Here is a 72,089-nt window from a genome sequence, read left to right as displayed (position 1 = left end):
TTTTAAGAGAACATTTTTAATAAATAAAGATTGCTTTTAAAAATATTCAAATAGTATCTTTCATTGTAAAGCTCATAAAATTTTAGAAGTTATAAAGAAATATATATACACATTTGCATTTTAATTTATAATGTAGCCTGTTGTGTTAATTCAGATGAAAGTAAAAATACAAACAAAAATATCCAACCCTTGATTTTTAAAATTTTTAAATAATTAAAAGTTATAATTAATGTAATCTGTCTTTAAGTTATTTTTGCAATACAAGTTTATATCTTCAGGATGATATACCAGAAAAAAAAGTCTATCTTCCAATTTGGTGTGTGGATCTGACCTAAGGCAACTGCCTATCAAACATTGAAACTCCATTTACTCCATCTTTTATTTGAAACAACTGACAGAATTTAGCATGTAGAGATCTCTAAGTATGTGAGAGATTAAACAATAGCTGTGTTAGCAGTGGTCTGCTTCTCTTTTCTGGTTAAAGATTATGTTAAGTGTCCTCCCTCAGCCTATAGCTCATGGTGCACGGAAATGGGGAAAGAAGTATACGTAGGATCATTGAACGTCCCCTTGTGATCCCCACATGGATGCAGCACTGGACCGAATACCCCTGTCTTCGATAGCATCCATAAGCACCATTATCAGTTAATTCTGCACAGCTATGAGAGCTACTCAGAAGTAATATGTCAGATTTATCTTTCTCCTTCAGAAGGATTAACCTCCTTGAAGGAAAATCTGCACTAACCTTTGGCAAAAGATACTTTCTGTAGTGAAATAACCCGAAGCTATGGCTCTTTTATGCAGTTGCCATCATTTGGAGAGAGGTCAGTGCCCTCGACTCACCCATCAGAAGAAAAATAAAGATGTTAAATTTACTTGTATCACAATGAGTACTTTTGATTTACCACCTGTGATATGTGTAGCTGAGAAGCTGGGCTCTGTCTCACTGGTGCTGTTATTGAGATGTTTCCCAATTGTGAGATTTTTAATAGATAGTCAGGCAGGAGGGCTGCTGGAGAGGAGGAAAGAATAGTCATCACTGTCTTTTTTTAAAAAATATTTTTTTTATTGATTTCAGAGAGAGGAAGGGAGAGAAAGTGATAGAAACATCAATGATGGGAGTCACCGATCGGCTGCCTCCTGCACACCCCCTGTTGGGGATCGAGCCTGCAACCCGGGCATGTGCCCTGACCTGGAATAGAACCTCAATCTCCTGGATGATAGGTCGATGCTCAACCACTGAGCCACGCTGGCCAGGCCGTCACTGTCTTTATGTAGATTAATTGTGCCAGTCAAAGAGAGCTATCAGAGAACAAATGGGTTTGTAAGTCTTATAAGTTTTCCTGCCATTTGTCCATTTGTTCTCTCTCTCTTTCTCTCTCTCCCCTATCATCTATCTATATCTATCTATCATCTATCTATCATCATCTATCATCTATTTATCATTTATCATCTATCTATCTATATCTATCTATCTATCTATCTATCTATCTATCTATCTATCTATCTATCTATCTATCTCCTATCTATCATCTATCTATCTATCTATCTATCTATCTATCTATCTATCTATCTATCATCTATCTATCTATCTATCTATCTATCTATCTATCTATCTATCATCTATCTCTATCTATCATCTATCTATCTATCATCTATCTATCTATCTATCTATCTATCATCTATCTATCACCTATCTATCATCTATCTATCTATCTATCTATCTATCTATCTATCTATCTATCATCTATCTATCTATCTATCATCTACCTATCTATCTATCATCTATCTATATCTATCTATCATCTATCTATCTATCTATCTATCTATCATCTATCTATCTATCTATCTATCTATCTATCTATCATCTATCTATCTATCATCTATCTATCTATCTATCTATCTATCTATCTATCTATCACCTATCTATCACCTATCTATCTATCTATCTATCTATCTATCTATCTATCTATCTATCTATCTATCTATCATCTATCTATCTATCTATCTATCTATCTATCTATCTATCATCTATCTATCATCTATCTATCTATCTATCACCTATCTATCATCTATCTTTCTATCATCTATCATCTATCTATCTATCATCTATCTATCTATTATCATCTATCTATCATCTATCATCAATGTCTATCTCCCTTTCTGTATTTTCCCATCCCAATTCCCTCACTCTTCACCTTTTCCTCAATTTTCTTTGATGTGGCATTATTGTTAGAAGCACAGACTTTGACTCGGTGGTCTAGGGTTGACTCTAAGCTCCTACCTTTGTAGGTGTATTTCCTCATGTAAGTTACATAACTTCATTGCCCTTAGTGTTTCTTCTTTAAATTGTCGTTAGTTAATATATTTAAGTAAACATATTAGGTGGTTAGAGTTTTGCAAGTGTTATACAAGTGTTTTATATTCTTACTAAACTCCATTACTCATTGATACATAACAAATTATCCTTTTGTTCTTTTGCAGTAGCATTAGTACAATAAAATTCAACCTTTATATATGGAGTAAATAATATTAGGGTTGTCATTAATATTTAAGGACTACAATTAGCAAATAAAATGACATCACTAATAACATTTATTTACATCTAGACATGGATGGTTTTATTTCTATAAATGACTTAAAGATCCTTTGCAGAGTTTTTTAAAGTACTGCTTAGGTACCATAAAAATGCTTTGAGAGCTGTGCAGGATCCAGTGTCCTTTTCTTCGTATCCAATTCAATCTGTGGATTTCCAAACTTTGATTTTGTTCCTGAGTAGGTAGTCATCTTTATTCATCTAGTACAAAATTAGGATAGCTATGACAAAGGCAAAGGAAAGATACAGAAGCAGATAGAACACCCAGTTATATTCTAAATTGCAATTATCAGTGATTGCATATAATTAACTTGATCTTTTCAGTCTTTGGTTCACCACCTTATATAACATACTTGGGTACTTTTCTCTACCTACAGTTGTTTTTCTCTTAAGCAGTTTTATTTTTCTAATATATGAGTCTTCCTTTAAACCTTATGGTATCCCAGATGTGTTACAAAAATATAAATAGATAATAATGATTATAATAAAATTAGCTTTCTGATGAATAAATACATAAAAGGGAATATCTTATGATATTATCTCGATATTTACCTTTATAAATTCTATTGGCTAAGTCTGAGACAGGAACTGTTAGAGAAATTTTGGTCATCTTCATCTAAGGTTTGGTTGTTGTTATTGCTCTTATTAAAAACAAAGAGGGGAGGGGGTTGGTGGGCTTGATGAAGGTGAAGGGATTAAGCAAACACACACACACACACATACACACACACACACACACACATAGACACAGACAACACTGTGCTGATAGTCAGAGGGAAAGGAGGTAGGTGGAGGTTGGCAAAGAGGGGATAAATGGGGGTGGAAAGAGACTTTGCTTTGGGTGATGAGCGCACCAAGCAGTGTGTAGATGATGTTGCGTTGGGTTGTATAATTAAAACCTGTATGGTTTTGTGGACCAATGTCACCCAATAAATTCAATTAAAAATTAATAAATGGTTTTAGAGGTTTTTACCGAGTGAAATAAATAATTGCTTTAAATGTTCTGAAATCTATGACTTCATGTAAGCATCAACCTTATATCATTCACACTTCTATATTTACCACTGTTACAAACACTTTATTTATTCTATATGCACGCTAAAGACTAATATATGAATTCCAGTCTTTACTTCAAGATAATATATAGGTTGGGATAGGTCAAAGAAAGTTCTGGGGGTCGACATGCAAGCAAGTGATGACCTAACACTTTCATGTTTTTGTGTCTTGTTATGTATTTTCTCTTCTTCCTTCTGTGTTTCCACAGAGATGCAACAACTTCTTCAGCTACAAACATTGAAGGAACTTGGAAATAAAAAATGTCAACAATATGAAGAAAAGCATGATCAAATAATGCAGTGTTATCCAACATCCATTGCACAATCTAAAACTATGCATGTACTCTATTTTGTGTTTATTTCAGAGTCATAATATATTTAACAGAGCTAAAAAAGTGGGGATGGTAATTGAAACATTAATGAAAGCTGTTTTTCTTTTTAATGATTTGCACTTTGTGGCATTTTTATCAGAGTGAATAAAAATTTTAGATAACCGAATCTTATTCATTGCACTAAAAATACATATATATTTTTGCTAAGATGTAACAGTTTTATTATATATAACTTCAGGATATTTATATTTTCCCAGGGGAAAAATGGACTGTCATCATCTCAAAGTGACATCACTGTTTTCATATAAAAATTATGAGGATGACATTTTAGTATGCCCTTTATAAGATATTCTTTCTTTACTACACAATGGGAATTTGAAGCTGCAAATTGTTGAAAATCAAAATAGTAACAACAATTACCATCACTGATATTTTTTTTCAATTAAAAAACCTCATAGTGACTTTAATAGAATTAAGTTTTGACCCTATGTGGTTCAAATCTTCTTTTATTTTTATTTTTTAATATTTCAGAGAGAGGAAGGCAGAAGGAGAGATAGAAACATCAGTGATGAGAGAGAATCATCAATAGGCCGCCTCCTGCACGCCCCCTACTGGGGCTCGAGCCTGCAATGTGGGCCTGTGCCCTGACTGGGAATGGAACTGTGGCAATTGAACTGTGGCCTCCTGGTTCATGAGTCGTTGCTCGACCACTGAGCCACACCACAGAGCAAGACTTTGCTCTTTAAAATCACATTTTGGCACAGAATTATGTAATATTAAGATACGCTATAGCTTGTCAACATTTAAAAAAATTACTGTTAGCCTCTTAGAACTATAACTCTATTGCAAGAACATTTTAATATATCCTTTTAAATGGCACTGAATGAAAACTGATAGCATATTAGTTTAGCATATCTGGTTTATTAGTATATCTGCATATTAGCATTTACTTTGCACATCTGATTACATTAAATTTAATCTGCTAATTAAATCATCACACTAAAGTTTTTGAATAAAATTTATTTTAAAATTTCCAACACAATACCTGATACATTATAGGCCCACAAATATGTGTTTCTTGAATGATAATTTGATAAGCTATGTGATCCTCACATATATTTTATTTTATTTTATCATTTTATTTATAATGTGTTTTTATTGATTTCAGAGAAAGGAAGAAAGAGACAGAAACATCAGTGATCAGGAAGAATCATCAATCGGCTGCCTCCCGCCCATACCCTATTGGGGTCTGAGCCTGCAAACTGGGCATGTACCCTGACCAGAAATGAAACCATGACCTCCTGAGGTTCATGGGTCAACACTTTACCACTGGGAAACACCAGCCAGGAGCCACATATATTTTAAATTATCAGTAACATTAATCTGTAACCTCATTAAATAGAAAACTAAAAAAAAATAAGTAAAAGGAAAAAATAAAAGTATGTTGTAAGAAATTACTCTTTGTGTGTTTTTATACACATGGAAGGAAACACACTCACTCACATACACACACATAGATCAAAATCTTTAGATAAATATTCTCAAATTATTGCAACCTAAGAATAACTCTAAAATAATTGTTTTGCTGTGAACAAAGTATTTAAGGATTTTGTAGCACAGGTTTTTTGCTGTTGAATTTTTCAGGAGATATAGAAAAAATGAAGTTACATCAGATATGGGACAGGATATTAGAGGCAGCAATACTAGGTAGGGTCTTTAGTATGCATTGCTCAGGCAATATGAGGTTAATAAAGTGTTATGGATGAATATTTGGGGTTTGCTATAAACTGAATATTTGTGTCTCCCAAAAATTCATATGTTGAAACCTTAATCCTCAATATGATTGTATTTTGAGGTGGGTCTTTTGGGAGGTAATCAGATCATTAGCTGGAGACCTCATGATGGAATTAGAGGAAAAGATACCAGAGAGCCTGCTGCTTCTCTCTCCGCTCTCCTCCATGTGAGGAAACATCAAAAGGAAGGCCACCTGCAAACTAGGAAGTTTGCTCTCATCAGACACCAGATTTGCCAACACCTTGTTCTTAGGCTTCCCAAGCTCCAGAACTGTGAGATATAAAATCCTGTTATTTAAGCCACAGTGTCATTTATATTTTGGATAGCCGACCAAACTGACCAAGAGGGGGCTAAGGTCTTCCAAGGCACAATGGGAAATTTTTATTCCTTCAAGGTCTTTCTTACTTCTTTTCATCCAGCATTGGCATCGGGGCTGACAAGCTTAAGCAAAAGTCAGAGTCCTAAGTCTCACTTCAATATGATATTTCTAAGTCTGAAAAACTAATGAGATACATAAACTTGGGAGGTAGCTGAGTCTTGAGGAAGATCATTATTTTCTCGTGTGATTTTGTAGTTTTCTTCTTTCATTGGCTTCAGTCATACATTGAGCTAGTTGGTAGACAGAAGCAGAACAGAGTGCAAGATAAGACTGAAATACCAAGGACAGCAAGATTTGGTTTGTGAAAACCGTCCTTCATCTGAACTTTCTAAACTAAATGACCCAGAAATTGACACAGTGGTCAGACTTCCAAGCTTAATTATATTATCCATCCCAGTCTTTATCCTGTGTGTCAGATGTTGACAAAACACCAAGGATTAGACCTTGAAAACCAAATCACTAGAATTAAAGGTTGGAAAAACTGAACATTTCTATCCTTGATAATTAATAATATAGAAATATAAACTATAGAAAATGTTAAAGATACTTATGAAAAGGAGAAGATAAAGAAAAAATAAGTTATGTGACAGATAGTGGTCCCAGGCATTGAAGGTGGAAGCTGTCTACCTAGAGAAGTATGCTGCTTAATATGAATTTCTTGGAGAAGTTATCTCTTCCTCTACTCATCTGTTCCCAAAGAAGCTCAAGAGATCTTCAGTATTAAACTCGTGAAAAGTGAAAACATCATATCACTGAATCATGTTTTTATAATTGTGAAATGTGGGTCCATGGATCTCTGACTTGCAACTGAACGACTGGTCAGTAGGTGAGAGTTCCCAATGTGCTTCATTCCAATAAGTTTCAACAGCAGATTTACATTAGTGTCATCATCTTAAGTCAGTTCTAACGGCTGATGGCATACAGGAGCTACTGCACTCAATCATGGAACAAGCTGGCTACACTGTCAGTGAAAATTTTGTGTATATTACTTTAATATTTTAGAATAACTTGAAAAACAACTTGCAAGTTTGATTTTATGGAAAAATCTGTTCTTTGGATTTTTACTGATGACCCCCAGTGATAAGGGTAATTCACTTCTGCATGGGGAACAATGTCTTACAAAGCTTATTGATCAAGTTTTGATCAATAGGGAACTCTTGGTAAGTTATTAAAGTTAGTTGACATCATAGAAGTTGGAAACACATATTCTAGAATATTTTTAAAAAATTTGTTGCCATGTTTTTTGTTTTTTCTTTTTCTACTATTTATGCAATTCCATTTGTATAGGAAAAACATTCTAGCCATCTAGAATATAGACAGAAAATAGCAAGAACTTATTCATATTCATTCTAAAGAAGCAATTGTAAAAATACATCTGCAGATGTTTAAATCAATTTTAAGACTTTAGTTCTTACCCATGTCCCACTTTCACAGATTGGCCAGGGTTATAATTTTGGCATATGAGATCTGGACAGAACATCACCAGCAATTTTGAGTAGCATAGCTCTAGCAGTGCGTGTTTAAATCGATGCCAATTAACCTGTGCTATGAAGATTAAACTGAACAGGCTTGGACAATATATTGTGTTAGTCAAAATTATTAAAATGCAAGTGAGTAGAGTACCCTCTTGAGGCCTAATACAATCAAGGTGTAAGAACTGAGTTAATGATTACCGAGTGAGGATTTTAGCAGTTCTTCAGTGACTTTTGATTTGTATCATAAAACATACTGCAACTGTCCCTCATAAATTGACAAGTATATTAAGATCCATAAACAGAAACAATTTGTAAACAGCTATTGTACCTGCAGATAATTATTTGTCACTTTAAGTGCATATCTTTAAGTTAGAAATAAGCGATTATTTATATGTATTATACATATACGGTATATATCTCATATATCGAGAAACAAGTAAGACTAATATTTAGGTGCCATTTTTATCATTTTTATCTTATATGGATAAATAAAGAACATTTACAATAGTTTTGAGTTAGTTGTAACTTGTTGAATGAACCCAAGCTTAATCATTATCCTTCCTTCTATAAAATGAACCAGCAAATTATTGTGTTAGCTGGTATTCATTCTAAGAAACACCAAGATAGTTTTAGCAAATAAAATACCTTAGTCTTATTATTCAGAACTAAGAAATTTAATATTGTTTGCTTTTTTGGAGATAACTTTAGACTTTTCCAGTAAAGTAACAAAAATAGAACACAGACAGTTTCTATAAAATAAACTGCGAGAGGAGTGTGGTATGGTGCTTGGCTGGCGAGAGTAGATTCTGTTTCTCTCATACTTATGATTTAAAATTTGTGTGTCATCTGCAACCTGATTTCCTTTTTCACTGTCACACTGCTGTGTGTTTTACACAAGGCTGTTTACTTAATTGCATGCACCTCTCTAGAAGCCAGTAAACTGAGAAAAGTAAAGTTTAACCCACATTGGAGAAGAAAATACCATGTGAGATAAGGAGATGATTTTTCTCTTTCTTATATGCTGCAACTGCCAGGCTTTGTAAAATATACTTCAATGGATTTTGATACATTTTTGGAACCTCAGACATAGTGCAGGCACACCATTACCATTTAGTGATGATTCCTTTTATTTGCCTACTTTAGTTCAAGGCTGACTGCCCCGTCCTCTCCCAACCATGTCGTCTGACAAAATCCGGACGTGGAGAGGAAGCTTCAAGGAAGGCGTCTTCTGGGGAGAGGACGTGGCATGTGGGTGGGAGGAATTGGCTTAATGGGAATAGCTCTTCTCCTCCTTGGAGGGGGATTTTGGGCCATAAATCAGTAACTAACCGGGGAATGGTAAACAATGTTCTCACTTCTGAAGAAATACCGATTTCCCCAAGTCCAGTCACTATCACATGTGCCGGATGCTTTAACAAATAGTTATTAGAAGAAACTAGGAAAATTCCCCCTGGCGCCCCCAAAAAGGAATTTACGGAGGAACTAGGGAAAGCGGAGCTCACGCAGCCAGCTTATCCTCAAGTGCCCCCGCCTATGATTGCAGGATTAGTTGAGGACAGGAAAAGGCCATCGCCCCTTGCCTGCTGCACAAGGACCACCCTGGGTAGCACATAGAATAAATGGCAGATTGTGGCATCCCCCTAAAAGGGGCTAACAGTATGGAAAGGCCACCAGGCCCTCCTCAGCCTTATACAGGTGCTTCCAATGAGAATGGTATCAGAATAGTTAATGCAAATGGAAGGCGTGTTCAGTATGAGAACCTGCCCTTCATGAAACGCTTGGCGAGGCAGCGGCCACGCTGGTGCTTGCTCCCAAAGAAACAAAAGCAAAGCATTCTCAAGCAGTTAATCAACAGCTATGGCAAAAGGCACTCTTTTCTTAGAAGAGAATGGCAAGAAGAATATAATAGCTTATGAATAGGTCCATAGTTAAAATATAACCATAAGAAGTAGTAACCACAGGCAAACATTATATAAAATTTCTGTCTCACAAACTAATATATTACTGCTGCAAACAAAGCCGCATCTATCACTCTATAGGTCACTGATTTTTCCTTTCTCCTCTATTCTAAAAAATAAGTCAAAATTGTTCCATTCTGATGAAATCGAAACTTGTATTGTTTAACCTGTGAATAATATTTCTTGCTTGCTAACCGAAAAAAGGTAATCGTAGCCAAAAAAGAAAGTATAAAAGATTATGTTGATTCTCAATAAAGTGGAACCGTGTCACACCACCTGCGAGTCGTGTAGTCCGCTGTCTCCCAGCGCCGACGCCTTGCCCACCTTCGGCCCCCTGACTCCCCCTGCGGCTGGACCGCAGCAGCTGACCATGCAAAAAAAGCAGAGGAAGAGACTTAGATATGGTCCCAAATCCTTCCAGTTACATTTTAATTAAACATGCAAGTTTAATTACACAAAAGATTTTTAAGATGAAATAATTATAAAGTTTGATCATATCTATTCAATAATTAACCCTTCATTATTATGTCTCTAATGATATAGTTATTTACTCACATTATTTTTTTTCTTCTTTTGCTAGGCCACCTGATGTAGGCAAGACAATCACAACACAGGCCTGGTTCTTGCCTACACCAAATGTACACCTATGTGGGAAAAAATTAAGTAAGTAAACAAGCTGCTGGTTTTGATGTAGTTTTAAGAAATACAGAATGACAACATGACCAGGAAAGACACATGGAGATGCTTAAGTTGATATCTGAAGGATGTGAAACAAACAGCAAGCGGAAGATCCAGGAAAAGGACACCTCCGAGAAGGCAATTCTAATGACCCTAAGTGAGGATGAGAAAGGCATGTTGGTGGTGGCACTGAAAAACTCAGTGTGGTCCAAGTGTGGTAGGAAAGAACAGTGGCAGGACATGGGAGGGGATCGTCCAGGGTATTGCAGCACCGAGTGTGGGCTTCCTTCTAAGGGCGCCTGAAAGCGTTGAAGTGTTTTCAAAGGGGGATAGAATGACCCAGCAACTCGGGAAAGGCCATTTCTGCTGCCATGCGATGGATAGTTTTGGTGACGGGATGTGTTTAGTGGCTTTTAGAGTCTTCCAAGCAGAAGATAATAACAGGGAGGGGCGGGGATGTGCAGTGGAGATGGGCAGTGTTCGCTGTCAGCCTGTCCTTGAACACCCCTAGAAAGATGGCCCCCAGGCTTTTCCTCTTCATTTGCGAGGCTGTTTGGCTAAAAAGGCTTTCTTGGAGAAGGAGTCAGTTCTTCCGCTTCATAAGTGCTCTCAAAAGCTCAGTGACAAACAGCAGCAACCCTTTATGGTCTTTCCAGCTTGCAGGTCAGCAGTGACTTTGCTAGATTTTGACAAACTTGGCCCGAGACTTTGGACTGGGGCCTGGTTTGCTCAGTGTGCATTCCCAGTCTTTTTGGAACAGCGGCTACTCAACAAGTAGCCATGGCAATTGAGAAAAGTGACAGAGGCCAAGGCATACCATCCTGGTGTGTTTGAATCTCTCCTTCGACCTGGTACCCTGTCCCTTCAAATAACTTATTTTCCAAAGCAAGTTAAATAGACACCCATAACATCAATGTGGCAGGAAAATATATCATTTATTTTAAGTGGAAGGGAAGAATGGACACATGGCTAAGGGTAAGGGTTTATAAAATTCTAATACAAAAAGGGGATAAAGAACTGTGAACGATAGCTCAGCCAAAAGTTATAGTAGCTATAACTTTTACCTACTAGTTCCTAAATTTCTAATTGTAGCCATACAGAAATAGACCTATTTCTTAACATAATAGATGTTTTCACAGTAAAAGTCAGTTACCCACACACAAATCCCTACATGTTTTCAAAGAAAAAGTATTTAGTTCATTTAAACCATTTATCTGGTATTAGAGTAACATTAAAATACTCAATGTTCTGGTCCTTTTGATCCTTATGTCTTGCAAAGCCAGAGATTTTGTCCAGTTCTTCGATCATACAAGCAGATTCATGATTTCTTAAATGCATCATGAACTTTCAACTTGCCATGCATTTTTCTCTAGCTATTTCTTTTAGCTAAAATATTCCACCTCCACCATGTCATCCTGATAAAATTATTTTTATTTTTTCAATACCACATTCAAATGTCAAGTCTACTGCAAAGCTGCCACTGATCCTCCAGGAAGGAATAATAGCTCCTTCATCTGGGTATCATTGTATTATTTTTGATGCCTTTGGTAATGTAGTCATTGGAGATACAGTGCTTTTTCCCCAAAAAATATACAGAAATTTCTTCCCATTTATGGCATTAGGGAGGATATATCCCTTAGTACAACTATCATTTAGCATTCACTGAAGGAAACAGACACTCTAGTATTTCAGACCAAAAAAAGGGCTAAATAGAGAGAATTAAATGCTTAAAAACTGTTGGAAGTGTTTGAGGAGCCCGATTGATTAAGGCTCCAGGCACAATTCCCAGAACTAACCCACCAGGGGCTCTACTCTGTCCTTTGAAGAAAGAGAGGAATCAGGAACATGCTGCCGAATCCATTTACTTAAATGTGTTTTGTTTTATTAAAAATATGTTTTTATTGCTTTCAGAGAGAGGAAGGGAGAGGGAGAGAGATATAGAAAACATCAATGATGAGAGAGTCATTGATCGGCTGCCTCCTGCATGCCCTCTACTTGGAATCGAGCCTGAAACCTGGGCAGAAATCAAACCATAGCTTTCTGGTTCATAGGTCAATGCTCAACCACTGAGCCATGCCTGCCTGCCAGGCGGGTCCCATTTACTAAAGAGTGCACTGCAGTAGCTGGTATTCAGGGATATGGAACAGGGAGCAGAGGGTGGCCCAAGGTTATCCGCTGCTCCCTTAACATCCATTCACTGGAGCTTGGATACAGCCATGCTGCTGCAGAAACTTCCACATCTCCACATCCTGGCTTGCCAGCAGAAAACTACAAAAAGCAACAAGAATATCACTCTCATCAAGTTCCACTTTTCAAACCTTGTGTCAGTGCATTTATTTGTGAAAGCCAATTTACATTCATGCACCTAATCACAAAGGACTCAGAAAAATATAGTATTTAGCTGTGGAAATTCATGCTGAGTGCCAAATAGACTGTATATCTGATGGTTTATTCTACCTTTTAGACTCCCCTCACTTTAAGAGGAACAGGCAGTGATCTGATGGATGAGCTAGGTCAAATCTGACAAAAAACGGCCCACATTTATCTGTCTGTGTAGACAAGTTATTAAAACAGTGAGAAAATGAAACATCCCTCTTTTGTGCTCTTGAGTCTTCTTTACTTAACAAGGTGTAAGGCAGCAGCTGCCTAGATGAACATTTTCTCTTTATAGATGCCTTTTCCCCTGATCCAACTTCACCTCCAGTTCAGAGGAGAGTGTTCCAGCAGCCTAATCCTATCTGCCTCAAATCTAAGTAGTTTTTTCAATCCTATCTTTCTGGGAAGAAACAGAGGAAGCAAAACAGACAAACAAAATAACCTGCTCAAAGGGTAAACAGAGTAGGATTATATTATCTTCCTTAATGCTAAGATTTATGTTTGTAAGTCAGTCCCCAGGGCAAGATCCTGAGCTCTTCACAGTCAAGAGTATTCTTAGTGCTTATAACTCGATATGCTTTCAGATATTTAGGTTATATTTAAACAAATATGATGTTCATTTAACATCCTTCAATTTCATGTGGTAAAGAAACAACATGCTAATGTCAATCCAAAGTTGATGACAATCGGACAGATACAGGTTCAAAGTTGGCTTTGACTCTTACCAAATCTGTGACCATGATCCTTTTCGTCAACTTCCTATATCTCTGCTTTTTTCACCTGTAAATGAGGTATCATATTACCTATCTTGTAGGGTATGTGCAAAATGTAAATGAATAAATGTTTATGAGAAAATGTGGTAATGAGTAAATGACCAATGAAAGGTGTTTTGTTTTGTGTTCCTTCCCTTCCTTGTTTCCTCTCTCCTTAAAATTCTTGTTACTAACCTCAGCATAAGATCAGTGCATTCTATTTTCTCTCAAAGTGTAATGCCCAGAATTGAACACAATGTTCCAGGTGTAGTTTTCTAACACATCTAGAGAGGAGGGAACACCCAAATAATTCTAATAGATGTACCTGACATGTCATTAGGTTAAAATAAATTTATACTATTGATTAATATTGCATCTAATCCATTCCTTCGGTTTTGTTTATACCAGCTGTTTTAGGAGCATGTCTACACTCCTAGTGTACTCAAAGCAAAGAATATATATTGATCTCGACGATGTTTTATGTATTTAATTGACCTATCCTTTTGCCTGTCTGATTTTTATTTATGTTGATTCTCTATACATTTGTGACATTTTAAAACCTGTTATTATTTATAATACTTTTGCACACAATTACTGTCCTCACTGAGGTATATATAAAAATCATTGGCTAGGAAAAGCCTGAGGCAGAGACTTGGATTGTCCACTAGAGATCACTTTTCAGATTGACATCTACTTTATGGGTACTGATTACCTAGTTTATCAAATTACCAATTCCCTTAATTATGCTTATTCACTTTGTATCCCTTTACCTGCTTCACAAGGATGTCATGACATATTTTGCTAGATGATTTGAAGAAATAAAGATGCAGTTGACTTTATAAAACACAGCTATCATTCTGTTTGGAGGAAAGAAAAAAATACAACCTCAATCAACAGAACATTGATTTGAATTTGTTATTCAGATTTCTTGCGTTTTTGCTGTAGTAGAGTATAGATCTTTATAAATCTGCTATAGTGGTACAGTATTTGGAGTTACTGAGTTATTCCTCTGATACATAATGTGCTTCTAGAGTTGAATTATTTAGCTGTTATTTTTTCAGCAAAGTTCAATTTTTGAACTTTTGTATATAATGGATTATTAATAATTATATGAAACCATTTGGTCCTTAGTTATAATTATCTAAAATTTAATCAGCTTTATTAAACATTGAAGGGCTAGAACTCTATGCCTGTATATTTAAAGTTAAAGAAAATGAAATATTTACCCAAAGTAACTTGCTATCGGTACTTAATCTGTACAACACTATGGTGAAAGTCAGTACTTGTTGGAAGCAAAATATGAACTACGTAATCATTTTTAAATTAATCTAATTTTCTACTATAAACCCAGGTTTTGTTTGCTAATCAAATCCAGACATCACACTGTATCCCTGGCAAGCTTAGAGAGCAGTTTACCATGAGGCATCCATTTCGGTAATTTAACTGTAAGAGTTATAAAGGGATGTGTGCTGGAGGAATAGGAGCGAGGCAGTGATTGTCACATTTGACACATCCCACATCTCAGTTATAAGATTGATGACTGAGCTTCATGGAGGAAGAGCTATCAGCAGAACCTGAAGTCATTCTTGTCACTTTGCATCCTTGTGATTGCTCTGCTGCTTTGTTGCCATATGGTATAATATGATGGTTGGTCTACTTTTGAACAGGCCCCACAGAAATTTAACATACTGAGTATGCCAAAAACTGCAGTGAAGATCTGGTACTTTTAGAGTACGAGCATTTTGTGCATGGAGAGGTATCACCTTTGTGTGCCCATCAGTGTTTATAAAATAAACAAGTTGCTGTTAAACAGTTGTGGACTTTACAAACAACAGATTGAAAGGAAGGATTGGAGCAAGAGATTCAGGCCATGTTATACCCTGTAACCAATGTTCTTTGTGTATACACATGAGACAACATTTAGGAATGTTCAGAAATAACTACCTAATATTTTGAGAGTATCTGGAGATAAAATATAAGTAACTATAGCCAGAAACTGACAACATTTTAAATATTACTAATATCATGACCTATTATTTATTCATAGGACATCAAGTGCAGAGAAAGCCAGGTTTTAATCATAAATTATTATTTACCCTAAAATCAAGTTGCTATACTGTTCTTTTTAGGTTATATCTTCTTGTCCATTTTCTATTGCCCTTAAAATACTTAATGCCTTTGGAATAAATGTAACTTGTACTGACACTCATTTTTTACCTTCTTCAGGGCATTTACTTATTTAAAGTTGATGTATTTTATTTTGTTATGAAGCAGGTAGTAACTCTGAAGTGGCCCTGAATTAAAAATCAGGAATTACGAGTGGTAGTATCAGTCAACACTAAATAAGTTCCACCTTGGACAAGCCCATCAATTTCTATGGACTTTTGTTTCTAATTTAAAACATAAAGACCTTACTGTTGTGATACATTTTTAATTGCCATGATCAAAATTCCTGATAAACAGAGCAAAATTTTTAAAATAAAAGATATTAAGTGAATAGACTTTTTTAAAGAAAAGGAAACTAACACAACCAAAATTTTATCTGGGGTCATTCAAATGTATTACTCTGGCTAGAGCTTTGTGCTTTTAAAACATAGTTTTTCAACCACACATATACTTCTTTAGGTATTTTGATAAAATAAATAATATATACAACTGGAGGCTTACATAGTGTTGAAAGATGAGAAATGAAGAAATTATGGAAGTTGCCTCCTTCAATGATCTGTGTAACTACAGTAATAAAGAAGGTGATTCTCAGCAGAATATTTAAAAGCCAAAAACCAAATTCAAGGTCTGTATGCATGGGCTTCCAACTGATGGAATCTAGCCAGAACCCTGATTTCAAGTGGATTCTAGGAAATCTATTTTCTAGGCCTTGACTCCTGAGGTACAGAGCATAATTTACAAGCAGAAAAAAATATCCAGCACAGTCCATACCTTTGGGTACTCATAGTTTGTGTGTAACTTTCAGTGCATATTTGTCTTCCAAGCATCCACAAAAATGTCATAAAATTGCCTCTCTGTCTAATATTATGCACCCATTCATCTTCCAAAGAAATACTTTCCAACCTTCTCCCCCCAAATGGAAAACCCAAAGTTCTATATCCATATATATTTATCTCTAAGTAATATTCATTGCTTTCTAACCAATTAGAAATTTTCCTTTGATAGTTCATAATTTAAGGACTGAATCACCATCATCAATGTACCTTACATAACTTTGGTAGGAAAAGGCTAGAGAGAAAAAAATAATGATTGACATATAAAATATAGACATAACAAAGAAAGGAAAATATTCATAGCCACTACATCTCTTATTTCTGCAACTAAACAGGAATCTGTAGTTTTTAAGTGAAATGTTTTTCCATTATCTATTCCATACTTCTTTTGGTTTCAGTCAACATCTCAGCTAGACATGGTTCTTAAGCTCATGTAATGAGAAAATTTCACTCCTGAAAGATATGAGCCAAATGTAATCTTCCTTATGTTGTGTTGCTATGCTCTTTTATTAGCAAACATGGAAGTATTAATGGACAACCCAGGAGGTCCTCTGAGTTCCAGAAATACTCCACCTTACTCTTACGTAGCAGCACTGTAGACAGGGAATACATTCTCATATTCTGAATAAGTCCTCACTTCGTGATGAGAAGGTTCTAATGTAATCAACCTATTACCAAGTGACAACTGGTTTTCATTGAATGGTGTCATAGCAGAAGCACAATATCAGTCTCTTATGTTTATAGGTTGGAAATATAACACTGAAGGTAGCCGGGTCAGACATGGTAAAGAGAAATCCACTTGTTGAGACTATGCATATTATTGATCTCATCATTCCATTATTGATTAGACCATATTTCCATTAACCAAGCACAGGGTGGCTGAGAGAAAAGATTGACTAACGTTCACTAACTGATTTATCTTGCCCACTTGATTATTGTAATTTTGCTTTGCTGTGGATGTCCTTTAGTGAGCATTCACATGTTGTGCCATGCTCTTCCCAGAACGCCTTGTCACTAATCTCTAATTCTGCTTTTCCTGTCTCACATCTTTGTAGTCATCATTCTCACCAACGGGTCCAAGTGCAAGAACAATTTGGTATCACGTGATGTTTCCTTCTGTAGGAACTTTACACCAGGCAATTACAGGAAATGATCTAAGTAACTATTTGCCATTGCATACAATAGACTTCCAGCGTTCCATTTCCTCCAGTGGTGTGATCATTACAGTCTTTAAATCTAACCATCTTAGAACCAATTCCATTATCTAATAGTGTGCCTATTGGCCAGATAGCAAAAGGCACTTAAGCTATTTAAAGTAGTAAAAGGTAACTCAGAGAACTATAGTCTTATACAGAATCTGAAGGCTGGGAAGCAAGTATCATGAAAGCTGCTTTCAGGAAATCTCGGGTACTAAGGTGCTCACAATCCTGAAAGTACCAAAGAGGGTACTTGAGTGGTGCTCAAAAATGGCTTGAAATCACTGCCAGAGCAAATGGCTTCTCCTTATCTTCTACTTTCCAGCTATAATATATATAATACATGAAAAATATATGTGTGCCATATTGAAGGATATCAAGAAAAATTCTGTTGGCTATAAAGCCTGAAAAATGTAGTTTCTAAATGTACTTCTCTGGGGTACAGAGAAGAACAAAGAATGGCAGGGATAGATACAAATATTAGCAAACTGTACCCTGACAATCATAGTAAATCTAGTCCACTATCCTACCATCCTCGAAATGTATTTACCAAGACCTTATAAAAATATTGATTTGAAAATTATTTTTCATATTGAAATGCTACCATATTGGTTCCTAAGTGTTTTTAAATATACTTAAAAATAAAACATGATGAGAATATGCAAAAATCATCTCAATAAAAATTCATATTTTTATTTTTATATTAAATTATATGCATTCTCAAATAAACTTTTTAGTTTCTTCTACATATTATATATGCAGAATGTGTTGCCAATTAAAGAAATGATATTTACTTTTCTTTAATTAATTTTTATTGTACAATATAGTAAAATATTTAAATATAACATATTTCTTATTTTACAAAATGTTGAAAATTAGGATGGTTTGGGAATAAAAAAACAATACTCTTCTTGTGATGTAATAAAATTTTAATATGATTAAGAAAATATTTACAGTATTATTTTATTATTAATAATGATAGGTTTTAGGATATGCATAAAACTATGTCTATCTGATCTCTCAGTCATAGTTATATATTTTCCCTATGTAATTAATAAAAAAAAAATGATACTTTGAGACCATTTGACTATCATGCTCCCAAACAACTCTTTATCCAGTGTTTTTAGCATCAACTGATGATTCTTGACTGTTTCAAGAATCTTACATTTGTGAATGAAAATTGGTTATGTCTACTTCTATCATTTCTTCCACTTATAACTTGTCACCCTTCTGTAGAGAAGAGCTTTCTCTACTGGCCCTGTAACTTTATTTTAAGTAGCATTATGGTATCATGGAGTACCTTTTAAAACGTAATCTGTCAAAATTCATTGCCATAATTTTTCCTTTTATTTAAAAATTTCACCAAAATTGAGAACATAGGTCAGCTTTTATGTTTTTTAGAATCGTTCCTATTTGTGAGCATGTCTTTACTTTCTTAAATAGTAAGGTGTTCCAGGCTCATCTTGAGGCATGAAGACATTAGTAAGGAACCAAGTTTAAAAGCTGAATTCTGGGCATTGGTGCACTAGTGGCAGTTGAATTCCTTGGTTTTTAATTTTCTCTAGTGGATAGAATGGAAACATATGTATATTTAACTAAAAAAAATAATCTGATAATCCCATTAAAAACAGGGGGTCTTCCTCCCAACTGTTTATTTCGAATTGATGTTTCTTCATCATATCTTGTCCTATAAGTTGTGCAATAGAATATACAATATATGTTTAGTATCTTTACCTATAACTTGAATCTAATCACTTGGATAACATCCAGACATGTGTTCTGGACTTTTGATGATGTCAATAGCAAGAGTCCCCCTGAAAAGAAAAAGGGGCAATGGATTTGTTCTATATTAAAGGACTCCAAAAGAGCTCTGATATCAAATTCAATGGAGGGTTCTTGAAAGAATCATGGATTGTAAAAGATAAAAAATAAACACACATGTTTGACTATGACAGAAAAATAAATTTGAATATGATGTTTATACCTGAAAATACTGTTGTATCTTTGTAGTAATAATAGTATAAGGTATAGAGAAGAACATTCTTGGTCTTGATATTTCATGATACACATGCTTAAGTAATTAGGAGTAAAATGTTGTGAAATCTACAACTTCAGTTCAAACTGTTCAGCAAATACACACATGCACATATGCTCATATAAGAAGAGAGAAAGGGAAAGTAGCAAGTTAACAGTCACTGAATAAAAGTTAAAGTTATACTGCTGATCTTTGTTCTATCCTTTCAACATTTCTGTAGGTGTTAATTTTTCAAAATAAAAAGTTGGAGAAAAAATAATGAGTCATCTATGTAGTAATATAAAAATATGCCTAAGATATATCATTTGGCGATAAGTGCATGCTGTATAACAGTGTGTACAATATGCCATTACAGTTCAGCAATTCATAATATATCAATAACTATATGTTTTTCTGTATGTATTAGGTATAATCCCTGCTTCAAAAGAACAAATATAAATTGAGGGGGAAAATAAAGATATCAAAATCACAAGGCAACATAGTTGTTTAGAATAGAACTAGTGTTACAACTGATAGATGTAAGAAAAGAAATGATATTCTACTGCTAGGTTGAAAAACATAAGCAAAGGTTTAATTCTAGAGTTTAGTATTTGGGACAATATAGAACTGTCTGTTAACAAAAACTTATTCATTATATTCTAAATCTAGGATGTTAAAAATGATAAAAGCAAAATCTTATGAGTTAGCTATTGTGACATAATAGAAAATAATATTTGCCTCTGTCCTGGTTCCTGGCACAGATCTCTTGAAATCCTTGCAATTTCCTAAGTGATAACAGCACTAAAAACATTCTTTGTTCTAATATAGAGTCTTTGACTCCAATGCCCGACACAAGGCTCTTAAAACCCTTGCAATTTTCTGGTCGATTGGAATGTCTTTTCTTCTAATTAGGTGACTTTAGGTGGGTTCCCGAACAAGAGCTAGTGGAATGTTCGCCTTCGTCATCCTTCTCTTGAGAAAGAAGAGCTAAAATGGAGTTAACGCTTGATCATGCCTATGTGATGAAGACTCCATAAAAACCCCTCATATGGCTCATTTGTCACAAGTATGTAGTAAATAATATTCCCACGAATAAGAGTAAAAATAGAATTAAGTTTTCATTATAATCAGGACACCTTTCTAATGAATGAACTTAATTAGATAATTCATAAGTCTCCTTTCAGATCAAACACTATGTTTATTGACTGTAAATATAAAGCATCATTGGATCTTCCTTTGGACAAAACAAACACCAAACAAAAAAACCAGAAAGGTCAAGACAGTTTAGAAGAATCAATAGTATGAAGAAATCATGTGTCAAATTGTAACATTCTTATAAAGGAAAATATAACATGAAACAGATTGCTGAGGTCAAAACAAGAGAAATTCTTGACAGATTAAAGAGGTCTGATTGATTAAACTTCAGGCTCTTTAATATGACAGGTAAATTTCATAATCCTTACTGAGTACGCCAGAAAACTTGAGATTTAAATATCAACATTCTTAGTTCCCTTTGAATTTCCAGATTTATTTGTCAAAAGAAGTAGAGCATACGTAGTTATGTAACTTGAACAAATTTCTAGTGTCAGCATTTTTCTTATGTCAAAATTGACCATCCACCAATGCGAACTCTCTCTTTCTTTTGTAATACATAAATTGAGATACTAGTGAAATTTGTAGTCCTGAAATAGACTCATAAGTTTATGTAAAATGAAACCATTTCCCTTCTTATCTGTACTACGCTACCAAATAACCAAGGTGTGTTATTTCTTTAAACCAGCTATTTCTGGTTTAAAGAAATAACACACCTTGAATTTCCTTGTCCATTGGGTATCACGTAGACCTTTACATTTGGCAGGTGTATCTTGAATCACTTGCACAACTTGGCAGAACAATCAAATATTTTCACAAGTTTTACTGACTACACAATCAGAAAATGTGTGCTTATATTCAGTCTTAGATTAGAAAATGAAGCAGAGACTGATAGAAAGGGGAGGATGACAAGTAAAGACAATGCTGTCAGCATTGTTGGATCTTTGTTCACACAGTGTTTGTGGTGGGTAACCTTTCACTAATGAGAAAAATTTGCCCTGACAATTTATTCATTTTTTTAAAGCATACACACTTCTAGAAAAAAATGTATGCTTTATTAAAAATATGCACTGTTAATATATCTTGCAATGAACGACAATGAATATTTCACTTGGCAGAGTTCACAATTAATTAACAAAAATTTCCATCCCCTCCTTGGTAATTCTGTTGGTACTTAACAGTTTTTACTGACATTGGAGTAATTTCTCAGTACCCAAGATTTTGAAAAGCAAGGGAAAATCTAACTCAAGAAAGGCAATAACAATAAAATCAGAATATGTGTCTTATTAACTTTTACTATGGAAGCAAAAGCATGGAAAATTAAGGCCTGTTTCATATCTGTTCACTGAAAGAGTTCAAAGCAGACTCTGAGTAAACACGCTAGTTTACCGGTCCTTCAACATAATAACAGCTTTAGGAGGCCACCTCAGAGCACCTGAGGGAGGTAGACCAAAGATCCTCTTGACTTTTGTTTATTGCACAATAGAGAATGACCACAGGTGGAAAAAAAGAAACACGTCTTTCCTGCAGGGTCAAGAATGAAAAAGCCAGAGAATTTATTAATCTTCCACAAGACGGAGGGCTGCACTTAAATCTGGCCAACATGGGTCTCATAAAATAAGAAATAAACTGTTCATTTAATAAAAGTGCATACATGCACTCAAATATGAACACGCACACACAAATACACATATATACACATGCACACACACCAAAAGCCGAGCAAAACCAAAAGCTTCCTGTTTATACATGAAGCTCCATGTTTTGTCAAAATTCTTTTGTTAAATAAATGATTACATTTATAAAGATCGAAAGCATGATGCTTATGGTACAAAAGGTCCAGATGTATGTTTAGATATATCATGTTTAACATTTTTTATCTCAGTTGCAAATACAGGCGTGCTCAACAATTTACATGTTCTTGTTTAAGTGAATTGATGTCCTACCCTGTGTTCCCAGTGAGCCAAGTTTTAGAAATTTTCATCTCTGACATGATTAGGCATTGCATCCCATTAGGCACTAGGTATGGCAAAGTTTCAGGCCTAATGGTGTTGCGAAGCAGCTGGGAAAACCCATTGATTATATTCCATTGCCCCACCCCGCTCTTACCTGTGATAATCATCCTTCCACCTCATATGTTCTCTGATTTGGGGGTCATTCCAGGGTCATAAGATTCTTTTGTGAGTCTGAGACATTCTGTGCTTAGAACACATTTTTCTTGGGTGGTAAATACCTTCTGAGAACATGACATCTCCCAATACCCTGCATAGGTGTGCTGCATGGGCTTCTGGTGCCCATAGCACTCACTGTGTCTAAAGAATTCTCTGAAGAACATTAATACAAAACATCTTAAAATTAAATTCCTAGCCTTTTGTGTGCAATGAGCCTGTCTGATATCCTGATAATGTCTATGCATTGATTCTCAGGATGTTATAAATGTATTTTTAAAAGACCCAATTTATTTTATCAAAATGTTATAAACAAATTTGTTACATGATAATATCTGAGTACTTTCATTAACACATTAACAAATGTGATGGATATAGAGGTGAATCTTATAACCAAAGTGATTTTGAAGTAGTGATAACCATCAAGATTATTTTGAGGTGTCTGCAACAGGAGTAATGTGATATGAAATATCTGAAATTTTTATCGGTAGCAAAGTCCCAGGTACTGTTTAGTCCTGCTGAGGTTTGTTTTTTAGTCATAATTGAAAAAAATTGATAAATTGAAATTAAGACTAACTGAGCAAAACTGATGTAATGTTTTACATTCATGCTCACAAAACCTCTAAGTTTTTATCTGTGGTGGTCCCAGAGTTAGAAATTTCTTCTTTATAAGATTTAGGCTTTTACAAAATGAAGAAAGTATCAGAAGTGTTTTTTCTTCATCTTGCCACTTGAAATATTACCTGAGGCAAGGTATCACAAAGCCTGGCTTTCTAATTAATAAGAAGAGAGAATTTCAATGAAGAGAAAAGCAATTTAATATTTTTACTATATAACTTTACCATATATATTTTTATTGGATTAAGATCCAATTAACCTTTCTGCCCTCAAAGACCATTTTTCTTTATATATCACTAAATTCTGAAATATGCCAAACACAATAAAGCAAAACATATTTTTATAAATGGGCAAGGCAATAATCTATGTTAGACAATCCTCACTCAGTAGAGGACTGTTGTATAAATCATCAAAAGTCCCCTAACTCCTTGATTTCTCACATGGTTTTGCACATGGTTTTTGTAAGCTGTACTTTTTCACTTGGCTTCCAAAATCTTTGTCACCTACTCCATGTTATTCTCTCTGCACCTGTATGTCCCTCTGACCATCACAGATAGAACCAGAGGAAGTCATAAACTCGCAGTAAGTGTTTGACATTATCAGGACCCTGATATGGAATGAGAGGCCCTCCTCTTAAGTCTTAGCTTCCTGGCTACCCCACAACTGCCTGTAAATTTAGGCAGGATCCTAAACTTATTGCATGCTCCTACAATAACACTGGCCTTTGGAATTAGTGGCTTGTGTTATAAGTATGATAATTGCTTTGAATGTTCAAAGCCCCCATTCCCATCTTGGTGTTCTACTTCACCTGTAAAAATCAGTTAGGCTCTGTTTCTCCTCCATTGGACCATTCCACACTTAGTTATATGGAAGGGAACAGAGTTGTCTCTATCTGGTTTGAAATTTTTAGAGTTCCCAGTGAGAGTTCTCCACATTAATTCTTCTATCCAGGTTGAGATGTTATTTTAATTTTCTGTTTATGTTAGCATCCTCTGAGAGCCTGTAGAATTTCCTCTGAAATGTAGATGGGAAGTAGGTTGGATGTGAAGAGGGGTGAAGTGAGTGCTATGAAGTGAGAAAGAGAAAATGAAGATGTCAGAACTAAAAATACCCAAGACAAGGTTATTTTTCTCCACCAAATATAAATGGGAAGAAATAGAAAATTGATGTTGACAATATATTTTTAGTGAGTCAGATATTGACTCATGTCTTGTTATATTCATTGGCTTAACTTTATCACAAAATCAACAGTGAACAATTTTTTAAAAGAACATTTTATGTGCTTTTTCCAATAGACAATGGAAAGTTATTCCAAAGATAAATGTAGAACCAAGAAATGTACTGAATTTTTTTAAAAAGGATTTGAATGTAGATGTACTAAATGTAAATAAAATAAAATAAAATAAATGGAGAGTTGCAGAACTGATCATTCTACCCAAAATAAGCCAAGCTGAATATCTTTGTCTTTAGTTACTTTCTTTTTATTTTATATAGCATAATTCTCCTTTTCACCTTCTAGACTTTTATTAGTTTTAATTTACTCAAGGATAAAGGAATTTTCTTCTACATGCAAACTTCATTAACTCCAGTCCAAACTGAAAAGAGGAGATACTGAGGCCTATCGCAGATGTATTTGACGGTTGATTTAAATAATGTCTCAACGATATATATGAAATGCTACCACATAACCTGCCAATGGGGCATAAAGCAGTCTGCACTTTTTGCTTCATAAAAGCAGACATGATAGATGTGGACAATCTCATTTTCAACTGTGCCTTTGATTTTTTTTTTAATACTGAAAAAATTGGAAATAGAATGAAAGGAAGGGCAACAGTGCACTATGTGCAGGCAAATGCAGGATGTTCTGAGGAGATTGTGACTCAGCAGTCATAAAGAAGGGTGTCCAAGAAGCTGTCACAACTAATAGCAGAATCATTCGGAAATAAATCCCTAGAGGTCAAAGACATGTCCTCTGCCTCCAAATTGTTTACTCTGCTCAGCTTGTAATTGTTCTACCAATCAGGTTACAACCATGCAAAGTTAAAAAATGAAATTTTAAAAAGGCTACAATTTATAGCTATTGCAATTCCTAGAAATAATGACATTTTAAATGATGACGATAATACTGCAATATCTTTTTTTGAAATTCAATATTTCTACATAGGTAAAATGACCAGAGCTAACACAAGGATATTAAGAACAATTTCATTATCAGTCAATGCAACTTGAAAGATAAAGAAAAGTAAGAAAGGTTATCGAAGTGAGGTGAAAATGAAATACGTCATGAGTTCCACAGAGATTCTATTGATTTAAATAAAAATTTAAAAAGAGAATAGGTTTTAAAAAAATTCCGTCAGTAATTTTCTTTAAAGTTCTGGAAATCACATATCTAACATTTATATAACTCTTACAATACCTCTGAGATGGACATTTAGAATATCAGAAAAATTTTAAAAATATTTCACTAATATTAAACAATTTATTTAATATCAGTGATATTCACTAGTAAAATTGTATCAAACATAATAATTTTTTAAAATAAGCATGATGTTTTTCAAATAAATCTTGAAAAGTATTAAGTAGAAAGTTAGCACGTATTACAGATAAGATCATATAGAATCCAATGTACATACTATTTCCTTTCTGCTTTTTCCCTTCCTCCTTTCCATTCTTCATTTTTTCTGTTTCCACCGTTGTTTCCTTTTTTTCTTTTTAATTAGGAAGTCTGTGATCACTTTTATTAGGCTAGGTTCAATATTCTGGACTAATGATTCAGAATTACATTAAGAAATAGTCCCTGCTTTTGAATCAGTCAGTGCTGCGGTGGAGAAAGACTTAGGGAAGGGTGTTTGTAAACTTTGGTGTGCTGTATTACAGCTACCTGCAGGAAGCCACAGGACACAGTAATGAAAAGTGATGCAATCTGAATGGTTCAGGCATGATTATTTAAATCAATGATAGAACACTGGTTTAAGATGACTCTAGGTAAGCAGAGACTTGAAACTGCAGTAAAACTGCATTATTTAGAGAATTACCTCAAGTTCGGCAGGTTGAAATTATTGTATGAATAGGGCCTGACCACCAACATGGCTGAGACTGAGGAGATGGACTGCACAGTGTCTGGAAGAAAATTGGATACTTTCAAGAGTCTTAGAGAGGGAAATGCATGCATTGACTGAGTTAAGTAAATGAGGCCATTAGAAACTGAATTTAGTCAAATTATTATGGGTCTCTGTTAGATCTTTCACCATTCTTTTCCTTCATAAAATGAGGTTATTTTTTCAATATTTATCTTCTTATTAAATGAAGACTGCAAACAAAAAAGTAGAAATAACATAACTACATTCACTATATCACCAATGCCATTCACAAGATAGGTGCTCAATAATTATTTACTAAAGAAGAAATAAAAAACAGATTTGTTCAGTCTGAGGAAGTTATACACTTTATAGTTACTGCTATTAGATCTGTTGTATCTGAAGCTTTGACTATGTGGATGACAAAAATAATGTAGAAGCTGCTTTATGAAGATATCCTCTCAAGATTCTTTGCCCCTAGCTATTCAAGCAGTAATCTAGATAGTTCTGTGGGAAAAAAAAAAAAAAAGGAAAAAAAAATTGCAGATATAATCAAGGCAACTCATCAGCTGACTTTAAGATAAAGAGATTATTATAGGTTATACAGAGGAAGGCAGAAGAGTCTCTCAGAGAGGTGTAGCCAAAGGAGAAGGCTGAGAGATTCAAAGCTTGAGATGGACACAAACCACAGGTATTGGAGGAAGACCACATGGAATTATAGTGCATTCTTCAGGAGCAAAGCTGGCCCCTGGTCGATATCCTGCAGAGAAACAGAGCCTTCAGTCCTACCATTGTAGGCCATCAACCTGAATAATCTTGGAAATACATCCATCTCCAGAGTCTCCAGAAAGGAACACACCCCTGCAAACATCTTGATTTCGGCCCCTCTGCAATTCCAAGTAGAGAAGCCAGTTAAGCATGCTCTGCCCAGACTTGAACTGTGAGATAGTACATGGGTGTTGTCTTAAGCTGCTAAATTTGGGGTAATTTGTTACAGTAGTGATAGGAAACCAAAACAAGAAGTTATAATATTCTGTCCTTTAAAAAATGGTATGGGAAAGCAAACTATGAATGACCTCTCAGATAAGCCACTTATACTTAAAATAAGGATCTAATATGTTTCTGACATGATGATTTTCAAAGTGAGAGAGGAGGAAATATTTGAGTGAGAGTTACACTCTGTGAGAACTCAGGGGTCATTACTACCTTCCCTCTCAAGCACCCTGAACCCATATTTCTTCACAGACTTGCAAGTTCCCCACTTAAGAAAATGGGGGAGAGGGGTATATTTAAAGCGGAGCAGAGGGTGAAAAGAAAGAGGGCCTATTTGTTGCTCTCAGTTGTTTCAGTGAAGCACAAGATTTTCTGCTGCTCATGGACTAGTAAGCGATCAAATATGAAATTTAAGCAGAATCTCAGGAAATAATTAAACCATGACAAAAGCAAAGGTTGCTGAGAGTTCCAAAAAACAAAGTGGTGACATATTATACATATTGCACCTCTCTCATCCCAGAAAATTCACCTCAAGTCATTTAAATAATCTTCTGCAAAACAAGTTGTACATTATATGTGTTCCTTTAGGACAAGAGAATTATTTAGCTCTTCTATGTTGATAGAAATTATTTAGATCAGTAAATAGTCTGAACAAAGGATACAACTCCTGATGTTTAGCACATTAAAAATTATGGAACCAAATCATATTTATAAAGATCTATAACAATTACATAAAACATAAAATGTAAACTAATGGAAACACTTTAATGTGACTGATCATGTTGTTTTGCTGAATGAAACAATTTACTGTAAGATGAACATGGCACCCACTGCGGTCACACGGGCCTTGGGAGTTTGTCCTCACTGGGTGCCGTGTCCATCCTGCACAAACTCACTCTCCCACAGCTTTTTCCCAACCTGTGCAAAAGCTATGCAGGCCTTCAGTTGACTGAACTATGTCATTCACAAGCTACCTTGTCTTCTTTTTTCTTCTTACTATTCCATCATAATTAAATTCACATTACATTATACCAACATGTTTGTTAAAGTATGGGCATTGTATCATCCACATATCAAATATCCTTACAATAATCTTTTCAATCAAATGCTGTACATTTTTATTTTTAAAAAATTAATAAGGAGTACACTTAATTAAACAAATGAGGAACAAACAAGCAGTACTATAAAGAACACAGATGACAGGTTAGTCTTCCTCCTGCAGCTGATCCTTTGGTCCCCCACCCTCTACACAGGGTCAACCGCTATTATGATTTCTTTTCATCACTCTAGAAATCATTTGTTTATGTATGTGTGCAAGTGTGTATGTATAATTAATATATACACATTTTTCATACTGGAAGCTGCTTTGTGTCTTACTATCTCCACATAAGAAGCCTTGAAAATTTTATCCTATTTCCTGAAGATTTGCCCTATTGTTTTAGCAGTTACACAGCATTCCATTTTCAAGGATGTGTCATACTTTCTTCCATCTCTTACATGATCCTCAGTTCATGTAAGAGATGAACTGCTTATATATTTAAATGTTATATACATTTAATATTTCAGATTTTCCATTATCCAATAACACTTTTTTTACTGGACTTTCTTTTTTTTGAGTAATTTTAGCATCAGGCAAAATTTAGCAAAAATGTAGATTTTTCATGTACTACCTGCCTGACTCATAAACAGCCTCCCTCATTATTAATGTCCCCACCATAGTGGTACATCAGTTACAATTGATGAACCTACGGTGACACATTATTACCACTCAAAGTCCATAGTTTACCATTCACTCTTGATGTTGTACATTTTATGGGTTTGGACAACTGTATAATGGTACGTATTCTCTATGATAATATCATAGAAAATATTTTCAGTGACCTAAAAATCTGCTATGCTCCACCTATCCACCCTATATTAAATTTTAGATCATCCACAGAATGGAAAATGGTATAGAATGCTAAGGGGGTACTCTGGGGAGGAGTTTATAAAACACCCTTGCAGAGGTTCTACAGTGGACAAAGTTAAATCTCACTTTCAATTTACCAGATTTAAATTGCTCCAAAACCAAATGGCAGTTCAGAAACTCACTTTCATTTCTCACTTAGCAGTAGAGGGCAGAGAGAAATGGGTATGCGGAATTGGCACTAGGACCCTGTGTTTCCCCATAGATTGATGAGCCCAGGTTCAATGACATAATTCACAACCATAAGGAAGTAGAAAAGAAAATACATAAAACTGGTCTCTCCTGGAAAACACCACTAAAGACAGAAAAGGTATTTTATTTAACATAAATGATTGAAAAAGAAGATGAAAGAAAAGTAAAATGAATAGAAGATGAAGGGTGATTTTTTTTTTTTAAATGTCAAATGGTGGGAGAAAGAAGGAAACTGAATAAGGAAATATAGAGGAGGAACCAGAAAACTAGATAAGAAAATTAAATTCAGGAGAAGTCTTGGAATCGGATAGTGATGAAAAGAAGCAATAGCAAAACATTGGCTAGATTTTAATATTCAGACAGTATTAAAATAGTTTTACACTTTTCATAAAAAAGTTATGGTTTGAATTCAATATCTTCTGTAATTTGGCTGCAACAGTTTTGAGTTTTTTAATTTCCATTTCATTTACAGGTTTTTAAAGTTGGCTGCAAAAATCTGTTCCCAAGAAAACTCAGACCTACCAAAAGAATTAAACATATTTTATGCACTGTCAAGACAGTTTTATCTCTCCTCAAAAATAAAATAAAATAAAATAAATTAAATAATAAAATAAAATAAAATAAAAGAGTACAGTCTTACAAACCTCCTCCTTTTATGCATAGTTAAGATGGGAAAAGATTTTACTGTCAAGCATTATGCATGTCATTTGCCCTTCAGTAAACTAAAATAAACATTTAACCAGCTTGAGTTACTTATGTAAATAAAGAGTTTCAAATATGCTGATATTTTTTAGATATCCTTTATGGTGTATTCTTAAATAATGAATCTATAACATGCAAATATACTGTTGAAGAGTATTTCTAACATACTAAAAAACAGATGTGCTTTTAAAGCATGGCTGTGGATTTTATTAACAATGCAGAAGCCATAAAATATTTGCTTTATAGAGAGCACTTTCTAGAGATATTTCATTCTTAATTTATATTCACATAAAAACTTTGCAGTTTGTGCACAAAAACCTGTTTTGTGGTCACTCTATAATATTATGTTAAATTAAAACTAAAATTGATAGGGTGGTTTTTTAAGTAACAATAATAGAAGATAAATAGATAGGTAGATGACAGACAGATATAGACAAAGAGATAATAGATTCGTTTAAGTTTTGGTTAACAGCATGTGCTTCAGATTAAACAATGTATACTACAGTTAATAATGTTTAGCACTGTATATTTACATAGATATTTTAATTCAACAGTGTTTTATTAAAGTAATTATGGTTATTAAATTAGAATTTTCACCCAGACAGCATTGGCTCCGTGGTTGAGCCTCAACCTATGAACCGGGAGGTCAGGGCTCGATTCCCGGTCAGGGTACATACTTGGGCTGCGGACTCAGTCCCCAGAGGGGGACGTGCAGCAGGCAGCTGATCAATGATTCCCTTCGTTGATGTTCCTGTCTCTATCCCTTTCCCCTACTCTCTCTGAAATCAATAAAAACATATATTTTTTTAAATTGTTAAAAAATTATAATTTTCTTTGCAACAGGGACTTTATGTATCTATATCTTAGCAAGGCTTCTGAAGTACGTAGTAGGAATTCAATAAATACGTTTTAAAAATTGAAATGATGTTTCGATATTTCCTATATTCATGTATATATGTATATGTATTCTAGTTCTCTTGCTAATGCGTAAATCATTTATTATTAAAGACTGCAACAGAGCCTAATGGCAGGTAAATGAATGTTCATTGAATAGTAAACAGATAATTACAAAATAGCACATATCATTTAATCAAGGTGTACTTAATGCATACAGATTCAATGTAATTAATATTTTTATAAATTGTTCATGGTATGAAACATATTTTAGAGTTTAAAATAGTAATTAATTAATTATTACATTTTCATTAATGTTTTATACTTCATCAGATTAGACAACATTTTATAGTTACATTTAGGTCACTGATTTGAGCAACACATAGTTACTATATGCCTTAGTTTATATATAATTAAATGCACTGATTTAAACAGTGCCGTAAAATACCCCAAAATTAGGGATACTTTTCAGCTAATTGTCATTGATTTTAAGGTATTCTTATCTCCTCTTTCTTTTGTTTATTTGAGCAAGGGAGTTGCTTAATCCTCCAAAATGATCATGATTTTGAATTATCTCCACCATAACGAAGTTATTCTATACCTGCTGGCTTATGTGCACTACTTCAAAATTTTCCAAGCCTATTTTGGTCTCCTCCTTGGTAAATAAAATAAATTTTGGTTTTTGTATGAGAAAGTATTCTGTTATGTTTAGGATTACAAATGATTTTTGAATGTTGACATTACAGTTATTCTAAATTCTACTCTCTTTCTAATATTTTGACCCTAGATTCTTTGGGGTTATCTACAAACAAAAATATATCTGCTCCAAATGATGAGAGTTTCCTTTAACTTACTTATAAAAAATTTCCAATATTTACACCTTTCTGTTTTCTTTTCTTACTGTGTTAGCTTATATATCAATGATATATACTGCGATTGCTTAGTTCCTAATATTTAAAAAATATTTGAATACCTTATTATGAAACAAATGATATATTATTTTATACATACATTCAATCAACATGATAAAGTTATTTTTAATACTTAGTTTAAGACTTTTATCATGAGTAGTTATTTAATTTCATCAAAGGTTTTTTGTTTCTGTATTCGTTAAGTAAACCGATTGGTTCACTCCTCTCTTCTCTAGACATTATACATTTTATTTTGCTTCATTACACATCCACACACACAGCTTTATGAGTACCTTTTTCTGTTTATTTTTAATTATGTTTTAGTTCTGTGTATTTTTAAACATTTTGTACAAATATAGACATATGAAGATATTTTCTTATGTCTGTTATACATATTTATTGCTAATTATGGAAAATCGTCATGCATTTCCTCTTGAATGGTGGATTTTGACCCGCTCTTCCCCCCCCTCAGGAACTTTGACTAGGTACATGCTAAGCCTTAGTAGTCTGACTTCCATACCCATTATCCTCTGCAATATTTTCTGTTTTCTCTTCTTGTAATATATTACAGGTAATTTTCTCAGGAGTTTCTTACATTTTGCTGTTTTCATCTACCTAAGTAAATATAACATAAATTTTTCTCTAAGTTTTGTTTTTAATTAGTCTTTTAATTATTAGTTTTTTGTGGGTTCACTTCCAGAAGTTGTATTGGTTATATTTCATATTGTTTTATACTTATATTTTATTTCTTCTTTTCTATTTCTAAACATTGAATGCACAATCATTTTATATTTCATATTTGTTAATTTCAGCATCCTTGAGATTTAAATCTGTTGTTTTTTATGTCCTTATGTCTGCTTTTTAATCTATATGGTAATTTCTATTAAGACCTCATATTTGACTGAGCTTATATTTAAGAGTCCTTAAGGGTCTTTATTTCAGATGCTTATCTCCAGACAGGAATTCATCTTCAGACACTAAGGAATAATTAAAAAAGAACAATTTTAAATTAAGTAGTCTTATATAATAATGCAAATCATCTTTCCTTCAGTTTCCAAAAACATGTTTCTCCTTTACTTCTGAGCCCTCAGTTGAAGTGACTTTAATATTTATATTTCAGTAACTATATGTATTCTTTAGGATAACACAGGTTTTATCCACCATGCTTTTGTGTCCTACAATTTTACAAAAAGGGAAATTTATCCACAATATTTACCCAATGACACTTCCACAAAAACTGATGAAGGTACAGTCTATTTTCTTCTTGCTGCTTATACTAAAATGTGAAAGAAAAGATTAACTTAGGAAAATTTGATAAGTAAAAAAGAACCGGTACTTGATAATTTGGAAAATTATAAACCTATATAGAATCAAAAATATGTAAAAACTAAGATATGCACTGTTAGGAAAGCAGACTTTGGAGAAAAGGCCAAGTGTGTGACTAGAGAACATCTTCCTAGTGTTGAAAATATTAGGCATGTGACTCATAGATCCACTCAACCATCTCAGCAGTAGCCAGGAATAGAAATGGGACTACCAAGCATAGATCTACAAAAAACTTTCTTCTCTAATGGCATAAATCCCCATAACATACATGAGAGATCACAAGATTTTTTATAATATTGTACTAACAGAAACATGGACAGCTTGAACTGAAAGGGACAGAGGAAAAAATAAAAAGAAAGTTGAAGTCTCACAATTCTCCATGCAGAAATAGGCTCCTAAAGCTACTCAGAGGCAAACACTTACTAACTTTTAAGGAAAAGAAAGGATTGCTCCGAGGGCAGAGCCGTATGAGAGAGGGTGTGTCTGTGACCCAGAGGAGGCAGAGAATTATTATTCCCAAGTCGTAAAACATAATAAAATTTGCCTTGCTGGATTTTAAAATTTCTAAGAACCAATGACTTCTTTATTTCTTCAGTTTTCTCTCTTTTGGAACAAGAATGTCTATAACTGATATACTATGCCTGCAACACCATAGTATTTTGGCAACAGATAACTGGATTTCTTTTGAATTTTTAATTTATTGATTAATTTTATATTCTATATTTTGAATTTATTTTTTCTTTAGAGAAAGGGATAGAGAGAGAAAGGAGGAGGGGGACATCCATTTTGTTGTTCCACTCATTTATGCGTTCATTGCTTGGTTCTTGTATGTGCCCTGACTGGGGATTGAACCTGCAACCTTGGTGTATCAGGACAATGCTCTAACCAACTGGCTTACCTGGCCAGGAATGAGTTGTTCTCTAATTTCACACCACAAATGAAGGTAAATTTTGCCTCAGAATAGGCCATATCCAGAATATCAACCACAACCAATTTATATAATATAGTTGAAGAGATTTGGGACTTTGGAGATGATGATATTTATATAAGAATTTTGACTTAAGTTGATGTTGTAATGGGTTGAAACTCTTGGGAATGTTGGGATGAGACTATTCATGAAAGATAGACTTAAATATTTAGGGCCAAGAGAGTGGACTATAATAAAATGAAATAAAAATATCTCACATCATGGAAGAAAAAAAAAGAAGAAAGGAAGAAAAAAGAAGATATCCATGTCCCAGTCCTTGGAACCTGTGAATGTTACTCTATATATTAAATAAATAAATAAATAAATCTTTCCAGATCTAATTAAAGTAGGGACCTTAAAATTGGGAGATTTTTCAGATTACCCAAGTGTTTCTTGAAGATAACTGTAAGTATCCCTATGAAAGGTCGACAGAGGAAGATTTCACACACACACAAGAGAATACGACAATGTTACCTCTGCTTCTGTGGTTAGATGGAGTTAGATAACCTTGAGTGAGGGGTATAAGTATTGCTATTTTTATAATAAATATTTCCCCTCTTGAGTCAATTGACATCAAAGTGTTTTTCATTGGTTTCCTCATCGGTAGACACATTAAAACAGCCTACTATTCCATTATACTATTACGAGGGTGCAGATTTGAAGCAGGAGTCTCACATTCAAGTCCCCCAAATTTTAAAGGCCCAGGTTCAGTCTTTTAGTTCCCTCCAAATAGCCGATAATCTCCCAAATTCTAAATTCCTATTATGGAAATTTTTATTAATGTATAAACATTTAATATTTGCTTATTATTATAATTTTATCCCCTTTGGTGATTTCTCTTCCTTTCAGTAGAGTTCAACAATACATTTAAAGTTATGTTTGCTAAAATTTATTCATGATCTTGACATTGCATTTCAGTTTATGTAATCTAAAATTCTGAGGCAGGGGAATGTATTCACTAGTAACATTATTTTTCCCTTAAGAGGGTTAGGGAAATAATTTACTCTGCAACACAATTTATTATTTTAGTAACAACACAATTTTTTACATCCTTTAATTTCTTCAGCAAACATATTTTAAATCTACAACTAAATTTTAGATAACCAAATTTTAAGATTGAAACTTATTTGGTCTTCTAATTACCACAATGAAAAAAAAAAATGAAAATTTTTATATAACTGAAAAACTTTTACACATTTATACCATTAGATAAATACATGCATTATTTCATGCAACAATTATTAACAAACAAAACTATGTTTCATATAAAGTGTGGATGATGGTATGCCTAGAAATGAGTTTTTGTTATGTGTAACTAAGCTAATTTAGGGATTACTTTAAAATGTCTCTTTAGTTAATCTATTTGTGCACTCACTTGTTATGAAAGTAGAAAATAAAACAGAAGGGTTGTGAACCATAATGCCTTGAAAGAATACCATGGCAAAGAAGATATATTATCTTAGTCAAGGAGCTCCCAATTCAATTTAAATTTCCCACAATTTTAGGTTGGAGTACATCAGGCTTGACACAGTATCTGTAACTCCACTCCTTTCTTTCCCACTCAAGAAGACCATTGGATGTAACAGAAGGATGTATTTATCTTTGAAGTATAATAAAATCCCCTCTATGCCCGGCCGGGTGTGGCTCAGCGATTGAGCGTTGACCTAGGATCCAGGCGATCAGGGTTCAATTCCCGGTCAGGGCACATGCCCGGTTGTGGGCTCAATCAATGACTCTCTCATCATTGATGTTTCTATCTCTCTCTCCCTCTCTTTTCCTCTCTCTGAAATCAATAAAGATATATTAAAAAAAATAAAGTAAAATCCTCTGTATCATAATGACAAAATTTTAAAATAATTTATATATTTAATTATTACTATTAATAAATTAATTGGGAATGCCTTACAGCTGGAAATGACCACTGAGATAATATAGCTCAACTCTATCATTTTAGTAATGAAACCAAACCTCGAAGGTGCTCATCTAAAATTCTCAGCTTTGTCCAGTGCAATTGTTTCTCATATAATTGGGATCAAAACAAAGTAGTTATAGTTATCTATTTTATATATGACAAAGCAGAAAAAGATATAATATGATGGATGACAAAATTAAGATTCAGAAAGTTCTTGACAGAATGGACTGATGTTCACTAAGACCATGTTTAACAAGAAAAAATGTAAATGAATGCATTTAGGTTAAAAAATCCTGCAAGTAGAAGAATTAGTGAGAATTGGACTCACTGTAGTGCTTGTTAAAGGCTTTAAAAAACGTTTTGCTCAATATGAACCAGTAAAGTTATGTGACTTTTAAATAGTGAATGTATTCATTGAAATGCAGTGTTCAGTACAAGACAGATAACCACGGAAAACAGTCAGTCCTATGTAGACCATGTCAGACAGTATGAATTTCTTGACTCATACCATCACAGAAGCTCTGATATCTTGGTTACCTTTCTGAAGAGAGTGTGAAGAATCATGAGAAATCAGGTAGCTTAATGATATTTTGATAAGTGAAAAATAGTGCACACTTGGTCTTGAAAATCTGATTTGTAGAGCTACCATGAGGGAGGTTGTCAAATAATAAGGGAGATTCACATGCAAAGGGGTTTTAATGTAATATTTTTATATTTTTTAAAAAAGCCTATAAAGATTAATGGGATATTTGGCTATAGTGTGTAGGGTAAAAATGAGTCCTGTTTAAGAATCAGAAAGCCTGGGTTTATGTCTCAGCTGTGAAGTTTTGAATATAACATTTAATATAACAATTAACCATGATTCTAGCTATGAGCTTGGGATAGTAATATCTACCATGTCTATTGCATGGTCATGATGAAAGTAAAATGAAAACATGGATAGAGGCATTCTGTAAGTAATAATGCCTGTACAAAGAACAAGTGTGTAGTACTTGTTCAAGAACAAGTGTGTAGTACTTTCAACAAAGGGAAATGAGAATGGCTATCTTTAACAGAATACTGTGGTAGCCAATGTATGCATTAAAGCAGAAGCCAGAAGTCATATGTCCAGGAATCTTCTTCAGATAAAACAGTTAATTAGTCGGTATCTGAGATCTCTGCAAAATGTGTGATTCTAATTTAGAAAGGGGAGAATTACACAATCCTTAGAATAATTTAAAATATTTGATTTCAGATGAATTAATCTTTCAAAAAGTGATCCTAAGCAGCCACCCATAATTGTCATGTCAAATAAATTAAATTGTTCACTCCATTTTTGGCAGCATAGTAATTCTTATGATATAATAATTTCTGTTATTTGTGAAGACTGATATTAATACAAATCCAATTGCTTATCTTAGTAATAAAAATGAATGTATAGAGAAAAGTTATTTATTTGAAACGAGTGGCCTTTAGCTACCAAAACATTTGGACTGGGAGCAAATTATCAAATTTGGAATTGGCAGTTACTGTGTGAACAGATCAATCATATCCTCTATTCAGAAACAATCAGACATAGCAGTTTCTCAAAAATTTCCTGTGCACGTTTAAACCTTTCAAGGATAGTCTGTGTTGCTATTTTTTATTTGTATATTTTTTAAAGTCATGGGATGTATTTTCTAAGAAATCTCAAATTCTATAGTATTTTAGAACTATATGCAGAAGGTTCATTCAACACATCTCTGTGCATTTCCATAGTGGGGTTTTCGTTGTTGTTCACTTACAGTAATTATGTATATAGAACTAGTATTTAAAAGTGTATTCACCATTCATTGAAGATAGAATATGTATCTCAGCTGAAGTATTGTGCACTTATACTTTAAATCACTGTGTTCATCATTATTTTCCCAAATTTGGTGAGCAGCTTACTTATCCTATTTAATTAAACAAATTCAATAAAGTTTCATAATATAAAATCTATACATAAAAGCCTTTTGCATATTTTACACTAATAAAAAATTTTCAGAAAGAGAAAATAAGAAAAGAGTGTCATTTACAATTGTATCAAAAAAAAAAAAAAGATACCTAGGAATAAATTTAACCTAGGCGGTGAAAGACCTGCATATTGAAATCTACCAGGCACTCATGAAAGAAACTGAAGACAACACAAATAAATGGAAATATATTTATGCTCATGGAATACAAGAATACATATTGTTAAAACATCCTGCCCGGCCGGGCGTGGCTCAGTGGTTAAAGCGTCGACCCAGGATCCAGGGGATCAGGGTTCGATTCCCTGTCAGGGCACATACCCGGGTTGCGGGCTGCAGCCAATCAATGACTCTCCCATCATTGATGTTTCTATCTCTCTCTCTCTCCTTTCCTCTCTCTGAAATCAATAAAGATATATTTAAAAAAAAAAAAAATCCATACTACCCAAAGCAATGTACAGATTCAATGGAATCTTTCTCAACATTCCAAAGGTACTTTGCACAGAAATAGAAAAGAAAAACAATCCTGAAATATTTATGGAACCACAAAAGACCCCAAATGGCCAAAGCAATCTTGAGAAAGAACAAAGCTGGGAACATCACACACCCTGATTTCAAAGTATATTACAAAGTTATAGTGATTAAAACAGTATGGCAAAAACATGAAAAGAGACACATAGATCAGTGGAACAGATTAGAGAACCCAGAAATAAACCCATACATATATGGTTAATTAATTTACAACAAAGGAGCTGATAATACACAATAATATACAACTTTCTGCTGTAAATAATATTGGGAATAATTAGACAGCCATATGCAAAGAATGAAACCAGACTGAGCACAAAAGGGGAAAAAAAGAGAGAGAAAGAACTCATGAACAAAGAAAACAATGTTGTTATTGGAAGGTTGGAGGCTGAAGAGGGTATGGGGGGTAAATGGTGATGGGGGAAAAATAAAGAGAAAAAAAATGAAGACTATCTTACACCATACACAAAAATTAATACAAAATGGATTAAAGACTTTAACATAGGCCCTACAACCAAAAAACTTCTAGAGGAAAACACAGGTGGTAAGCTCCACATAAGTCTTCATGATGACTTTTTAATCTGACATCAGAAACAACAGTAAAAATTAACAAGTGATACTATATCAAAATGAAAAACCTCTACACAGCAAAGGAAATAAGCAACAAACTGAAAAGGCAGCCAACTGAATGTGAAAAATAATTGCAAATCATATATTTAACAAGGGCTCAATATCTAAAATATATAATAAACTCATACAACTCAATAGCAAAAAATATAATTGTCCAATTAAAAAATGGACAGAAGATCTGAATAGACTTCTTTCTTTTCCATAGAACATATACAGATGGCCAATTGTTACACGAAAAGATGCAATGGCCTCACACCTCTTAATACAGCCATTATCATAAGGACAAAAAATAACAAGTGTTGTTGAGGATGTAGAGGAAAGAAAACCCTTATGGATTGTGAGTGGGTGTGCAAGTTGATGCAAGCGCTATGGAAAATGGTATGAAAGTTCCTCAAAAAGTTAAAAATATAACTACCATAATATCCAGCAATTTCACTTCTTGGTGTTTATCTGAAGAAAAGAAAAACACTAATTTGAAAAGATATATGCACTCCTATGTTCAATGTAGCATTATTACAATAGCCAAGATATGAAAACAACCTAAGTGTCGATATATGGATAAATAAATTTTAAAATGTGGTATAGCCTGGCTGGTTGTGGCTCAGTGGTTGGGCATCAACCCATGAACCTGGAGGTCAGTCTGATTCCCAGTCAGGGCACATGCCGGGGTTGCAGGCTCAATCCCCAGTAGGGGGTTTGCAGGAGACAGCTGATTGATGATTCTCTGTCATCATTTATGTTTCTATCTCTCTCTCCCTCTCCCTTCTTCTCTCTGAAATCAATAAAACATACACACATATATTTTTTAAATGTGGTGGTATATGTATACTATGGAATATTATTCAGCCATCAAAAGAATGAAATATTTTCATTTGCAACAGCATCCATCCATCCTTGGATGGAATTTCAGGACATTATGCTAAGTGAACTAAGTTGAACAGAAAAAGACAAATAGACAAATACCACACATGCTCTCTTTCATATGTGGAATCTAAAAAATCACCTAACAAGTTCATAAATACAGAGAAGAGATTGGTGGTTGTAAGAGATGGGGGGATGGAGGGTCAGAGAAATAGGTGAATTTTTGTTTTGTTTTTGTTTTGTTTTAGTTTAATTATACTGAACAATTTTTAAGCCACTTACATTCTGGAGTGAACAAAAAGGTTTAAAAAACAGAGATTTCCGTATTTTTAAAGTTGTGCTCTATATAAGCCTCAGATTAAAAGGAAATAAATAAATAATCCAGTGACAGCAAGCAGGCCACAGAAGACAGAGCCAAGGTGTTTTCTTCAGTTACGGTGGCCGCCAAGTTCACCAGGAGGAAAATAGAGGTCTCAAGCCCAGAGCTCTGGCTCCCATTCCCTTCCTCACGTGCTTAAACCCCACTGCCTCCGATAGCATGCGCTGTTCTCTTCTGGATCACTGGGAGGGCATGACATTTATTGAAGTGATTCTAAGGATTAGGCGTAATCAGACTTTCCACTCTATAAGCTCTTCCCTTTGGGTTGCCCAAACCATTTGTCTTTTATTTTTTTTAAATTTGACCACAGTGACTATGATCTGGACCAAAATCAAGACTCTAAGGATTGCTAACCACAGAAAGTTTGATAATTTGCCTCACCTCTCTCAGTTTCCGTTTCCTTACCTGTATAGCCACGTTGAGAAATCAGATGATTCTCAGAAATCTTTTTAAAAGGTCCCTGGACCAAAAAAAAAAAGCAATGCTCTCTCAGATACCAATGATTGTAGATAATCACTATTGCGAATGTGTGTGTCCCATATTAGACTATTAGACTATATACTTTGTGAGGGCAAAGATTTTGCCTTTGTTTCCCAACTGCCCCATGATCCCCCCACCCCCACCCACGCCCCATAGATGCAGTGCACCTATGTGTAAGTGTGATGGTTACAAATGTTGGCTTTGGCATCAAACATACCTGAGGTTGAAGACTATATCCTGGCTCTTGTACTTATCAGGTTTTGTTGGTTGGTTGGTTTGTTTCAACACTGAGGAGGGTCTTGATGTTACTGTGTCTCAATTTCCTCATCTGCTAAATAGATTCAGGCTATTAACTTGAAGCTGATTTGTGAGAATTAAAAGAATTAAAGTTGCTATATGAGGAGCACTCCATAAAGCTAAACAAACAAACACACAAAAACAAATAAATGAAGTGTTAATACATTTATGCTTTCTTTACAGAATTCTCTCTATTATTTGGAACTCTTTCTGTTATAGATGTATTTATATGTGCAATGTTTTTCCTCTAAAAAAGTAAATGTTGATGGAAAAAAAGAAACATTTATAAGTGATATTATCATACATATGTTAATATTGACAAACAAACAAACGTCAAATTTTAAGTAAAATATGGCGGGCCGATTTTGTTCTGGATGTGATACATGTAGGTGGGAACTCAGAGAGAAGACTATAAGAATCTTTTCAGGGCTGAATAAGTTCAAAATGCAAATCAGATTCCATGTGGGATCAAGGATTAAGAATACTGAGATTCCAAACCATTTAGAGAAAGTGGTGAGAGGTGAGCAATATGGATAATATCAAAAGAAATGTTGGGAAAAAAAGGAAATAGGGAGAAAAGATCATTAAAAAATTAAGAAGAAATAGTACTTTTTTATACTTTAAAGGAGTTTAATTATGTGACAGCATTGTAACCTTAAGCAAGCTGCCACTATGTTACAGCCTTCTGACAATATCACTCACCCAAAATAAGAAAACTTTTCATTTCTCATAGGTTTACATTGTTTGATGTACTTCATAGATAGGTAGGTAGAAGTAGTATATTTAAGAAAAGGTAAAAATAGACTAAGAACTTTGAAAGTTTATCATCTATCATCTATATCTATCTACCTATCATCTAGCATTTATCAATCAGCTAATTAGCTATCTATTCTTCCTATAATTATGGTTAATTCTGAATATTTAACACTATACTTGACCTTTCAGATATCCTCAATCTCATTTTATAGAAATCTATTTGGTAAATTCTGTTAGTGTCCTCACCCTATGAATGGGAAAATTGATCTTTAAGAGAACATTACCCAAATTCCCAGAACTGGTAAGGATGTGGAACATGAAGCCAGGTTGTTTGGCTTGCAAACCTGTACTGTACTGTTCTTTGCATTCCCTGATTGGCCAAACGCCCTTTCCGTCCAGGAAATAGACCACAGGTGAACTGACGGAATCTGCTATAGCTGAACAACGGTATCTAAATTCCTCCTTCAGTTTCTGACCACGGCCAACAGGCTGGTGGAGGGGTCGGATTCGAAGGTGCAGCTTTCAAAGCCAGGCTGTCTTGGTCTAAATCCTGGCTCCCCCACTTAGCACAATGGTTTATTTTTCTGCGTCTCATTTCCTCATGTGAAAAATAAGAAAAAAATTTGTATCTGCAGCTGAAAATAATTGGGAGAATATAAAGAGCACTCCTTAATATTTTTAAGGTTTTTTAACATATGCTAAATAACCTATGGGTTTTAAACTCCAAAATTTGATCCCAGGCACCTATCAGTAGAGATAAATCTTGAATAAAACATATTTTAAAAAAACAATGCAGTTATTCAAATATCTGTAAGCATTACAGTTTGACCCTCCCCCTCCCCAAGTAACTAGTCCGTGTGAGTTAGCTAAATGTTAATGGTGCTAAGAAATAACTGAGTCAGTTCAGCACTTGCCATTATTTCAACTGGGTACTGCAGTTTTATTCCTGGCTTATGTCTGGCTTCATTCACCACAATCAGTAAAATTTCTAGGGATAAAGAATATACTACATGTTTTAAACACTTGTACTCAGTTGTGTGTTTTGCTTTGTGAGTTGGTATATATAGCTAATGCTACAATTTATCATTACTAAAGGTCTCTTTTGATCATATTGTGTCAGTGCAATAACCATTTAATATATAAAAGGATAGTTAATGTATATAAAACCTTAATGTTTAAGTTCAGAATGGAAACTATATCCTAAGTCTATACACTGAAGCCTACCAGCTTTAATGGTACAATCACTGGATGTCACACTTGTTCCCTTAGATGTTTATTAATCATGCCTTTGTTGCATAGTCACAAAACATATTCTTAAAAAAGAAGAGTAAATGTTAAGATTGAACAATGTCCCAAATTATTATTATTATTTATTTTTTAAAAATATATCTTAATTGATTTCAGAGAGAGGAAGGGAGAGAGAGATAGAGAGAGAGAGAAAGAAACATCAGTGACAAGAGAGTCACTGATCGGCTGCAGCCCGCAACCCGGGCATGTGCCCTGACCGGGAATCGAACCCCGATCGCCTGGATCCCAGGTCGACGCTCAACCGCTGAGCCACTCCTGGCAGGGCCCAAATTATTTTTGAGATTTATAAAGGTATTTATCAGTACCTAAACTATAGTATTGAATTGTTGACTTTGTGAAATATTTATAAGGCATAAGCATAATAGTGGAAAATCAAAGAAACTATTTAAAAGCATATTTTTAAAGTTTGAGTCAAATGAAATATTAAAAAGTAGGACCAAAGTACTAAAACATAAAGAAAAAAACAAAGATCTAAGATGAGAGTTTTAAATATAACAATGGAACTATTTCAAACTCAAAAATACAAAATACAAAATTCATAGTTGACGAAGTTTTCATTTTTATTCTGAACCCACTATAGCCTCAGGTGCTGAACATCTATGCTGCATATAAGTTTCCTAAAATGTGAATTATTACTTTCTCATATTTTATATCTTATAATACTTGGCAAATATTTTGTGCATAGGAACTGCTTAGGAATTAAATTGAATTCAAAGACTTTTGACTAGTTATGATAATATCTGTTCATTTATTGTGTTCACTTTTTGGAAAGCGTCCCTCTATAACTTCTTGTAACCTCAATGCTTTCACATGAATAAAAACATGAATTAGCATACCTGTTCTGGATCTCACAGGTTTCTTGTAAATATATAATAAGTTCGGAGCCCAGTTAGCCTGTCAAAACACATTGAAGAGAAACCCTTCTTTTTTTTATTTCCAAGTACAATTTCTTCCAGCTCTTGTGATTTGGGGATTGCTGAAAACACATAGGAAGCACGGTAGAAATTAACATCTAAATTGTTTTTTATTTTTTATTTTTCAAAGGAATTATGACGTTATTCAGTATTCATTGGGAAGCCTGTAAAAGTTGTGAGCAGGAGAGTGACATACTAGGAACCCTTACTCAGTACTCATGCAAGGCGCTCTATCCCCTCAACTCCTAGCTTCTTCCAGCTCTGGGTCAAGTGTTTACTTCTTGTTTACTTCTTTCTCAGCGCTTATCATGTTGAAATTTATAACTATTCACTGATCTGTCTTTCCCACTAAACTCAATATTTTCCTAGTGTTAAGACTAAGTCTTTATATCACTTTACCTTCAGCTGATATCTGGGGCCAGCTATAGTTTTTATTTTTAAAACTATGTTTCCAGATGTCCAGTCTAATTACTGTGTGCTTGGACTGTATTAATTGTTCAGCAACTACTAGTAGTATAAATTATTTATTATATAAATGTTATGTATATGGTTGCATTTTTGTTGTTGCTAATATTATTAAAGAAAATAAATGAAGGGTCATGGGAATTTTTCCTAAAAACTGTATAGATACTCTTCATTTATGAGAGATTCTTTCCAGAAATCAGCAAATAATAAACTGGCATATTTATCCTAAGTTTATCCTAAGTTGTTTTATTCATATCCCTCCAAAATGATATACCAACACAAGCTAACTAGTAACAACTAAGTAAAACAGCATTAACAATCTTATTTTTTTTAAAGAAGCAAAGACCTGAGTTTACTTTTTGTTTCTCTAAGGTTTGTGTCTGTCAAATTAAAATTATGTGATTGTCTACATTGTCACTGTCACACAGAATGTTCATGTTTCTTTACTGGGTTTGTTCTATCTAAAGACTAACCTGATTAATGGTCTCATTAACTTTCTAACTTTACCAGATAACATTTGATATGTTTTAATGAATTAAATACTCTTTGAATATGAACACTACATACTAATTTACTGGGAATCTTCTTTTTGAAATACATATTAAATAACAATGTGTCGCCTGGCCGGGCGTGGCTCAGCGGTTGAGCATCAACCTGGGATCCAGACGACCAGGGTTCGATTCCTGGTCAGGGCACATGCCTAGTTGTGGGCTTGATCAATGACTCTCTCATCATTGATGTTTCTGTCTCTCTCTCCATTTCCTTTCCTCTCTCTGAAATCAATAAAGATATATTTAAAAAAAAAAAAGAAAAAAAAAAATAACAATGTGTCAAAAACAGTGGATCCATTTGTAAGTAAGACACAAATTGTCATGATAATACTTGCTTCAAAGATGTTTAAAATTGACAAAATACTGCCACGTGTCTTACTTTGTTCAATCCGTAAAGCAAAATAGCAAAGTAGTCCTTTTTTCTAAATTTATCTTTATTGTTGAAAGTATTATAGATGTCCCCTTTTCTCCCCATTGACCCCTTCCACCCAACACCTAATCCTCGCCCCAGGCCTTCACCACTCTATTGCCTGTATCCATGGGTTGTGCACATATGCATATAAATTCTTTGGTTAATCTCTCCCCACCCACCCACACCCACTTTCCCTCTAAGATTCATCAGCCTGATCCATGCTTCTGTGTCATTGAATCTATTCTCTTCACCAGTTTATTTTGTTCTTTAGATTCCACAGTTGAGTGAGATCATGTGATGTTTGTCTTTCTCTGCCTGGCTTATTTCGTTTAGCATAATATTCTCCAGGCCCCTCCCTCTTGTCTCAAAGGGTGAGAGATCTTTCTTTTTTACAGCTGTGTAGTATTCCATGATGTAAATGTCCCATAGCTTTTTTATCCACTCATCTACTGATGGGCACTTGGGCTGTTTCCAGATCTTAGCTGTTGTAAATTGTGCTGCTATGAACATAGGGGTGCATACATTCTTTCTGATTAGTTTTTCAGGATTCTTAGGATGTATTCCTAGAAGTGGGATCACTGGCAAGGTAGTCTTTATGACATTTTTGCAAGGGTAGAATTTTAGGGATCCTGCAACTTTGCCAGTCTTTTTACAATGAGGAAATAACAAACAAAACTTGTGGGTTTATATAGCCTACTGTGACACTTTTATTTCATAACTTGGAAGCTTTATAATAGAATAAAGTAACTCGGGGAAAAAAGTAATGAGAAAAAAGGTGTTTGTTTGTTTGTTTAAATATATCCTTATTGATTTCAGAGAGAGAAAAGGAGAGGGAGAGACAGAGAGAGAAACATCAATGATGAGAGAGTCATTGATCGAGCCCGCAACCCGGGCATGTGCCCTGACAGGGAATTGAACCCTGATCACCTGGATCCTAGGTCGATGCTCGACCGCTGAGCCACACCCAGCCAGGCAAAAAAAGATTTTTAAATGTTGAATGAAAAACTAATATCAGTAAAGTTGTTATAGGTTTATTAAACAAATTACTGCTACTTTTAATGGTCTTTACAAAGCTATTGTAACAAAGAATGAAAAAGCAACTTTACACGTTCATATTAAATGCAATTCCCATAACGGAAAATACTGCAGATGTAACCTTATGAATTACATGATGTTTTTAATTTTGCATGTAACAACCAACCATCCTACTAATATTTGGAGCATAATTAACATATTAAAGAAAGTTTGAAAACCCCATTGACTTTGTTCTTATATAAAATTTGTAGTCTGATTATAATCAATAAAGAACTATGATAAATAAACTTACAGCTTTAGATCTTTACTTTTTGGGGGGTGAGGGGGATAGGGAAGAGGGCTATGTTTGTCCCTGGCAAAGAAAATTGAAATTTCACTTTTAGTAAAGGCTGTTCACATTATGTTTTCCATTAAGTTAGTGTCCAAGGATCCAGAAAAAAACATTGATTAATGATCAAGATGAAAAGCTCGCCAGGAAAAATGAATTTGAATTAACACCAAGGGATGAGACTGAAATGCAATTCACCATGTTTTCATCACTTATTAAATGTCATTGCTTCTCAGAGGGTATTTTAAACTGTTCTCCATAAAACTAAAACAAACAAAATTCAGCCAACTATAGTTAATACTTTCTGAGTGGTTATTTAAAATATGAAGTTAAAAAAAACACACATTCCAAATATTTAAAAAGTATTATAACCCAGTAGATATATTACACATACACATATGTCTTTATTCTCCCATCTTTGTGTCTGAAATTGAACTGCCTCATTCCAGAGAGTTCTGTGGTGAGCTTATTTTTTCTTATTTCTCCAATACCACGTTACTCATAAAAATCACCATCTTGATTCTGGACATACTCACAGAGGAAGGTAATGAAATACATTCTCATTCTAGAAAAAATAGACTGAAGAAATGACAGAGCTTTATTTAGACTCAAAATCTCAAGATATCCATTTCAGATCTTTTAGTACCCTTAAATTCCTGCCATTTATTTTCAACTTTATCTCTTTCTTCTGCCATTGTACCCAAGTAAGTCTTTTCATTGTATTTAACATTATTTAAAATATACCTTTCTGAGAAGATTCAGTGAAAGTTTGTGAAGAGTAAGCAATTCCTATAAATAATCACAATGAACAGTAGCTGTAATTGCAATTATTTTTACTTTGCAAATGACATGATAGATGATAGAAGAGAGAAAAATAGATAAATAGATATAAATGAATTAGCTATATTAATGTCTAAAACTTTTGTCTTAACTATATGCCTCTAACAAGTTTAAAATCATTTTGAAGGTTCACATTTCCTTGACATATTAAAAATGTTATATAAAAATTCTACATTTAATCCTTTAAATCAGGACTAGCAGACTTGGTCTTTTGTTTTGTTTTGTTTTGTTTTGTGTTTTGTTTGTTTTGTTTTGTTTTGTTTTGGGTAGGTAAAAGGCCAATAATAAATATTTTACACTTAGCTAGGTATAAGACTTCTGTCAAACTACTCAGCTTTACTGTTATAATGCAGAACAGCCATAGACTATAAATAAATGAACAGGAGGGGACAACTTTGGCCCATGGGCTATAGTTTGCCAAACCCTACTTTAAATTATAAGTGCAGTTGAGACATATATAAAATTTTTAAACCAACATTCCCGACAAACTATTTTCTTGGCATAACAATATTCTCTTGTGTAATCTTAGCCAAGTATTATTAATCATAGTTGCTTAAAGCACTCTTTCATTTGAACTGTGTACAAAAACAGCGTTGCATTTATTTTTAAGAACTTTGTTTAAATTTAAGTGGTTTATTGTTCCACATTTGAAGTCTTATTTCTTTCCTATAATAGTGAGAAATTGTGCCTCTAAAATATTTATACTTGGAGTTAGCAGTTGCGTGCTCACAAAATAAGCACCATCAATAATTTTCACTTTGATGCTTTTTATGATAATATACAGTAATTGGATTCAGTAGTAAATCCAAACACAACTCTGAGGCATTGATTTTCCAAACAGTTCTGTCAAAATTATGCAGGAAGAAATGAAGCAGTCGTTTGATGAGGCATAGCATGGGATGATTTTTAAATATGCTTATTGAGCAAAAGACACTAAGATATAGATAGTTTGTTTCTTTCAACAATCTTGACAATAGTACCCAGGCTGTTAATAAGAGTAGTTGTCTTTCTGTTACTGAACAAGATCCTAATTTACCTTAACTAAATTTATGCAAAAAGTGATTAAACCATGTAACCACAAAAATTACAAAATATCCTGGGTCTTATATAACATTTTTTCCTGTTTGCTTGTTTTCCATGGCACACACTAGTTTAACCACAGTGAGAAAATCTTTTATTTAATTTCTTGAATTTTCATAAATTCTTCAAGATTGTGGGTGCTTCTTTAATCTTTTTTTGTTTTTAATATAAGAACTTGGCTTAATATTCCAATTATCCTTAATAGATGTTTGAAAACTACCTAGTGAACTCAATTAAGTAGCTAATATTAATCATATATAACAAATATGAGTGATGACAGGCTGATTATTTTAAGATGACCTATGTTGATTAACTTCATTAAACCCTCTTACCCACTAAAAAATAAAAATAAAACAGCTAAGCATCAAACAATTTTTTGGTTCTCCTTAAGCTAACAATCACATTATTTAAGAATGAAGTTTAAGTAAATAATAATATTTTCATAAAATTTAGCCTCAAGGGCTCATCACATTTTTGCTATAACATTGAAAAGTTGAAAGCAATCACATTATAAGAAATAAACAATTGATTAAATTATAACTTCATTATGTTCCAGTGTATACTGATACTAGAGAAGAAAATTCAAGACATAAAAAATGTTAAGACTGCAATATAAAGTGAAAAATTATATACAGACATGGTAAGATAGAGGAAATCTTTTGCACACTACACTGTTAGAAAAAATAATTCCGAGTTACTTAAATTTATGTAGTTGGTACTGTAGGGGATAGAAACCATTTCCTTTCTTCCATTTAGGTTCTTTGATTGGTCTAACAATTGTATTGCCAGAGACAGATCGGGAGGAGAAAAACACATTTTGAACATACATGAGCTCCATAAAATGTGATGCTCCCCAGCAGGCAGGCAACTGAGGCCCATACACTATCTTGAGCTGAGGAGAAGCGATTGGGGCTTGGGGCTTCAAGCCTGAGGAAGACAACTCGCAGGAACATGAGAAGAACAAATGCTTGGTAAACAGATAAGCCTTGCTGATATTTAAAAAGAAAAAGAAAAAGAAAAAAGCCATCTTTGATAATAGCTCTCTTCTTGGTTCCAGCCCTATATCAAAAATTTTTGAAGCAATGAAGGGGGAGGCAAAAGCTCTTCCAGAGTCTTCTGGGCCCCCGTTGTCTTCTTCTTGAAGTAACCCATATGCCAAGTGGCATATTCTGAGGTGGTGCATTCTGCTCCCACTCAGACCCTCATAGTGCCAAACCATAAAAATGTTCAGTGTTTGGGGTCTTAAACGTTAAAAAAAAAGAGCTATTTAAAGTCTCCAATCTTCTATGCATCAAATCCTCTAAAAAGAACTCTGAAGCTAAGACATTGCCATGAATAATAAATATTTACATAGTAGTTGCAAAGCATTAATATCTATGTGATGATTTCTTCATCCATGTGGAGGAGTACTCTTCTCCCTATGAGGTAACTAAATCTTAGAGATGTTTCCAGACTTGGCAGAAGTCTCCCAGCAGTAAACTCAGACACTGCGCTTCAGCTTAAGTATTCTGTGTCCAAGTTCCCTTCTCCCAGCTATTGAAGGATACCTCTCTCAGAGCTCTAGTGCCTCTTTCAAATGTCATTAGAAATCCCATTCTAGGAACTTTCAATTTTTCCAATGTTAAAGAAGAATAATTGGAGATTCCTTTGGGTCCAGTTCAATTTACAGACTGTATTATTCAATATGTACTCAGGAAAAGGGAAAATGTGCTAGATATTTCAAGCAAATAATGCAGTCCATTGTTCACAGTTATTAATTTATTAAGATTTCTGTACAGCCTTACTACTTTTGATAATATGTGTATAATTATAATTAGTATAGGCATTTTTAAAATCAACTAACACTTTAACTTTAAAATATTTTAAAAGGAAATGAATGGATCCACTGCAAGTAACAAGAATAAAGTTACACACCAAATTAGGGCTGAGAAAAGAAATGTTGGAACAAGACCAGGAACAGTGAGTCTGAGGTTGGAGGTCTGTGTCCCAGAGCCTGAAGAAAACAGTATCTGTGGGCTCAGGGCAAAGTGAAGACACAACAACAGTTTTTGTTTAAATGAAGATGCAGCAGGTTTTTTGTTTAAAAATAATTAGATTAAAAAGTGCTGCTGCTTATGGTCTTTAGAAGAGCTTCTCCCCCCCCTCCTCTCTCTCTGTCTTTCTCTCTCCCCTCTAGATTTGCTATGTTGGTTTTACTTTCTACACATGGTTATTCTAAGTAAAGAAAAAAATAAAAATTTTAAGTATTAGTATCATTCCTATGGTAATACTTTAAGTATTAGCTCACCCCTGTAGGATGCCTCCAGCAGGTCCAAAGACAAAAATGCAAACCAGACTCGTTTGGAAGGGGGGAGAAAGAGACAGTTTCTGTCCAAGCATGACAGGGAGCTGGCCTACAGGAGGGCAACACCCAAAGATGTTTAAAGCTCTACACGGCATGCTGGAACCTGAACTGGAGTGAGAGCTTTGACCCCCTGGAGAAGCAGCCTCCAGTGGGCTTCTCACCAAATGTGCTGTGGAGCTGCCAGCTGCGGACTCCCACAGCCTCTGCCACATCTCTCAAAACCCCGAGGGGTGTGCTAATCCGGTCCCGCCCCTGCCCATTCACGCACTTCTAGGCGAGCGAGGTGGCCATGGTCTCTGGGTCAGAGCAGAGAAAAGGAGGCTTGAGGGGTCTGGGCTGCCAGGGTGCAGGCTCATGGGAAGCACAGAATAGATCCCCCGGCTGGCAGGAGAGGTTCCTCCCACCAGAGAGTGGAAGCTCGAGCCCACAGGGCGTGTTCCATGGTATCAATAGACTGCACTTTAAAACATTAATGCAAAGGTAAAATTATTAAGAACTTCAAAACGGCAACCACAGGACACGAAACCCCAAGTGTAGCCCCCTTGAGCTGGTCCCTGTGCCACAGCACTGTTTGTGCCACCAGGAAGCCAGCCTGGCAGAAAGTCCCTGGAAACCTATATGGGGCAGTCAGGCATGATTTACTTGGCTCTATTAGGAAAAATTATGAAAGGAGCTTAAAACATAAAGATGGGAAATCTGAAATAAATATTGGGAATCTAAGGCAAAGGATTTCAAGTAAGGGGTGGTAGGAACTAAAGAAATAATGTTTAATTCCTGATAGACTGGCAGGGCCTAAGGAAAGAGATAGAGGAGCAGACTGAAGTACTAAATGGGCACTGAGACCAAGATGAGGTGAAGTTTGAGGAAAAGGGCCTGGCAGGGGGAACCCAGGGATGGGGCAAATGAAGACTATTGGAAAAGAGGTCAAAGCAGCAGACAGATGCTGCAGGATGGGTGGGAACCTAAGGAAAGGCATAAATAAACAGCTAAGTATTGCAAAGGATCCCGAGGGATGGACACCATTAGCTAAGAAGGACCTTCAGTGGGGAAAAGGGAAATAAAAATAGAAATAGTGAGAGTGTATCAACAACCTGCTATTGATATTGTAGGACCATGGGGCCAAAGGTTCAGGAAACATCAGCAAATAAAATCAACATGTCTTTTGAATACCAGGAGTGTACATACACGAATTACATATATATACTGTATATAATAATGTATATACATATATATTCTTCAAATTTCAAATAGAATCTTTATAAACCATTAACATTTTTTATTCCATTCATTTCTTGATTGAATATTACTTCACTCTTTTTAGTTTACAGTTGCTATAGTGCTTTCATTCTAAAACACAAGCAGTATAGCAGAGTATTTATGTATTCAAACTTTGTAGACTGTTTAAATTTGAATTATGGATCCTTGATTTACTGCTTGTGGCTCAGTGATCTTGACCAAGTTGCTTACACTTTCTCTACCTCACTTTTATGTAAAATGAGGATAAATATTGTGCTTAAATGAGGATAATTGTTGCAAGAATGAAATGACAATATCAATTATTAGAAAAAGGTCTAAAGCCTCAGAAAAATGACTGGCACCAAAAAAAAAAAAAAAAAAAAAAAAAAAGCTATGTGAGGTGTATTGTTCTAACAATTATGAAAGTATGAAAGCAGGTTAATCATTTTAATGATAATATTCTGTTTTGTTGCTAAATTTCATAGTCTAAATTTGGTTCAAACCACCTCATAATTAGAACTAAATTTTCCCATGGATTATCATAAAAATTATTATAATTTGTCAGCATTATTTATTTCAGTATTAAATGAATTTTACCTGCCAACCAAAAAAAGGAAATCAAATTCAGGTATAGGAATTTGTCATGGAGAAAACTTGGCTTCAATTTTTGACTCGTTGGAGTGGATGTTGAGAGAGCTTGCTAAAATTCTATCTAGGGCTCCATCTAGATTCCCAGGGGCTTCATCGGTATGCTAAAGTCTGAGAGGCACTACTTTAAATCACTTTGCAAAAACAATTATCCACTTCATCTCTAAGAAGCAAAATAATGAATCTATTTAGCTAGTGAAGGTATGTGGAAATGAGCATGTAATAAAAAGTTTATTTGTTTAATAAAGGTTCTCTTTCAGTAAGCTGTTTTTTTGTAATAAATATTCAAATTATTGGCAAATGAAAAGTTGACAGCACAATACATTGCTGTATTTTGCATACTTGTGTTTAAGAAGATATAATGACTTGGAGTTCACATTGTTTTAATAAAGCTTTAAAACAGATTACACTATTCGAATGACTTGTAATTTATTTTTAAAATATCATCTAGGAATTTTTGTTCACCCAAAATGATTGATCATCTGAATGGTGAATCTCAAAAAGATGGTTAGCTATAATTGGAAAGAAAATCTTAAATATTCCATCTGGACCATCAAACTCTCTCTTCCAGCTTTTCATTATTCAGACCAAGTAATGTCATGAAATGAATTCATCAATGTAACAGAGATAAATGAGACAACACAGAACAGACAGAACTATCTTCCTGTTCTTAGGAGGGAAATTGTCTCATTGCCCTATTATATCAGTGACAAGGATGTCTAGACTATGTGAGCATCTCCTTCCATTTAGTCTTTTTAAAATATTAATGACATGATGATTTAACCTCAAAAGTAGGTTCAAGAAAGTGCTTAGAAAGTACTTCCAAGGTTGAAGACTGAAGATAAAAACTAATCATATTATCTGAGAAATTTGGATAGTTGATGCAAGCTAAAAGATATTATTAATGTTAACTTGAAAAAATGTAATTTAAATAAAGCAATTTAATGAGTCACAATAGTTATATTTTACATATAAAATACCTACTAGGTAAACATCTAGCAAAATAATCAAACATATATGCTGTTATATACATAATGCATCCAGCTAGGATACCCACAAAAATGCATTTAGACTTGACATGTGTGGGCAAACTGAGAAATGATAAGCTGAGACTTTACAGATTCTACTTGCATAAAGGGCTGATAGGCTTTCCAGGAGAAAACTTACTTTAAAGAAAGTCAAATACACAATTAACTTGTTTCATTAGCAGAGTCTTGGTTTTTTCAGGAGGAAAGAATGATTCTTAGTATAGCATGGCATCTGTGATTAACATATGTCACCTGTCTAGTCTATAGACATGTATAGATCATATGGAAACGGAGGTCTTTTTTAAGAGCTGTTTAAATAAAAACTGACAAAACACTAAAGGAAAAGCAGCAGTGTACGTTAACCTGTATAACTTAGTATAAATCAGAGTATGGGAACCACAGAGCCTCTTGGCAGTTTGATAGCCTGAAGTTTCCAGATCAGTGGAACATGTCCAGTAGGGGATGGTTAGAAACTGTGGTGAAAAGCTAAAAATTTATGGGAGGAGGAGACGTTTTCCCCTCTTTCTGCTCTTAGTTCTTCTGGCTGGCCTAAGAATTAAATTCGCATAAGACAAATCAACAGGAGAAAATAAACCAAATTTAATTACATCTGTACATATAGGGATTCCATAAGAACATAGGACCCAAGGATAACCCAGGCAGTTGGGGCTGATATGCCATCTTGAGCTACGAAGTTGGATTTTAAAGGGCAGAAAGGGAATTCTCATAGAGATGAAGCAAATACTTGATAAATAAAAGTTTGCTGAGCCATCTTTAACAATGGAGCAGAGAGAGGACTCCAGTCAAAAGAACCTTGCTAGGTTCTGCCCTGTCTACCTACACCTAGTTCATATAAACTATAGATATCTATGATGATAGCCTCCTTCTGGGAGCAGGTCTTCTGTCTAAACTCCTTCAGGCAGTTAAGGGGAAGGTCAAAGATTCTTCCTAAGTCTTTGTTTCTTATAAATAACTAGCCTAAAATAATCCTAATGCTGAAGAGACATATTTTGGGATGACAAATTTTATTCCCCTTTGTAGCCACTGTTCCTGTGAGAAGGAGACAGTATTAGTTGCAGTATCTGAGGGAAGCTTTCTGCCTGGACTTATATACCAGTACTGTTAGGTAGGAAGTTAGACATGAGCGGCTGGGGTGGGGCCTGCCCTGGGGTCCCGATAGGAGTCAGACCAACATTGCCGTCAGGCCTTCAGACCACCCCTCTATGTGTGGTAAGCAGGCCACCAATGGGCAGGTTCGGAGCCAGCTGGTTCTTGGCACAAGCGCAGGGGAAACTGGCATGACCTTAATGTGACCTTAGTAGGACCCCTGGACTAATTATAAAAAATTCACATTGTGGTTTTGACACCCCACAGTGTGTTTGTCTGTATGCATTATGGGAAAGGGCATGTGCAGAAGAAATATAGTTATATAACCCTTTTCTGTCAATCATTCCTGAATGCAAATAAAAGTCTCCACTCAGAAAATCCCTCATTTAAACCATATAACCCAGGAGTTCCGGGCCATTGTCCCTCTCAACTGGCTTGCTCTTTGCTTGGAGTATATTTTCAATAAATTCCACTTTGTTTTACTTTCATTTTCGTTGATCTTAAAATATTTTCTGTGTAGACGAGAAGAACGGAGGTCCCAGCCAGTAACCCCAATTGGTAACAGTACTGGTAAGAAAGGTGGTATGCTGTGTTTGATTTGAGAACGCAGAATCAAGAGTGAATAAATATGATAGTTATCAATAATGTGATCAAACTGAGCCAGCAGATTGTTTAGACTGTCAGAAAAAAATTAAAATAGCATCATGCTATTAAAAAAATGAACTGGCGCCTAGTGCATGAATGAATAAGAATATTCGATTATTTCTGAATAGGTGACACTAACTATTATTGCTTTGGTGATAACTGACTGAAGGAAACAGAGAGAGAAATAATCACTTGTGCATGCTTGCTCTTTATAATCATGACTTGACACACATGTACATGCACACACATATGAACTCGCAGAGATATGCATGGAGAGGGAGCAGATTAACAATCAAGCACACATTTATTCTCAAGATAAATGTGAGCTGCCTGGTTTTACATTCCTAGCCTTACTGAAATACATTGAACAAAGTGACAGGGTACAGATTTTTCTAATAACAAATGATACATTTTTGAAAACCCAAGCAAAATATGAAAACAATGAAAATTCAGTAGTGTGGGCATGACCACAGAGAAGGTACACAAACTGGCCCACTGAACTCCACATCCGGAATGTCAGAGGAGAAATGTTTTTAAAAAATTACTTTTTATTTTTTTATTCTTTTGGCTCAACTGCCTAAACTAGAGAAGTTTTCTGCTATTGGCAACCGAGTAGAGACATGTAAATAAAAAATAATAATAAAAAAGTTTTACATTTATACTTAGGCCTACAATAAAATATAAAAACCTCTTGCTCAATCATAAGACATGGAAAACTGAAAAGTGAGGGACACCATATAAATTAGCAAATAAAGCTAATGTGTGACAGAAACTGTTTTTAAACTCTGATTAAAGTTTCCAACTGCTTTAGTTAATTTCTCTAGTTATTCACTTTTTTTTTTTTCTTCAGCATGTAGAAGGCCAGGGTTGAACCATTCCCATCAAACAAACAAATAGTAAGCATCAGATAATTTATGCATACAGTATGTACCCAAAACAGAAAACAAATATTTAAAAATGCAAGTAGAATATTATACATCAGCCTGAGAAATTTCATATTTTAATAAATTAAAAGAAAAACAATGACCCTGAAAAATAATTTCAAATTAAGATATAAGACACTGAAATATAGATAAAAGTAGCTCAAAGGTCAGCTAAATCTAATCATTATTTCTCCTATGTTTTATGCTTCAGCAAATTAAATGGATATTAAGAAAACACAAAATTGAAACTCAAATAGAAGTAGTCAAATTGAATATCATGACCAAGAACATAATCTTTCATATGTTTCTAGTTATAGAAAATTAACTAGAAAACAATAAATCTTGTAGAGGTTAGAAACATCAAGTTATCATCCTACGCTTCCCTTGTGTTGTCAGAAGTTCCAAAGGCAGAAAATGCAACTAAGAAGAAAGGGTCCCGATAGAATTGACTTGTCATGCAGTGGCTTTCGCCATGCTGGAGGCTCAGTATTGGTCTCCTTTGCTTGCAAGTTGTTCCTTCAGAGGTAGCAATAAAAAGACTGGCATTGGTAAGTGAGAGTTCATGCTGTTGGACCCATACATGGCCTCCATCTGCCACCATAACTACTCTGTTCTTTTGTCCGTTATATTAATTCAGAAGCAGACATTTAAGCTGCTGGCATTTAGTCTATTTGGTTGTTCGGTATCTCTTTCATGATGGAAACTTTGTGGTGAGAATTAATACGTGATGAAAAAAAATCTTCACACTTCATGCTTATTCCCACATGTCCATTGGCATACCTCCCCCCAGACCTCGGTGTCATACGTCTTCCAGAATATTTCCTTCTAGAACCTTCATCAGATGATAATACTGTGGCTATTTTTTAGGAATCAGTATATATTTTTCCCTTCAGGCTACTTTTTTCACACAAAGTATATTACAAAGTGTCCTACTTGCAGCTAGAACAATTTTCTTTCTTTACTGTCCTTTAAAGTCACCCTTGAACATGGCCACAATGAAGCCATTGTCCATTTTTATCTTGCAAATATACCCATGCCCCAATCTCTGGAATTTTCTTCCTTCTTCAGCTTGTTGCCCAGCACCTACTGTATGGTGTTAGGTGTGAGCTGGGGTAAGGGTGGGTATAAATTTCCTGTGACTGATGTGACAAATTACCACAGGCTTGGTTGCCTAAAACAACAGAAATGTATTCCTTCACAGCATGGGAGGCCACAAGTCCACATTCGGTTCCATTAGGATGAAATCAGGCTATTAGCAGGCCAAAATCCCACTGGAAGCTCCAGGCAATGCTTCTTCCAGCTTCTGGTGGCTGCTGCCATGTCTCAGCTCGTGCCACATCTCTTCGCTCTCTGCATCCATGGTCAAACCGCCTTCTCCTATTCTTTGTCAAATCTTTCTCTGCCTCTTTCTTATACAGACATGTCATATGAAATAGAACAATTGTATTTTCATCCCTTCATTTGCTGATACTTGGAATGTACATGACAAAGAAAGTTATATTGAGAGGAAGTTTACCTTTACAAAACAAAAATTTTATTACCTGCTCATTTCCACATATGCTCACTAGTTTAATAAATCCATCAGTCCTGTTTATAGTCAGGGTGAGGCAGATAATTGTACATAAAGGCACAGAAAGAACAAGCTGAAAAGCAAGTACAGAAATTAGGCTAGTTTTCTAGGAATACAATTATGTGTGCTTTATTCAATAACAGTTTATTGAGAGCATGCTACTTAAAAGGTATACAGTCCTAAGTGAAAGGACACACAAAGGTGAATAACATATATCACTAGCCCTAAGGATTTTATTGTAATTGACTATATACCAGCAGTAATGAGTAATAAACAATGGTTCCTGATGTTTTGAATGATCCTGAGTTCTCTAATTTTTAAGCAGGTATCTAAACCACCATGATAAAAAAATAAACAAATAAGAATAAAAAAATAAATAAACCACCATGATAGAATAGAAATTAAGCAAAGTTCTCTCTATGCACCTGCTACAAACTTAGTTTCATATTAGCCAAGCACATATATCCCAACCTTTACGTTACCATAGAGTACTCCTTACTTCAGAAGACAATGTCTCTCAATAGTAGTTCTGGACTTAGTGACCAAAATTGTGTGTGTGTGTGTGTGTGTGTGTGTGTGTGTGTAGAGAGAGAGAGAAAAATAATAAAAGAGTTGTCAGAGTCTTAGAGTATTCAGAATAATTTTTTAACCTGCTATTGATTTTAAAAATCAAATAACTGGTATGCCGTTCTTATGCTCTCTGAATTAAAAAGTGATCTTATTTAGTCATCACTTTAAAATATTTATAATATGCAAATAACAACTTCAATAATACGTAACAGAGTATAAGAAAAATGTTATGTGAATCCAATTAGTTATTAATACCTTGTTATGGTATGCAACTTGTCAATAATTCAGAAAAATTTCTCTATATATTTGTTTCCAAAGCAAGATCATATTTTTGCTCTTTTTGATCTGGGCATATTTAAAACCAAACAAATAAAATGATTTAGAACAATAACAATAGTGCTATTAGTTTAATGCTTTTTAATATTGCTAGTCACTTCCCACCAAGTAGAACAGAAAACAGAAACAATGAATTATTCTAATTTTTCATAGACAGTGATGCATGCTGAATAAGTTAAGCATGTAATGCTGCTTCAGAGATATTTGACATATATTTCAGGTAGAACTATCAAGATTTGTTTATTGTCATTTGAATTCATGAATTGATTTGTTCACTTATCATTCTTTGAACAATTTCTGACATTACAGTGCTAAAGAAGCCAGTCAAGCATGGAATTAAAGAAAATGCTAAATTCTTTACCCTTTAATAACAGATAATAAGGAAACAAAGACATTCTTTAAATTATCTTCTATACAAGAGCATAACAGAAATTATTTTCATAATATTCATAAATGATGGGGTTGTTCTAAAGAATTGTGATACTTGCTTTGTATTTGTATACCTTGAAGCAATATATGTGACTTGTTTCCTATAACATAAAAAGTACACAATTAACATAATAATAATCTAATATAAAAGGATATTACATACAAGTCATATGCTTAATATTTTATGTTTTAACATTAATGTTTGCATCAACTTTACACAATAGTTCTTATCATTTATATTTAATTACTCCCATTTTCAAATAAGATTCATATTAAGCAAATTCCCAGGCCATGTATGCATTTCACTGCTGGAGACAGGATTTAAACACAGGCCTAACCGCAAAGTGTATATTCTTTTCATTACCCCACACTGCTACCTATGTGACTGAGATTGTGTGTGTTTGTATGTTTGTACATGTAAACAAGTAATATGTTTTTAATTAACTCTTTCCAGTTTGAGTGTCTGAAAAAATAGTTCAAAGAAAGCAAACTGTTCATTTGTAATATGTCTTGTTTACTTCACATGTGCATTAGAAATCCAAAGTTTAGTCCTATTACAGATAAATTAAAATATAAAAAAGTTGAAATTTTTTGTATTTATTGATTGACTTTTTATATTTATTATGAAATAAAAATTTCCTTAGTTAATTAACCAGATTTGTTTGTTATTGCAAATATGGTCATTTTATAATGGATTTCATAATATATATGTAACTAAATATGCACTAAATATATATGCTACTATCTGTCAAAAATATTAGGTTTGAATTCATATTTCTTCTCTCAATGTAAAGTCATAGGCATATACTTTCTTCCCTTTTTATCCTAAAATTCATTTTAAATCATATTTTCTGATCGTTAGATTTATTAAAATTTTAATAAATTTTAAAAATTACCTTCAAGACACTAACATAATAATGTTTCAATATTTCAGAATCAATGGGTAGCGATTTGACATGACAGCTGTTCCCAATGAAGATATATTTTCAAATATGTGAACATAAAAATCAAAAATCAGCACAGACTCAGTGTATGAACTACCATGGTATTCACCACCTCCCTGGGCTTGTCCTTGGCTGCTCCTCCAGCTGCAAAGGTGCCTCAAGTCTGCAGAAAATCTTACCCAGCATCAGACCCTGAGACTCCCCTCAAGGCCACCTTGTTCACAGGCATTAAGGCAGGATCGTGGTGACGAACGTCTGAGTCACCAAGATCTTTCTCCTCAGTTATTCTGACAGCCTCATACTGATCTCCTGGTGTTTACTGCAATCTCCAAGTATCCCTAAGTTTCAGGACTTAGGAATTTGCTGCCTTCTCTGATTAGAACATTCTTACCTTGTATACCCACAGTTTGTTTCCTCATTTACTTCGGCTTCCTGCTCATGCAGCCTGTTGAGAGAGCCTTCAACTACCTTAAAATAGCAAATCCTCTTCTTGACAGACTCCAGGATTCTCTGTTCCTCTCAGTCTGTTTTATTTCATTCATAGCACATGTAATTTATAGGACATATTTATATTTTTATTGTTTTATTGTTTGGTTTTCCATACATGAAAACAAGCTAGAAAGAAGGCATTCTACTACTTTCACTACCATATAGCCCCTATCTGAAATAGTATCTAGTTTATAGTGTAAGGTCATTATCTATTTTTAATTAATTAATAACCAAAATATATCATAATTTTTATTTCACTATTTATACTTATTAACTTTTTGATTTTTTAATTCCTCCCAAATGAGGTATTTTTGTAAGTAATACCTCATTGTGACACATGCAAAATTTATCACAATTTAATATACACACATGCACACAATATAAGCATTTGTGGTTTTCAAAGTAACCTTACTTTTCTCACTTTTGAAAACTTGATGTAAATCTAGAGAATACAATGTATTATTTCCTATAGCATGAAAACTAGCCTTACACTGAGTATATTTTTCTTTCAGATCACCTTAACACAAACTGATTTTTTTTATTCTCTTTAAAAATATGGAGAATATGTTCTTAATTGCATCACTATTTTATCTCAGCACACTAATGAAATATTTATTTTAGTGAATCTTGAATAATAGTAACTTGATAACAATTTATGTTAAATTAATTTTCTTAAGAAGCTATTAATTCTTATAATTTAGGCATAAATTAGCAATGAATATACTAATGATTTACACAAGTGAAAATTTGTTAATTTAGTGAAGAAAATTATAGATTGTTTTAACTTTAAATATATGAATTTATAATTTTCCATAATTTTTATAAAATTGCTTTTATTTTTGAGAAAAAAAATGCTTCAAATTAATAACCTATCTTCCTAACTTTAAATTTTTAGGTTTCTATTGATAACATATCACATTTTAACTAATTTTTCTATTCTCTGATATCAGGATGTTTGAAAAAGAACAGGAGATGCGTGGAAGTGCCACTAGATGACGGAACCCATGACACAAAAGAAGCGTAATATCTAACACAGTTCTTGTGCTATTGAGCACTGCAAAAGCTTCCAAATCTCATAGCCAGGCTTTCCATCCTATGCTGAATCCTGGAAGTAAAGACAATGGGTTCTGATTTGATAATACTATAGTTCCAATATTCAAATAGGATTAAGTGAAATTTACCCTCTAGAAACAAGTTGTAATTTATAAATGCTCTTAGTAATGTTTGCAGCTACATTTCAGTTCTAAATTGTATTAGCAAATACCAGAGCAGGCTGCATGGCACAGATTTCAAAGGAGTTATGTTACTACAAATTCTTATATGTGAACATTGCTAAAGTAAATGGTATTTAATAATATCTTAAAGCATTTTTGCTATCTTTCTATATTGATGAAGTTAGTTTAAAAATATATGATCGGAAACCACATTGATGAAAAGAGAAGGGAATTTAGTACACAATTGTATATGCTGACTAGAAAGAGGCAGACATTTAGTGGAAGATATTTTGAAAGGTTTGTGAGCAATGCAACAAAGAATATGGTGTTCTTAAGGGAGAAGCCAAGAATAAATGTCAAATAGTTTTTCAATATGTCATTCTTTCATGTTTAACTTTGTTATAACAGTTTTGGAAGTGATGACATTGTTAATTAAAATAAGCAAATGTCGTTTTACTTTATTTTATAGCCATGCACGTGAAGCTTGAGCAACTCCATGTCTCTTAAAGACTAGCTGAAATGAACTGAATCAGCAAAATCATTGTGTAATTCAGTTGTGCATAAAATCTGTTATTTGTTATTTCAAAAGATGTAATGACACTTTACAAATCTATTTATGGCTACTGATTATCAAGGGCTGTGATATGAACTGGAGTTTAAAAACAGCTTTCTTAATATACATTTTAGTTATAGCCCCCATCATATGAGGCTAGAGTCATGAAAAAAGAGTATCAAGAACAATTTTATACTATAATACACACAAAAATAAATACATTTTCTTTTCCTTAACTAAGAGCATGACTTCAGAATTTAGAAAAGAACATCAAAAATAAAAATACAAAAGTCACATTTGCAAATGATTACAATACAAATACCTGCAAATGAAACAAACAGGGTTTGTTCATTCAACTTAGTAGATGTTAAGTTACTAACAAATAAAATGTTCAATTTTTATGACTTTCCTGTTACTATACAGCAGAGGTCCAATATTTCCCAGAAGAAATTTATTACAGGAAAAATTACACCGTGTGTTTCAACAGCTCCTAAATAAGACCTTTCCAACTCAGATTATACTGCATATTGATATATACTTTATTGAGGTTCACAGAAGAGAGAGAAGGGAAGAAAGGACAGACAGACTTCGATTTTTATGTTTTGAGGTGGGGCCAGTTCCAGACCACAAATTATTTGCTTGACAAGTCTTAGGATCCAGATTTAGGAAATCTACCATAGATTCCCAAAGACAGTATTCTTTGAGACTTGGAAACGGTTTGTTTTAAACTTCACTTAAAGACCTGCCTGACTCAGAACATAGTATTTTCTTCCATGGAAAACCATGAAAAATGAAAATATTACCTCAAATCCATTACTCTAAATAAATCTTACTGCATTTATATTTATGTAGATTTTGGATATACAGGATATCTTATTATAAATATGCATTATTTTTTAAATATAGATAGTATATGCTCATAGTGGTTTTATGGGCTATCTTGAGCACCATGTAGGTAGTAGGTAGTGTCTAATCAGAAAACAGAAACTCATTTAACACCTAAAAAGAAGGGATTACAATACAGGCATTTTGCTCACACAAATAATGCAAGAGTTTATTATCTAAACAGAAATAAGAAACAACACCTCCACTACTAGAAAGAAGGGCCAAAAGGAAGGGCTGTTATCAGTGGAGCCCAAAGACTGCAGGTCCTAAGAGGTAACTACAAGACTAGCTGGTTGCACGGGGGAGATTCAGCCACTGCCAAAGGTGCTGCCTCCCACACAGAAGAGCACATAGTCCCTTCTAGTCTTTCAATTATTCTTCCCATAGGTAAAATCTAGCTGGAGTCAGCTGACAAAGATTCCTGGAAAACATCCCTCTTGTAGTCAGCCCCTATGTAATGAAGAGCAGAGGAATGGCAAATAAAAATCTTAGGGCACACAGGTCTAGGAACGGCACAGCCCATCTCAGCTTCTACTCTGTATATATTTTCTTTTCTTTCTTTTTAAAAAACCTTCATACTTCTCCCTCATATAAACATAGGGCCTCTCATTTTCTACACAGCAAGGATCCCAATAGTCTCTTATCCATTTCAACACCAATCTTTCCGGGTGACTACTTATTGGTGTGGCTCCTGATCTGGTGATGACCCATGAACTAAACAAGTACCGTAAACCTAACAAATACTCTCCATACACAGCAGCAGAGGAAGGGGAAGGGGAAAAGGAACGAAGCATGTAGCTGTTACAGTACTCACATCTGAAACTGAACACAGAGTTGCCCTTGATATTATTTCTTTTTTTCACTACTCACATCATTTAACTCTTGTCTTTATTGTAGGAAATGAACGTACAAAGAGATATCCACTAAAAATGTCTGAATTCCAGACGTTGACTTCCTTGCAAGCATTGAATGGTAGCAATTATCTTTTTCCTTAGTAAATAGTATATATTTCCTGACCACTAGAGTACAGGGACTTGAGGAGGCCAAAATATCCGAGATCACTCTCATTCCTTGATGGAAAGTTTCTTGTTTGTAAACTAAGAACTATGGGACATCAGAACCAGGTTGCAGAGAATGAAAGCCAAAAAAAAATCTCCAAGTGAATTATTAGGTATAGTAAATGGTAAGAGGGACCCTTTTTACATACATCTTTGGTTTGCCGATCTATGTAATCCAGACTATGGTAGAAACAGTACTTAGACTTGTAAATGATTCAAAAATTTGAAGGACAGTTTCAATGGGTATTGTTTACCATTTGGCACTGTAACTGACTCCAGTTGGCCAGTCAAATTCTGTTAAATCACTTTCTTCTGTGTCAAGTGTATGTGGTAGGCTGATGTGATTATCCAACTGCTGAGTGCCTGGCCTGCCAAGAACAGAAGCCAACAGTAAGCTAAACACTCAATGTAGCACCATTGTCAATAAAGAATAGCCTACTACCTGGTTAAAGGTTGATTAAATTGTTGAATTGCATCTTTCCATTACTGAGAGGTAAGTGATCTGCCATCACTCTATCCTTACTTTACTGGGTATGTAGTTTCAGAGTAATAAGGAAATTTTTGAAATGTATTTTTAAAAATCAGAGATCATTTTAATTATAACAATAAATTGAAATTGTTTCATTGTATAAAACCAGATAAAAAAATGCTTTCTATTTTTTCAAAGGTTTTTTTAAAAGTTAGCTTTTGACAGAAAATATTACTAAGCAATGACAAACAGTAGCACTTGTAAGTGTACTCAATCTTTTTTACCCAGAGAGAGACAAGACATCTTCATGTTTATCATTTTTCTGGCCTTTCTTTTCTGTTTTGTTAATCATTATTTTGTTCTTCCATCAATTCTATACTTTTCTGAATTTCTGTAGCTTTGTAGTAAGCTTCAGAATCAGGCAGTAAATAGTGTGCTTCCTCCAACTATCTTCATATAAATCTATAAAATACTAACATATATTGTATATATATAATTTTGACTATTCTATTATTTTTTTATTTCCATATTAATTTTATAATCAATTACCCACAATATATACCACTAAAGGTCTGTTATTGATTTTGACTGTATTGAAACTATAGATTAGGAAAGAATTGACATCTTCTCAAAGACTCGATTAATGAGACTTCTGATCTAACCACATGAAATATATATTTAGAACCTCTTTAATTTCTTTGAACATTTTTATGGCTTCTAGTTTAGCAAAGTTGCACATTTTGCATTATTCATAAGTGTTTAAAATTTTTTAAGTTGTGCTTATGCTATTTTCTCTATTAGAACAATAAAAAGTAAATATTTTGAGTACAAAACTAACAATTTTATTCTTAGAAAAGAACAAACAATGAAAAACAGAGACTTTATTAAAAATGGCAGTCTTAGTAGCAAAACCAGGTACAAGTTTTATTATTCCTGAGATGTTGTGTTATAATCTATTTAAAGAAACATTAGCTAAAGACAAAATTTCTTCACCAGATTACACTGATTAATGACATATTATATTAAAGGCACATATTTTGAAAGAGCAAACATTAGGTATCATGTGACCAAATAAGAAAACAATAATTTATAATGAAATTAGCTGATGACATATTGTGTGTGTGTGCGCACATGCATGAGTGAGCATGTGTGTGTAAATTACTCTATGACTGGTTACCATAGTTAGAGGAAAAGCTAGAACCAGTGAGTTGTGATTAATAGTGACGGACATCCACCTGTGAGTATAGCAAGGAGGGTCGTTCATGTTCAAATAGAATTCACACTTTGCTTTACTATAGTGAGAAAATGGTCTTCAAAAATATGCTGCCTGATCCTAATTTAATGTTGACTAAGACAGTAAAATTGTGATTTTGGTCAAATCTCTGTCTGTGGTCACAGCTTTTAGGAGTGATGTGAGATATTTGATAACAACCATTTATTGTATTACTTTTTTCCACACTAAAGTTAGGTAGTTGTTAAAGGGAAGCTACTCTCATGAGTTTTGGCTGTTGCTGTTCTTTTTATTTTGTTTGTTGTTCTATATATTAGTGTTTATATATGATTAAATGCTATGATATTGATAAAGTCCATAAAGAGAAAAATTAAAATTTCAGTCAGATTACTAAACTGAAATAGCTCAGTGATATGTATTCTGCATATGAAATATTCAGATTACTTTACCTCAGGTAGAAATGTTAGGATTTTTAATATTAAGAATGGTATTTTAGTATTTCTTGGGAAGGCCAAGCTGGTACAGATGACATAATCATTGATAATTTGGTACTTCCCTACAACTTGAGAGTTAATTATAGACTTGGAAAACAAAGAGAAAATGTCACTGAGAAATTAATAACTATAACTGTAAAATAAACTATATTTGTCTTTTAACCAAAATGGTCATTGAATTGCTACTACCAAAACATATCCAATCTTCTAGATTTGAAAATGACTACTCATGCTAGAGCACTGAACATATTCTCTGTGTAATAATAGAGATAAAAATATTAAATAATTTGACTAAGCTTTTCAAAAATTGTAGTTAAAGCTATAGGGCAAAGTTTTCACTATTGCTAAGTAAGTTACCTTGAGCACATGAAAATACAAGTATTTTGAGTACACAATTATATTTTGTAAAAAAAAAAAACATAAAATAAAAGGCTGAAGAATATAAGTCAGATATATGGAAAAACTAAAATGTGTATATAACTCAGATTAGAGTTAATATTATTTTGTTATAGCTATATTTATGGCATTATTTTATAATCAAAGTGATTTGGGGTGGTTTATTTGCTAGGAGTTCTTTGTTAACATTCCTATATTTTACTCTAAAATGTTTAGTGTTTAATTGTTATCTTTTTCTAAGTGCTGTTTATTTGAATATGTTTCATGGACATTTTAATTTACTTATTACAAATTTTTATAGAAATGTTTGCTTGTTAAAATATGATGCTTTACTCACTATGTAGGACCACATTGATTCCTTTCAGCTTCCTCACTTATGCATAAGTGGCTTGACTTCATAGTCAGAAAAAGTAAGTTTTTTGTGTTATTGAGTTATCTTTACATGTCTTTTTGAGACTATAAGGTTTGTGACTTTAACATTAATTTCCAAGAAGCAATGCAAAGCAAATTTTCCTTGACAAGTGAGAAGTCTCTTCATAATTGCAGGATCTATATTCAATCCAAATAGCTTAAATTGCCTGACAAAACTGTCAAACACTTCCTGTCATTCCACATGAATGGTAATTAGGAATTAGGGCATTCTAATCCACTGTATATAATGAACAAACAGAGAAACATAACAAAGGTCAAAGCAGATGAATATTTTAAGCAGATGAATATTTACATTCATCAATAGAGAGAGTATGGAAAAGATTACAAAAAATATCAACTTCCTCACCCACTGAAATCACTAATAGCTCTTTTCATTTTCAATTATTATTTTATTTTTAAAATTTAAACACTCTGATGGTATTTTTGGTTTATCTGAAATGTACAGGCCGCTTTAGTGTCAAATCCCTGGTAGTCTTTGAGAGTTGCAGAAATTTTGCAAAATACTAGGTAGAGTATATAGACAACAAAGTGGTTATGAGGTAAAGTAGACATGAACATATTTCATGGACGAATATATTTACATTCAAGGGGGGGCGCTAAAGATAAGAGAAAAGTGGTGGTATAGTCCCCTGAGATTAGAATTCACCCCAGAGGGGGTATGCAAATCATTTGTTTTTGAGAGATTTTCTAGCGGATTTAATATTTTATGTTAGGTTGTGCTCTTAACAAAATAAGTGGTAGAATAGAGCAACATAGCAGAGCTATGAATGACTGGGAAAGACCTTGAGAAGACACATCGAGAGATGTGGAAGAAACAGAGTAACAGGCAGTGGTAAAAAGGCCCAGGGAGGTTAGAGATACCTGAGACTTCTCTCATAGCTATCAATCAAAGGGTACAGGAGAAGGAAAGGCAGGAGAAGCCCTGATTCAAGATTTAGAGAAGTCTATAAAGACTCAAAACAAATTTAAAGTTATTTTTCAAATAAACTTTTGTGTGTTTTACCCATCATTAGTGAGTTTAATATAGTGCATTTGGGGACAAATTAAACATAATTACTAAACCAAATGAATTGTCTGTATTGATTATGTAACTTGTATTTATATTCCACTGACAGAAAATATGTATTAAAAATAACCCATTAAAGCCCTGGCCATGTAGCTAAATTGGTTAAAGTGTCATCCTGATACACCAAGGATGCAGGTTTGATCCCCAATCAGGGCACATACAAGAATCTCCAGTGAATGCATGAATAAGTGGAATAACACATCTATGTTAGTCTCTCTCTCTCTCTAAAACCAATAAAAACAAAATTAAAAAGAGTAATTCATTGAAAATAAGCTTATCAAGCATAATTTAGTAGGTTTATCAGTCAGGAGTATTCTTATTTTGTAGAGAATAGATTATTACATATATATTTGTGTTCTGTAACCATGACTCAAATCTTTGAGTTCAATTATGATATTAAGCATACAATTAGCTTACAGATAGCTTTACTAGTGAGCATTGACATATTTTCAAATTATTAAATCCAGGAAAAGCTGATGTAAGATGACTAATGGATTTTGTTTATTAGGTATCAAAATAGAATCATACAATTGCTAATATTTATCTCTATAATTAATTAATAACATTGAATAATTGTGTTTAATAGAATAGAGTAGAATTTGAGTGAATCAATTTTTTATTTAGAACTATATATGCAAGTAAGTTGTAAAGCAGCCAGGTATATAATCATACAGCTGATTCTGTAATTAAAATAATTAAAATTTGTAGATTTTGAAATGACTTTGTATTTATTGTTAAACACAGTTCGTGCAATTTACCAAAATGCCTGTTGAGATTCTGATCTCAGATTGTATATACATACTGTTTTTATATTTTATGACCAAGATTAATCCTAACAGAATTTAAATTCATTGAAAAAAGTATACTGTGATATCCTCATATTCATTAGAAACATACATTATAACAGCAGGCAGCACATAGAATCTGATAAAAAATAAGGGAATGATAATTCACATTATGGTCCTTCTCTGTCACACTTGACACACATTTGCACCATTAAAAGTAATAATAATGATTAAAAAAACAACTACTTCCCAGAGGTCTAAGTTATTTTAGCAACTTAGAAATCTCCTCCCCAGTTAATTTATCCCTCGTTTAAGGCATTGGACAGATTTAAAAGAGAAGACATTTAAGTATATGTATTTTCCTATACCTGTTACTGAAGTTAGCTTAATTACCTTTTTAATGTAACCTTTGACTCTTATTCAGACAATCTAACCACCTTTGATAAATTAATACCACGTAGGGCCTCCTCATTTCTAGGAGTATGATCCACTCCTCCAATTAAAACTTTAGAGTTGCTACTGTGCTGCTGAAATCCAACCAAGTAAGAAATGGTGTGAAGAAAAAAAAAAAAAAAGCATATATTTCTCTTCGAAACTGAGAAAATAGAAAAAAGATTAGGACAGACAGGCACTATGGGAGAAACTATGTAAGAAGACAAGATATATCCAAATCACTGTGCTAGTATAACAGAATACCCACTGTGATAGTAATTCAGGAAAGCAGAGATTAGAAAAGAGATTTTAAAATGACAATATATCTCTATTAAATTCTTGAAAAAAACCTTAGTAATATTGTGAACTATGATGATACCTTGAAGAACAAACAGGGAAATCTGATTCTGGTTACCTTGGCATCATAGGGTGGAGTTAATTTCACATCCCAGTGTAGTTAATGTTTATCCCAATGTCTAGCTGACTTTGCCTGGCACATACCAGCTTTTCAGTTAATAGTGTGGCAGGGATATATGATTTAATTATGTCTATGCCTAGCATGTGCTGGGATTAATAATGATGCTAGAAATGAAAGTATCAAAAAAGATAAAACTTACTTTACAAAGGACGCAGACTGTAGAGTTTTCTAAGCCTCAGAAATGAGGCAGATTCACAGAATAGTTAATATGCAACCTGTAGAATCATAGAAATGTCAGACCATCTAACTTTCTCTGCATTTAAAATTGAACATAATTTAAGTTGAGAACTTTAAATAACTTATTGTTTAAACTTTTCAAGAAAATATTCTTTATCTTGAATATTATTTATGGAATAAGTTAAAATAGTACATATATAATAATTCATTTCAGAAATGATCTATTCCCAGTAATATCACAATCTCAGTCAGAGGAGATATTTATTAAAATCTCTAATTTTATTTTTCCTGCTTACTAGAATATATAAGATATTTTTAATCCTTGTAGAGCTTTGTAGCTGATTCAACAGGGAAACAAAAAATAGCTAATACCTGCTAACTGCATAGGATGATTTATTAGTGTCTTACATGTTGTTTATGTTCATATATTTCTTATTTTGTAACAGTGTTTAAGTTTTGTTTTGTTTTTTAACATTTTTACAAGGATGACTGCTACTTTTAACAACAAAATGAATTCATGTATATAGAGAAAGTTTGGATAAAAAATGCATTACAATGCATTTTTTATTATCACGGGGAAAAGAAACCTCCAATGACTCTTTTTGATAAAATTTGATATAATCAAATACCGAGTTGAGTTGATACTAAAAATTTCAGAAGAAAAATAGTTATTTGAATCTTTACAACATCACTTAGGAAACAGTGAGAATGGCTTATTTGTGTACTTAGAAACAACAGGAAATTTGAAGTGTTAAATTATTGTTGTTTGAAAATAATTTCATTGTTTAATTGTACTTTCCTGATGTGTTCTAATGTAGAAGGTTTCATTACATAAAATCTTTCGCATCTATAATGAAAATGTAAACATTCAATTAATGTTGTAGTTATCCAGAG

The sequence above is a fragment of the Miniopterus natalensis genome, chromosome 5, assembly GCF_054644295.1.
Source record: "Miniopterus natalensis isolate mMinNat1 chromosome 5, mMinNat1.hap1, whole genome shotgun sequence".
Taxonomy (NCBI): Eukaryota; Metazoa; Chordata; class Mammalia; order Chiroptera; family Miniopteridae; genus Miniopterus; species Miniopterus natalensis.
Note: the sequence above shows the minus strand (reverse complement) of the source record.